The sequence below is a fragment of the Lates calcarifer genome, unplaced genomic scaffold (assembly GCF_001640805.2).
Source record: "Lates calcarifer isolate ASB-BC8 unplaced genomic scaffold, TLL_Latcal_v3 _unitig_5774_quiver_870, whole genome shotgun sequence".
NCBI classification, from domain to species: Eukaryota; Metazoa; Chordata; class Actinopteri; family Centropomidae; genus Lates; species Lates calcarifer.
In genome coordinates this window covers 92-71,990 of record NW_026117716.1, presented here as the reverse complement: position 1 = coordinate 71,990, position 71,899 = coordinate 92, and the positions used below count along the sequence as shown (strand labels likewise).

The window sequence follows — 71,899 nt, the reverse complement described above, 5'->3', positions numbered from 1 at the left end:
CACCACCCTGAGCGCGCCCGATCTCGTCTGATCTCGGAAGCTAAGCAGGGTCGGGCCTGGTTAGTACTTGGATGGGAGACCGCCTGGGAATACCAGGTGCCGTAAGCTTTTTGTCCCCATCTTTTCCTGCCTATCTTACAGCAGCAGAATGCCGCTTTCTCTGTAGTTGAGACAGGGCACGCCCAAACTACTTTTATTTTGCAGCCTGTATTTCACGCTCTGTTTTGCACTTCTGTTTTATGTCACGTCGCTTTCGGCAATCGGGTATTAGGCGCTGGAAAGTCACCTCTGTAAAGTCTGCACTGCTGCCGAATGAATGAGCGCAGTCTGGGTTTTGGGCACAATGACCCAATACGTCGTCCACAAGGACGTGTGGCTCACCGATGTACGTTTTGAGCAATTTCGGACGAAAATGGACTTGGAACAGAGCCAAATGTTTGATCAGGCCATACGGAAAATTCTTGTTGGGTGGAGTAGTTATTTCTTAGTTTTGCTGTTGACTGTTAGAGAAAATCCCCATTATTGTTGATTGCTATGTGAAATAACAGATCTGCCAGTGTTATTTTGGCACGTATAAAGGGTCTGTCTTCAGCAGCCGCTGTGGCTTACGGCCATACCACCCTGAACAGGAGGAGGAGCAGGTTGTGTGTGAGAGAGGCAGGAGAGAATTAAATTGTGAGAGTTATTTGTGTTCAAATAGTGTTTAGAAAGCTTTTTTCGTTGCATATTTTTGTTGGATAATATCCCCGAACAGCTCCGGCTGTTTGGGAATATTTATTTTTTTATGATGGATATAATCGCGACGATCAACAGACTGGCGAATGGAGCTAACCACGTGGAGGACGGACACAAAGAAAAAAGAATTTATGAAAGACGGCTGACACTGCTGGCGGAGATTGATGGAGAGGATAAAATAACTATGATGGAGTTATTGAGGAAAGTGAGGGACGAGTGTGGAGAGATTATGGGATGTAGACTGAAATCAACGAAGGCATATGAACTAACAATGAAAGATGAGAGGGGGAAGGAGAAGCTGCTCGATGGAATCAAGATAAAAAACAGCAGAATAATTGGAAAAGAGCTCGGGAACGACGAGCTGGTAGTTTCATTTATCAATCTGCCCACATACATTGAGGATGAAGAAATACGGGAGAAATTAAGAGACTGGGGGGTGAAGGATATTTCACCGATTAAAAGGAGGATGTGGCCGGGAACGGAGATTGCTGACGGGACGCGGTATCTCAGAGTCAAATTCACGGAAACTGTAAAATCGCTGCCGTATTCAACTAAGTTTGAAACTGCGGGGGGTACTGAATACTTTAGAGTGATCCACGACGGCCAAGTTAAAGTATGTCGGCTGTGTGTTCAGCCGGGACATGTGGTCAGAGATTGCCCGTCATTCAAATGTTTCAAATGCGGGAATCAAGGTCATTATGCCCGTGAGTGTGTGGAGACGGAGAAGTGCGGAGACTGTGGAGAAAAAGAGGCTCTGTGTGTGTGTGGGGTGTCTGATGCTTTTAGAGGAAAAGTGTGTTACTCTGACATTTCATTCAGTAGAGAGGAGCTGACGGGAGTGACGGAAGACCCGGCGGAGGAGGGGGAGTCGGAGGAGGAGGATCTGTTGACTGAGAGAGGAGCAGAGGAGGCTGGTGGAGGGTGCATTTGGTCGTTGAAGACAGCGGAGTCGGACAGCAGTCAGGAAGAGGCTGACCTAGGGATCCCTGGGGTCAGGGATGCAGCAGGAGGAAAGAGAGGATGGGGAGGCGATGAGACGGGAGGAGGAGGAGCGAGGGGAGGAGATACGCAAGACGTTGTCGGGCGCTCTTCCCAGCTGACCACAGGTGAAGCGGAGACGGTGGCGAGCCTGAGCGAAAGCAGCGAGGAGATGGACATTAGTCAGGAGGCGATCAGACGTTTGAAAAGAAAGAAAAGAGGAAAGGAGATGACGTCTGTGAAAAAGTAAAAGAAATGTGAATATGAAAGATGTAATCTGAAGGTTTTTGTTTATTTGTCTGTGATATTTGTGTACATTTTTGATAACAATAAAAAAAAAAAAAAGCGCGCCCGATCTCGTCTGATCTCGGAAGCTAAGCAGGGTCGGGCCTGGTTAGTACTTGGATGGGAGACCGCCTGGGAATACCAGGTGCCGTAAGCTTTTTGTCCCCATCTTTTCCTGCCTATCTTACAGCAGCAGAATGCCGCTTCCTCTGTAGTTGAGACAGGGCACGCCAAAACTACTTTTATTTTGCAGCCTGTATTTCACGCTCTGTTTTGCACTTCTGTTTTATGTCACGTCGCTTTCGGCAATCGGGTATTAGGCGCTGGAAAGTCACCTCTGTAAAGTCTGCACTGCTGCCGAATGAATGAGCGCAGTCTGGGTTTTGGGCACAATGACCCAATACGTCGTCCACAAGGACGTGTGGCTCACCGATGTACGTTTTGAGCAATTTCGGACGAAAATGGACTTGGAACAGAGCCAAATGTTTGATCAGGCCATACGGAAAATTCTTGTTGGGTGGAGTAGTTATTTCTTAGTTTTGCTGTTGACTGTTAGAGAAAATCCCCATTATTGTTGATTGCTATGTGAAATAACAGATCTGCCAGTGTTATTTTGGCACGTATAAAGGGTCTGTCTTCAGCAGCCGCTGTGGCTTACGGCCACACCACCCTGAGCGCGCCTATAGGTGAAGCAGAGTAGTGTGTGAGCTTGTGTGAGAGACACAGAGACTGAGTGCGCCGCTTTTGATTTAGTTATTGGCTAAGGAAGTGTGCTTTTTGTTGCTTCATTTTATATTGTTTTTTTGAATATAATCCCCAGGCAGCCTGCGCTGTTTGGGGATTTTCCCCTTTAATCCTGACGTCAGTATGGAAATGAAAACTGGACCGGCGAGTGGAGCGAGACACGCGTTGGATAGGGACAAAGAAAGTAGAGTGTATGAAAGACGGCTGACACTGCTGGCAGAGATTGATGGTGAAGACAAAATAACGATGCTTGAGCTGTTAAAGAAAGTGAAAGAAGAGTGCGGAGAAGTCTTTGGATGCAGATACAAGTCGGAGAAGGCATATGAGTTAACGATGAAGGACGCGAATGGGAAAGAAAAGCTGCTGGATGGAGTGAGAATTAAGAACAGCCACATAATTGGAAAAGAGCTCGGAAATGATGAGCTTGTGGTTTCATTTATTAATTTACCCTACATATATTGAAGACGGGAAAATATTGGAGAAACTCAGAGACTGGGGAGTTAAGGCTATTTCGCCGATCAAAAGGCGAATGTGGCCGGGTACAGACATCGCTGACGGGACTCGCTTTTTGAGAGTCAAATTCACGGAGACTGTTAAATCGCTGCCATATTCAACGAAGTTTGAAACTGTGGGGGGCACGGAACATTTTAGAGTGATCCACGACGGACAAATAAAAGTATGCCGGCTGTGCGTTCAGCCAGGGCATGTAGTAAGAGACTGCCCGTCATTTAAATGTTTTAAATGCGGGAATCAGGGACATTATGCCCGTGAATGTATGGATATGGGGAAATGTAAGGATTGTGGAGAAAAAGTGGCTTTGTGCTTGTGTGGGACGCCTGCTGCTTTTGGAGGTGAACAACATTATTCTGACGTTTCATCCAGCAGAGAGGAGATGACGGGAGTGGTGGAAGACCTGATGGTGGAGAGGGAGGAGAAGGAAGAGATGGCGGCGGAGGACGAACAAACGGCGGCTGAGAGAGGAGCCGGGGAGGTTGGAGGAGGGCGTATTTGGTCGTTGGAAACTGCCGAATTGGACAGCAGTCAGGAGGATGCTGACCCAGGGATGCTCGAGGGCACGGATGCGGCCAGAGGTGAGAGAGGTCGGGGAGAAGAGGAGGTTGACGGAGGAGGGGCGTGGAAAGGACATGACCGGAACGATGAGGGGCGTGTCTTCCAGCTGAGTGCGGGTGACGAGGAGACGGAGGAGAGCCGGCAAGGGAGCAGCGAGGAGATGGATATTAGCGAGGAGGTAATAAGACAGCTGAAGAGGAAGAAAAAAGGAAAGGAGAAGACCTCCGTGAAGAAGTGAAAGGTATGACAATGGAGCCGCTATTTTTCTTTCTTTCATTGATCCTTTTGTGTATGAGTGCTCAAATAAACGTCTGCTCCTTTAACTGCAATGGATTGAGGGACAAGCGGAAAGCAGAGAGAGTTTTTATTGCACTCAGCACAGACATAATTTGCTTACAAGAGACTCATTGGACTGACGAAATAATGGACAATATGAGAAGTCTCTGGAGGGGATCTCTTTTTGTTAACCATGGGGGTCAGAGGGAATGTGGGGTGGCGATTTTGATTAAGGAGGGGAGTGTAGACAATATCAAGGAAATTTTCAAGGATGACAAGGGAAGGTTTTTGGTCATCGATTTTGAGTTACAGAATGTTTTATTTCGTTTGATCAACGTTTATGCACCAAATGTAGAAGCTGAAAGGAAAATTTTTTTTGGGAGAATGACGGGTTTTGTTAAGGGGAATTGCTTGTTAACTGGTGACTTTAATGTAAGGTGCACTAGACTGGATGTATGTAGTGCTGGGGTTTTTAAAAATGACGGGTCTAGAGCAGTGTTAAACAATGTTATGTTAAAGGAGGATTTAATTGATGCATGGAGGGAGGAAAATCCATATAGAAAGCAATATTCAAGGAAACAATTAGTTTTGGGTCAATTAAAGCAAAGTAGAATCGATTTATGTTTGGTTAAAAGATGTGCTGCTAATTATTTGATGAATATAAGGTATAAGTTTTTGGGGATAAGCGATCATGCTGCGCTGTTTTTTCAGTTGGGTGAAAGAAGGGGAGGGAGGGGAGGGGGGATGTGGTGTTTAAATGCTAGTTTGTTGGAAGAACCGGAGTATAAAAAGAGTGTGGAAGAGTGCATCACAAGGGAGAAAAAAAGTACATTGTTTGAATTAAATATATGTGAGTGGTGGGAGAGGGTGAAAAGTAAAATAAAATGGTTAAGTATAAGATATGCAACACAGAGAAATTATTTGAAAAGAAAAAGGGAAATAGAATTGAGGGATGAGCTGGAGAAGGAGGAGGAGAGGATTGTAGTGGATAATGTAAAGGTGGTAAAATTACAGTGTGAATTGGAAAACTTAGAGAAAGAGAAATTTATGGGCGCTATAATAAGAAGTAGAGCTAAATATGTAGTGGAGGGGGAAAAGAGTACAAAGTTCTTTTTAAATCTGGAAGGGAAGAGGCAGAGGAAAAATTTTATAGGGGAATTGGAGAATGATAAGGGGGAGATGATAAATGATTTTGTGGGTATTTTAGAAGAGGTGTATACTTATTATGATACGTTATTTAGGAGGGAGGAGATTAATCAGGATTTGGTGGAGAGGTTACTGGGAACAGTTGAGGTCAGGCTCTCAGAGGAGAATAGGGAGATGTGTGATGAGGAGATATGCATTGAGGAAATAAGAGAAGCTATTAATCAAGCAAAAACATATAAAAGCCCGGGGTCAGATGGGCTGACAAATGAGTTTTACAAAACATTTGTTGATTTAGTAGCACCAATACTATTAAAGGTTTTTAAATGTATGGAGGAAAAAGGAGTGGTGCCTGATTCAATGGCAACAGGGATTATTACAATCCTCTATAAAAATAGAGGGAGTAAGAAGAAGCTGGAAAACTATAGACCATTAAGCCTTCTAAATAGTGATTACAAAATTTTAACAAAAATATTGGCTAATAGGATTAAGATGGTGGCGGGAAGCATCATTTCAACTACACAGGGGTACAGTATGCCGGGGAGGGACATTACTGATATTATATGTTCAGTCAGGGATGTGGTGGGACAAATGAACAGGGAAAAGGAGGGAGGGATTTTATTGAGTATTGATCTGAATAAAGCTTTTGATAGGGTAGAGCATGACTATTTATGGAGTACAATGGAGAAGTTTGGATTTGGGGATAAACTAATTTCTTGGTTGAAATTGTTGTATGGAAATGCTAAAGGGAGAATAAAAGTAAATGGTACATTGACTGATGTTTTTAATCTAGGGAGGTCCATCAGACAAGGATGTCCCCTGTCTGCAATCCTCTATAGTATTTCTGCGGAGCCACTAGCTATTTTTGTTAAGCAGGATAGGAGGATCTTAGGTATTGACATGCCGTTTGGGAAAAATAGTATGATTTATCAGTTTGCGGATGATACGAGCTTCACTGTTAAAAATTTAAAGAGCATTGAATATGTGATGGAGGACCTGGAGATTTATGGGGAGGCATCGGGTGCTAAAATAAACGTGGGAAAAACTGAAATCATGTTCTTTGGGGAAGCGGGAAATAAGCAAGACGGAATCCCATTTAAGATCAGGGATGATTTTATTAGAATTTTAGGGATAAATATAGGATTGAAGGAAGAGAAAGCAAGGGATGAAACTTGGGAGGGGGTGCTAAATAAAATCAGGAATACGCTTAATTTCTGGAAATTAAGACAATTGAAATTGAGGGGTAAAGTAATTGTGGTGAATGCATTGTTAATGTCTAAAATAAACTATGTTCTGGGAGTGTTGGATATGCCGGGGTGGGTGTTAAAGGAGCTGAAAAATACAGTGAATAATTTCATTTGGGGAGGGAAGAATATAAGGATATCAATGAAGACACTGATAGGATGTAAGGATAGAGGAGGGTTGAATTTAGTAGATTTAGTTTTGAAGAAAAATGCAATGAGGATTAAAACGGTTCAGAAGTTCTTATATGGTGAGCGGGAGTATGGGTGGAAGATGTATTTTAAGCAATTCTTACATAACAGTGGGGGGTGTGGTGATGATGGAATTTTTATGAGCCTAAAGAAAGGTAGCTATAATAAAATACCGTTGTTTTATCAGGAAGTGTTCAGTGCATGGGCGGAGTTCTTAAAAGAAAGAGTATTTTATGAGTGTACAGAAATCAATCAAGTTTTTAAGCAACCAATTTTCTTAAACCCCAGGATAACGAATAATGCAAGGATGATGGACAATGCTCTATTCATCCTGGCTGGTGTGAGGCAAATAAAGGATATAGCCTATGAGTATGTGCCTGGCTTTTTACCTGAGAGGGCAATTTTTGACTCGATCTTAGAATGTGATGAAGATGCAAGGATGACAACGGTGCAAAATGTGTATGGGAAAATTAAAGCGAGTTTGCCAGTGAATTGGGTGAATTTAATAAGGAAACAATCTGTACAACGGGGTGAGTGTGCCATGCCAGTCCTATTTGTGGATTATGCTGGGGTTAGGAAACTGTTCAAAGAGGTCAAAATGAAACAAATATATATGATGCTATTAGAAGGAGAATTCAAAATACCAGAGGGTGAAAGAGTGTGGAAAATGTATTTGCCAGAATTAAATGTGGTGGAAATGTGGAAGAATGTGTGTGTAAAGTTTAAAACTGCAGAATGTGCTGATCTAGATTTTAAAATGAGGCATAATAGAGTTTTTACTAATGTAGTGATTCACCAGTTCAACAAGAATGTCAGAAGGGAGTGTGATTTGTGTGTGCGTGAACCAGAAACCCTATTTCATTTATTTTGGGAATGTGTAGAGGTGGAGGGTTTTCACAAGAAAGTCAAAGAGTGGGTGAGGGTGAATTGGAGGGAGGGAATTTTAGAGGGGAGGGAGTGGAGGAAGATCTTTTTGTTTGGGATAAATGAAAAGGTAAAGAGTGGGAAAGTAAATTTATTGAATGTGATGTTAAGTATAGCAAGGTATGCGATATGGTGTAGAAGAAATTTCATGCATTTTGAAGGGAAGAGGATGGGGGTGTGGGAGGTGTTTGTAGCTCAGGTGAGAAAATATGTTTACATGATGTTTCTTTATTTGGAGAGAGAGGTTTTTGTGGACTGGTTTGTTGATGAAAGTGATGTGGTAAATCTGGATGAGGGTGGGAATGTGAGATTAAAGTTTTAGTTTTAATTATTATTGATGTAAAGTGGTTGAGGGTGATTTTTTTGTGCTGATTTGTTATTTGCTTTAAAGGGCCCTTGTGCTGAATATGTACAGAACATGTATAAAGTGCTTGTATGATTGTTCTTTGTAAATGATTGTATACTTTTGATAAATAAAAAAAAAAAAAAAAAAAAAAAAAAGCGCGCCCGATCTCGTCTGATCTCGGAAGCTAAGCAGGGTCGGGCCTGGTTAGTACTTGGATGGGAGACCGCCTGGGAATACCAGGTGCCGTAAGCTTTTTGTCCCCATCTTTTCCTGCCTATCTTACAGCAGCAGAATGCCGCTTCCTCTGTAGTTGAGACAGGGCACGCCAAAACTACTTTTATTTTGCAGCCTGTATTTCACGCTCTGTTTTGCACTTCTGTTTTATGTCACGTCGCTTTCGGCAATCGGGTATTAGGCGCTGGAAAGTCACCTCTGTAAAGTCTGCACTGCTGCCGAATGAATGAGCGCAGTCTGGGTTTTGGGCACAATGACCCAATACGTCGTCCACAAGGACGTGTGGCTCACCGATGTACGTTTTGAGCAATTTCGGACGAAAATGGACTTGGAACAGAGCCAAATGTTTGATCAGGCCATACGGAAAATTCTTGTTGGGTGGAGTAGTTATTTCTTAGTTTTGCTGTTGACTGTTAGAGAAAATCCCCATTATTGTTGATTGCTATGTGAAATAACAGATCTGCCAGTGTTATTTTGGCACGTATAAAGGGTCTGTCTTCAGCAGCCGCTGTGGCTTACGGCCACACCACCCTGAGCGCGCCCGATCTCGTCTGATCTCGGAAGCTAAGCAGGGTCGGGCCTGGTTAGTACTTGGATGGGAGACCGCCTGGGAATACCAGGTGCCGTAAGCTTTTTGTCCCTATCTTACAGCAGCAGAATGCCGCTTCCTCTGTAGTTGAGACAGGGCACGCCAAAACTACTTTTATTTTGCAGCCTGTATTTCACGCTCTGTTTTGCACTTCTGTTTTATGTCACGTCGCTTTCGGCAATCGGGTATTAGGCGCTGGAAAGTCACCTCTGTAAAGTCTGCACTGCTGCCGAATGAATGAGCGCAGTCTGGGTTTTGGGCACAATGACCCAATACGTCGTCCACAAGGACGTGTGGCTCACCGATGTACGTTTTGAGCAATTTCGGACGAAAATGGACTTGGAACAGAGCCAAATGTTTGATCAGGCCATACGGAAAATTCTTGTTGGGTGGAGTAGTTATTTCTTAGTTTTGCTGTTGACTGTTAGAGAAAATCCCCATTATTGTTGATTGCTATGTGAAATAACAGATCTGCCAGTGTTATTTTGGCACGTATAAAGGGTCTGTCTTCAGCAGCCGCTGTGGCTTACGGCCACACCACCCTGAGCGCGCCCGATCTCGTCTGATCTCGGAAGCTAAGCAGGGTCGGGCCTGGTTAGTACTTGGATGGGAGACCGCCTGGGAATACCAGGTGCCGTAAGCTTTTTGTCCCTATCTTACAGCAGCAGAATGCCGCTTCCTCTGTAGTTGAGACAGGGCACGCCAAAACTACTTTTATTTTGCAGCCTGTATTTCACGCTCTGTTTTGCACTTCTGTTTTATGTCACGTCGCTTTCGGCAATCGGGTATTAGGCGCTGGAAAGTCACCTCTGTAAAGTCTGCACTGCTGCCGAATGAATGAGCGCAGTCTGGGTTTTGGGCACAATGACCCAATACGTCGTCCACAAGGACGTGTGGCTCACCGATGTACGTTTTGAGCAATTTCGGACGAAAATGGACTTGGAACAGAGCCAAATGTTTGATCAGGCCATACGGAAAATTCTTGTTGGGTGGAGTAGTTATTTCTTAGTTTTGCTGTTGACTGTTAGAGAAAATCCCCATTATTGTTGATTGCTATGTGAAATAACAGATCTGCCAGTGTTATTTTGGCACGTATAAAGGGTCTGTCTTCAGCAGCTGCTGTGGCTTACGGCCACACCACCCTGAGCAGGAGGAGGAGCAGGAAGTGAGTGTGTGTTGCAGCAGACACGGAGACTGAAGTGCTCTTGAGTTTTTTTTTTTGCTTTTTTTCATTTGAGGACAAAAAGAGTTAATTTATAGTTCAAATAAGGATTTTGTTTGAGGAAGTTTTCCCCTAGCAGCTGCTGCTGTTTAGGGGAGCTCCTCTATATTTGTTTATATTAAAAGACGAGAATATGGAGCGGAATATTGGACCGGTGAACGGAGCACAGCACGTGGAGGACGGGAACAAAGGAAAAAGAACTTATGAAAAAAGACTGACACTGTTGGCTGAGATAGATGGAGAAGATAAAATTTCAATGATGGAGTTACTGAGAAGAGTGAGGGACGAGTGTGGAGAAATTATTGGCTGTAGAATTAAATCGGAGAAAGAATATGAGCTGACAATGAAGGACGAGAGAGGCAAGGAGAAGCTGTTGGACGGAGTCAACATAAAGAAAAGCAGAATTATTGGAAAAGAACTGGGAAATGATGAACTGGTGGTATCGTTTCTGAATCTGCCCACGTATATTGAAGACGATGAAATCCGAGAGAAGTTAAGGGACTGGGGGGTGAAGGACATCTCACCTATTAAAAGACGAATGTGGCCGGGTACTGATATTGCTGACGGAACGAGGTTTCTGAAGGTGAAATTTACAGAAACGGTCAAATCACTGCCTTACTCTACAAAGTTTGTGACTGCGGGAGGAATGGAACACTTTAGAGTCATACGTGATGGACAAATGAAGGTATGTAGGCTATGTATTCAGCCTGGTCACGTGGTACGGGATTGTCCGACATTCACGTGCTTTAAATGTGGAAAACAAGGACATTATGCACGTGAATGCACAGAAATGGGGAAATGCAGAGAATGTGGGGAAAGACAGACATTATGTGTGTGTGGAGCGTCGGCCGCATTTAGAGGAGAAGCACACTACTCTGATGTCTCCCTCAACGGAGAGGAGTCGACAGAGGAGCTGACGGGAGATGGAGGAGTGGACGGGGGAGTGGTGGCGGAGGAGGAGGGTCTGGTGACGGAGGGAGATGGGATGGAGTCGGCGGAGGAAGGATTTGGTCACTGGAGACGGTGGAGGAGGAGAGTGGACGTGAGGATGCTGCGGCAAAAACGGTGGTGGGCAGTGATGCTATTGGAGGAGAGAGGAGTCAGAAGGAGGAGGATACGATAGAAGGAGGAGCGAGGAAAGGACACGGACAGAGCGCTGAGAGGCGGTCCTTTCAGATGAACATAGGGAGGGAGGAGTCGGAGGGGAGCCAGAGCGGGAGTAGTGAGGACATGGACGTGAGTGAGGAGGTCATACGGCAACTAAAAGAAAAGATGACTGCAAAGAAGTGAGGTATGATAATGGGATTGATTTATTATTTTTTTCCTTTATTATTAATTTTTCCGAGTATGAGTGCGCATTTAAAAGTGACTTCTTTTAATTGCAATGGACTCAGAGAGCAAAGCAAAGCAGAGCAAGTATTTTGCGCACTCAATACGGACATTTTATGTTTACAAGAGACTCATTGGACTCAAGAGATAATGGGAAGAATGGAAAGCCTTTGGAGAGGGTCTTTTTTTGTTAATCATGGGGGATGGAGGAATTGTGGTGTGGCTATTTTAATCAAAGAAGGGTGTGTAGATAATGTAACGGAGGTTTTTTCTGATGATAAAGGGAGAATTTTAGTTATAGAATTTGAGTTTCAAAATGTGATTTTTCGTTTAATTAATGTCTATGCGCCCAATGTTGAGAAAGAAAGAAAATTGTTTTTTGGGAAACTGTCGGGTTTAGTTAAAGAGAATTGTTTTTTCGTTGGGGACTTTAATGTAAGGTGCTCGAGATTGGATGTGTGCAGCGGAGGGTCTTTTAAAAATGACAGCTCTAGAACGGCTTTAAATAATATTATGTTGAAAGACTTAGTGGATGCGTGGAGGGACATAAATCCGTTTAAACGGCAATTTTCGAGGCGCCAAATGGTTTTAGGGCAGTTAAAACAAAGCAGGATTGATTTGTGTTTAGTTAAGAGAGCCGTTTTGCTGCATTTATCAAATATTCGTTATAATTTTACAGGTTTAAGTGATCATGCTGCGATGTCTTTTCAGTTGGGTGACGGGAGGGGGGGAGGGAGAGGGGGAAAGTGGTGCTTAAATGCCAGCTTATTGGAGGAGCAAGCATACAAGAAAATGATCACTGAGCTCATATTGTGGGAAAAAGGGGATAGTTTGTTTAATGAAGATGTGTGTATGTGGTGGGAGAGACTTAAGGGTAAAATAAAAGAGATAAGCATATGGTACGCAAAAAAAAGGAACCATCGGAGGAGAAAGGAGGAGTTGGTGTTAAGGGAGGAATTGGAGAAGGAGGAGGAGAGAATAGAGGAGAAGCCGACTGAGGACAAAACAAGGTTATGGAGGTTACAGAGTGAATTGGACAGAGTGGAGAGAGAGAAATGCATGGGGGCAATAATTCGGAGCAGGGCCAAGTATGTAATAGAAGGGGAAAAGTGCACTAAATTTTTTTTAAATCTGGAGGGGAGAAAACAGAGGGGGAATGTTATTTGGGAGATGGAAAATGGAAAAGGGGAAAAAATAAGGGATTTTGTGGATATTTTAGAGGAGGTTTTAATGTTTTATAAGGGGCTTTTTAAGACAGAGGGAATAAACCGAAATTGTGTGAATAAGATACTGAATACGATTGGGGTTAAGCTCTCAGAGGCTGATAGCAAAATGTGTGATGAGGGGATTAAAATGGATGAAATAAGGCTAGCGATAAATCAAGCCAAAAAATACAAGAGCCCGGGGTCTGATGGCCTCACGAATGAGTTTTATAAAACATTTGAGGATGTACTGGCGCCAGTACTTTTAAAAGTCTTTGGTTTTATGGAAGAGAAGCAGAAAGTGCCAGACTCTTTGGCACTGGGGATAATAACAATAATCTATAAGAATAAGGGAAGTCGTAATAAATTGGAGAACTATAGACCATTGAGTTTGTTAAATAGTGACTATAAGATTTTAACAAAAATACTTGCAAACAGAATAAAGAAAGTTGCCGGGAGCATAATCTCTACCACACAGGGTTACAGTATGCCGGGGAGGGATATTACTGACATCATTTGTTCTGTTAGAGATGTGGTGGGGCTAATGACGAGGGATGAGGAGGGAGGGGCTTTGTTAAGTGTCGATCTGAATAAAGCTTTTGATAGAGTGGAGCATGAGTATCTCTGGCTGACGATGGAAAAATTTGGGTTCGGGGAAAGAATTATTGCTTGGTTAAAACTGTTGTATGGTGCTGCTAAAAGCAGAGTGAAAATAAATGAGGTGTTTACTGAGGTTTTTAATTTAGAGAGATCAATAAGACAAGGGTGTCCTTTGTCAGCGATTTTATATAGCATCGCGGCGGAGCCATTGGCAACGATGGTGAAAATGGATACAAGAATTTTGAGTATTGACATGCCATTTGGGGGGAAGAGTCTGATTCATCAGTTCGCTGACGATACTAACTTCACTGTTAAAAATATAAAAAGTGTGGGTTATGTGATGGAAAATTTGAAGACATATGAGGGGGCTTCGGGAGCTAAAATTAACTTGGATAAATCAGAAATAATGCTCTTTGGAAAAGTGAGAAATGAACAGTGCGGGATGCCTTTAAAGATGAAGAGCGATTATATAAGGGTTTTGGGAATCAATATAGGTTTAAAAGAGAAAGAAGCAAGAGATGCAACTTGGTCGGGGGTAATAAATAAAATTAGAAACATATTACAATTTTGGAAACTAAGAAATTTAAAATTGAAAGGGAAAGTGCTAATTGTTAATGTTTTATTGATGTCAAAGCTCTATTATGTTTTAGGTGTGTTAGATATGCCGGAGTGGGTGTCAAATGAATTGAAGAATGTTGTAAATGGTTTTTTATGGGGAGGGAAGGGGACAAGGATAGCAATGAAAACTTTGATAGGTGAAAAGGATAAAGGTGGATTAAATCTGGTTGATATAGAAATGAGAAAGAAAGCAATACGGATAAAGATGGTGCAGAAATATCTATACGATGAGCAAGATTATGGGTGGAAATTGTTTTTTAGACAGTTTCTATATGATAGTGGGGGGTGTGGAGATGAGGGGATTTTTATGAGTTTTAAGAAGAACGTATTAGATAGGTTACCATTATTTTATCAAGAGGTTTTTGGAATATGGGCGGGGTTTTTAAGAGATAAGTTGTTTTATGATTGTTTAAATGTCAACCAGGTTTTTAATCAACCTTTATTTTTTAATCCTAAGATTACTTATAGGGGAACTGTATTGAAAAGTGAGTTGTTTTATTTAGCGGGGGTGAGGCAGGTGAAAGATGTGGCATATGAGTATGTACCGGGGTTCTTGCCGGACAGAGCAATTTATGATGCTGTGTTAGAATGGGACGAGGATGTAAGTAGAGAGAAGGTGGATAATATGTATAAAAGAGTAAAGGAGAGTATACCTGAAAATTGGGTCAAGCTACTGAACGGGCGTATAATTAAAAAAGCGAAGTGCGATATGCCGACACTTTTCATCGAGTGCGGGGGGGCTAAAAAAATGTTTAGGGAGATAAAACTGAAACAAATATATGGCATTTTTGTAAGAGATAATTTTAAGCCGCCTGAGGGAGAAAAGGTTTGGAGGGGTTTTGTAACTGAAATGGATGTGATGATGATGTGGAAAAATGTGGGTGTGAGATTTTTAACTGTGGAGTGTGAAGATTTAGATTTTAAGATTAGACATAATAGGGTTTTTACAAATGTTATAATACATCAGTTTAAAAGGGAGGTAAACAGAGAGTGCGATGTATGTAAATTAAAACCTGAAACTCTGTTTCATTTATTTTGGGAGTGTGGGGAAGTGGAGGTTTTTTGTAGGAAAGTTCTAAATTGGGTGGGCAAGAATTGGGACAAGGGGATTTTGGGAGGGAGGGAATGGAAGAGCATATTTTTACTAGGGTTGAATAAGGAAAAGAAAGGCAAAAGTATTAACTTATTGAATATGATGCTTAGTTTAGCTAGGCAAGCTGTGTGGAGCAGAAGAAATTTAATGCATTTTAAAAAATGATAAGGGTTACAAAGTGTCAAATGAGATGATTAATTGCCATTGCCCCCCCCCCCACAATGATTTGACATCACTTCCTGTCACACCCCTAGTCACGCCCACTGCAATGATTTGACGTCACTTCCTGCCCCCCCCACACAAAAAAAAAAAAAGAAAAAAACCCCCGCGTGCAGGCGTTCTCGTTTAGTTTGAAAAGAGTGGTGAGTTTACCATGTCGACCTCCTGTACAACTGCGCTTATTAGCGAGACTGCTGTTACCATTTTACAAGAGTCACGGCGTAACACAGACGTTCTTGAAAAATCTACGGTGCATCTGCAGAGGGTTCAAACATCTCCTCCAGCATCTTTACACCAAGAATGGTCTTTGGAACCTTATGGACAACGCGGTAGCTGGGGCTACGTGTTCAAGTACAAGACTGGAGAACTGTGTCTCTATCAACGGGCCGAGGATGAAACACCGGGTGCCTGGACGGATCTGGCCACGTTGTCTTCCAATGACTGGGGGGTGTTAAAGCTGGTCAACCCTAGAAACGTCAGCGAGAATGAAGAAGAAGAAGAAGAAGCTGCTCCTGCGAAAAAACAAAAGTTGAGTCCTTTTCCCAGCGCTAACAAGCTCTGCGAGCGAAAAGAGACATTTGCGAGTATTTGGCTGACAAAAACCTCAGGCACGGGCCGTTGGTTCTATCGCGCCAGTTACAAGATGCAAAAGGAGGTGCCAGAGAAAGGCGATCCCCGTAAGCAGGAACCCAGACATTACTTTGTTCTGGATCTTTTCAACTCAGACTGCGGGGTTTTTTGCAATGTGTTGACGTTGCCTGTTGCAGCTTGGTCCGAAAAGATGGAAGAAATCAGCGATAAAATTACCATGCTTTTCCACAGTTGCCGCGACTGGAACGACACTCTGGTGACAAAAAAAGAATCTTCTTTCATTTAAGGCCACACCCCCCAACCCCTCCTTTCTTTAAAAAAGGAGGGCCGTACTTTTACATGCTATAAAAGACATCCGTTCAGAACGTCTGATATCCACTGCTGGAAAAACACCGGAAGAACCATGCCGTCTATCAAGAGAAACACCAGGAGCGGACGTGTGACGCCTAAAGACCTTTCAAAGTTTTGGGGTCCTTACTCTAAAACTGCGGCCGTCAACACCACCCAGAGGTCCGAGGGCGCTGCGTGTATGGACGACCCTCCGTCTTCCGCAGAAGCCGACAGCCAGACCGAGAGAGACGCGTGCATGGACGCCTCTCCACCTTCCCCGGCATCGCGGACCACGGAGGATCTCTTCTCCGACATGGTTCTGACCCCGCCGCCCCTCAGACGTACAGCGTCATGCCCCGAGCTCTCACAATCATCCAATCTGACTCTACCCCTCAGACGTTCAGCGTCATGTCCGGAGCTCTCTCTGACTCTGCCCCTCAGACGTTCAGAGCCGCGCCCCGAGATGTCTCCACCCCTTCTGTCTTTACCGCCCACACCGGAAGATGAGAGCATGTCTCCACCCCTTCAGCCTTTGCCGCCCACGCCGGAAGATGAGAACATGGCTCCGCCTCTCTCACGTTCCTCCTCCTCTGATTCAAGTTCCTCCTCCTCCTCCTCCTCCTCCTCCTCTGATTCGAGTTCAACCTCCTCGTCGAAAAACGACAGCGGCGTGGACGTGTCTTCACCCCTTTCACGTTCATCATCACTCGCTTACTTGACACCGCCCATGCCAGATGACGACGCTGCGGATCAGACTCCACCCAGACCAGGAGGCGGCGTGGTGGACCAGCTCGACGGATGGTCCACCGGCTTCTTCAAAGTTGTAAAAGCAGCCGTGCTTCACCTGCTCAACGTCATTCTGTGCAAGTACAAGGAGGAAAATTGTCACGGATGTGTGATTAACCACCCTAGCCAGCGACAGCACCAGTGCTTGGACGTGATCGGAGATGATTTCTACCAGGACAACTTTTACGGGCTGATGAAAAAACTCTACACCCCAAAGTTTATTCCGGCTATCCAACACCTCTTGACCCTGCACAACATCCAGGCAGCGGAGCACCAAATTAGGATCACCGCGGAGACTCTTTTGCTCGAGCTGAAATCGGCAAGCACCATCTACGACCCCATCTTTCACATGTATGAAAGCGTGACCGGGAACGATGAGATCAAAGCCGAACATCTGGATGAGATGACCGAATTTTGGGCGAAACCTTGAGTTTGTAACTTTATATTTACCAGATTTATCTTTGAAAATGGGGAGCTACTGGGGAAAAGTCACCGCTGACATCGAGAGACAAATTATCATTTCTCGGTTAATTAAGCTCTTGTGTCAGGCTATTGAGAACAAAGTTTCAACACACAGAAACGCCAACGTTTTTGGCAGAGATGTGGACATTGAGAGACTGGAAAACTTGCTGGAAAAAACCAGGACCTGCTCCGCTCCTACGCTTTGGGAAGCGATGGTACACTACACAGCGTTTATGAGCAAATCTGGTTTGTCGGAAAGCTTTAAAAAATTTTTAAAGAACTAACTAGAGATGTAGTGAGACCCTCTCATCTGCTTGCTTTTTATGCTTTGCTCGTCGATGTTACCAGCACACTTGTGCAAAACAACCATTCTGTAAATATCTTGGCTGAACTCAAAAAATTACACAATGTTATCTACCGTACTCTAGATCATTCTGTCTTAGCTCAGACTTTAATAATGATAAAACGCTAACCTTAGACTTTTGCATGCTGATGTTTAGTTGTAGACTTTTGATAAATAAATTGTTTGCTGATGTTTAGTTGTAGGCTTTTGATAAATAAATTGTTTGCTGATGTTTAGTTGTAGGCTTTTGATAAATAAATTGTTTGCTGATGTTTAGTTGTAGGCTTTTGATAAATAAATTGTTTTGCTGATGTTTAGTTGTAGGCTTTTGATAAATAAATTGTCTGCTGATGTTTAGTTAATCAAAAATCATTGTCGTTGTTGCTTTGCTAATGTCTAATAAAAAATGAATAAATAACCCTCGCCCAGTCTTCTCTTCTCATTCCGGTTTTAACATGTCTGAGATACGCTTCATGAAAAAAGTGTATTACAACCCCGCCCACCCGGGGAGCTTCGGAGGTGTAGAGCGGCTCCGCAGGGGCGTGCAAGATGAAATGGGAAAGACGGTTGCGGTTGAAAATGTCAAAACATTTCTATCGGGGCAGGACGCCTACACTCTACACAAACCTGTCAGAATACATTTTTCTAGAAACAGAGTTTTCGCACCACGGCCTTTAAACCAATTTCAAGCGGACCTGTGCGATATGCAAGCCCTGTCTGAGTATAATGATGGGTATAATTATTTATTAACGGTCATTGATATATTTTCCAAGAAAGCTTACGTAAGAGCTCTGAAAAGAAAAACTGCAGCCGAGGTCGTGAAGGCCTTTGAATCCGTTTTTGAAGAAAGTCAGACGCCTGAAAAAATACAAACTGATGCGGGGAAAGAATTTTTTAACAAGAGTTTCGAGGGCTTGATGAAAAAACACGGTATCATTCATTTTTCCACAAACAGCGACCTCAAACCCTCTGTGGTTGAAAGATTTAATCGTACTTTAAAAGGTAGAATGTGGAGATATTTTACAGCAAACAACACTCTGCGCTACCTCGATGTCCTACAAGACCTGGTGAAAAGCTATAATCACAGCTATCACAGCAGTATTAAAATGAAACCTATGCAGGTGACCTCAGAGAACACTTTTCAAGTGTTTCAAAACTTGTACGGTACATCTCAACCCCGTCGGAAGGACGAATCAAAGATGAATTTTAAGAAGGGAGACCTAGTCAGGATTTCAAAGTTGAGGGGGGTGTTTGATAAAAAATATGAACAGAGTTTTACAGACGAAGTGTTTACAGTATCCGATTGCATCCCTCGCGACCCTCCTGTGTACAAACTGACAGATTACGACGGAGAGCCCATCCAAGGCTCATTTTACGAGGCAGAGTTGCAAAAAGTAACGATGGAGAAAGACAGAGTCTACCACGTTGAGAAGATTCTGAAGCGGCGCACCGTTAAAGGTGTAAAACAGGTCTTTGTACGTTGGAAAAACTGGCCTGAGAAATTTAACAGCTGGGTCAACGCGTCAGATTTAAAAAATGTATAAAAATCTACGCACGTTCGCAACAACCATCATTTCATCATGTACGGGCCGAAGGACGAGGGGTTTTTCATTACCCTGCCCTCCAACGCCAGCCTCGACGTTTTCAAAGACAACAAGAGTTCCAGTTACCGCGTGGACTTAGCGCAACACATCGATTTAGAGGGTCGGTGGGAGGTCGCCTTGACGCAAATTTCATACCCGCACACCTTTTATACCGTATCGCAGGATGACGCCTACTTTTATTGGAGGGAAAAGCCCAAAGAACCAGAAGCGCAGAGCACGGTACATCGTCAAAGGTTTAGAGGAGGTTATTACAACAACTTACAATCCTTCAAGACCGAGATTGAAAGTTTTTTCAGAAAAATTGATTCTGATATTTATCTCGCCTATAGCAATATTCAGAAAAGATTTGATTTCCAAGCCGGAGGTCAAACTCACATACTCTTTAACGGACCCGCGGCTTACCTGATGGGTCTGAAAGCGGGAGAATGGTTCAAGTTTGACCAAAAATTGGCACCCTATCCCGCAGATCTGCGTGCAGGGTTTTATCACATGTACTGTTACTGTGACGTAGTAAGTCAGCAGCTGGTCGGCGACGTTTACGCGCCGCTTTTGAGAACGGTAGATATTCGAGGAACGTTCGGCGATATTATCACGCAGTGTTTCAACCCCGCTTATTATTTACCCGTGGCCAAGCAGCACATTGAAAACATTAAAATCGAGATAAAATCGGATCAAAACAAACCGGTAGAATTTACCTACGGCAAGACTATCTTGACGCTTCACTTTAGACCTAAAACTTGAACCCTCCGGGTTATATAACTCATTTGTCGGCACCGACATCATTCAGTATCGAGCTGTTGAGCGACGGTAACTACCCATCTGCCGGGACGGTGAGGGGGCCCCCCTTTGGCGAGTGCTGTACGATAAGTCAAAGAGAAAGAAAATGGCTCGTGTAGGCTTGAGAGAGGATCCTCACCGTTTTGTACACTATTATGAGAGTCAGGTAGGAGGGAATTTGCCAGGATTTTACGGAGCGCCTGTTATGTACGGTCGTGGCATAGGGTCTCTGTTTTCCAAATTATTTCGTTTGGTAAGTCCTCTGGTGAAGAAAGGTTTCGCCATCGCTAAACCTCATCTTAAAGCGGCGGCCAGCAACATCGCCTCGGACGTGTTCAGCCACGCGATGGGACGCATCAGCAACGATCCGAAGCAGGAGGGATCCGGAGGTATTATGGTCTTGTCGCGTAGGACGAGAAAGCGACCTCCGGGGGAACGTGCCCCCTCAAGCTCTAATAAACGCTCGCGCGGTAAAAAGAGGAAACCAGTTGCGAAAAGCAGGCGGGTGAAGAAGAAGTCTACCCGGAGCTCTGATATTTTTTAATTATAATCCAATATTTGATTTTTTTTTTTACAACCCTTTTAAAAATGTCCCTATTACATCAGAAATCTGCAGAATGTACTCTGGCGGAGCTGGATTTATTTTCTGCACCTATGACGCAGCTTTCCATCGATGATAAAATCTACACTGAAATTTCCCCCTTGTCAGCCATCGCCGATGGGGGTCCTATAGAATTTTTCATCCCCGGAGACGGGGACAAGTATCTGGACCTGAACGATACTTTGTTGCACCTCCGCGTGTAAATCACCAACGCCAACGGTACGGACCTGGCCAACGACGCTGCTGTGGGCCTCATCAATTATCCTCTAAATACAATTTTCAGCCAGTGCGACGTTACTTTGGGGGATAGACTGATTTCGCAGTCGAGCGCCACGCATCCTTACCGCGCCATGATCGAGACTCTTCTCAACTTTTCAGAGGACACGCTCAAGAGTCAGTTCAGCGGCGGTCTTTTTTACAAAGATACTTCCGGAGCCGTAAACTCTATAGTGACCGTTAACGGTCCTAATAGAGGGCTAAATAAGAGAGCCGGCTTTACAGCCAACTCCAGAGAAGTGCACCTACTCGGGCCACTTCACGGGGACATATTTTTCTGCGAGAGACTTTTGCTGAACTCGGTCGATTTGAGAATTAAACTGTCTCGCGCCGACGATGCCTTTTGCCTCACGGGGGCCCGCGACTCTGCTTTCCGTCTGAGAATATTGGGAGCCTCTCTATTTGTTAAAAAAGTGTCTGTGTCCCCAGCCGTCAGGTTAGGTCACGCCGCGGCCTTAATGAAAGGTAACGCTCTCTACCCCCTCTCGCGGGTCAACGTGAAAACATACTCCATCCCGGAGAACTCTAGGATATGCAACCAGGAGAATCTCTTTCTGGGCGCCATGCCTAAATACGTGGTTCTGGCTATGGTGCACCACGAGGCTTTCACGGGAAGAAGAGACCTGTCGCCCTTTAATTTCATTCACAACGACGTCGAATATCTGGCTCTCTGTCAGGACGGCAGACAGGTTCCCTCTAAGGCTTTCCAGCCCCAATTTAACATCGGACTGTCCGTCAGAGAATTTTACAACATGTTCCTGGCTACAGGGAGACACCTTAAAGATTTACCTCTGAGCATCAACCGTGAGGAATTTAACGACGGCTACTCGCTGTTTGTGTTTAATCTCAACCCGGGTGATGACAACGACGCCCTGTCCCCCGTCTCAAACGGCAATCTCAGACTGGAGATGAGATTTAGAGTTCCCCTCCCGCACACCACTACGCTTATCGTCTACGCCTGTTACGATTCTATTCTGGAGATCAACTCTAAGAGACAGGTTCTGGTGGATTATTATTAAAAGATGGATAACATTCAACTAGAGAATCTTTTGCATAGCCTACTGGGGGATGTGTTCTGCGGCGTGTGGGCGTCCGATCAACTTCCCTTGCTGAATCCATCCTTTAAACCCCCCGCCTACTTTATAGTCAACACACATCCGGCCCACATGCCCGGGGAGCACTGGCTAGCTTTGACCTTGGAAAAAGACAACGAGGCCACCTTTTTTGACTCTTATGGATTTCCACCGGACTTTGTTCACTACCCCTCGAGCATCTTACAGTTTTTGGAAGACCGCTCTCAAAACATCAAGTACCACGACAACCAGTTGCAACATCACCTGTCGACGGTCTGCGGTCAACACTGCGTCTATTATCTCTGCCATCGGGTGTGCGGATTATCTTTTGAACAAGTACTGTCTTTGTACGACGATGACGTAATAAAGAATGACCTTACGGTGTACGACTATGTGAAAAAATATCAGCGTTGTGTTAAAAATAAAATCAGCGGCGTCCCGAAGCAAGGGAGCTGTTTTTTGCAGTTGTTTAAAGATTGCTACAAATAGATGTTAGTTTTTATTTTACTCCTTTTTTAGGATAACTAGTTGACTTCTTGTTGTACCTTTATCTTTTTATATGTACTTTTCTCACTATTATTTACCCACGTGTTTTTGATTAAAAACTGTACACTCAAAAATATGCTTAATAAACACTTTATTGATGAAAGACAAAAAAAAGTTGTTTGTGTATTACAATTATTTAAGATGTTAAATGTTAATCCAATGCGGGGACAGAGTTATTTGTTTTCTGGCTACCCGCCGGGTAGCTATTTCTTTCTCTGGAGTAATCCAGTGGGGGGATAGCTTCGTTTTCTTCCTCCTTTTTGCACGAGGCGTGTCTCGAGGCGTTTCAAAATCCGTATCTTGGGAACCGTCTGCGTCCCTCTTGAGGAGACGGTATTGGTCGCGAGCTTGGGGATTATTTATAGAGGATAAAGGGACGTTTAGTTCAGACAGAGTATTTAAAAATTTTGACCAACCCGCTGGCGGTGGGCCTCTGGATTTTTTCTTAAAAGGGAGAGAGAGGTGTTTGAATAAATCGATCATATGAGACCCTTTTACAGCATCGCCCTGATAAACAAATTCCCCCTTTGAATTCCAACCTCCGTGGCTCTCTGATAATTTCTTTAAGACGTACTCGGCATTCTTGCGATCTTGCGGAGGGAGGCTTTTCAAAACATCCTCGACCGTACGGTCTAAATCTGCACCGTCAGACACCTGCACGCCGTGAGAAGATGTCTGAACGTTATCGGCATCCTGAGGATCGGTCTGTTCCGGTTGCAGAGTCAGAGTCACTCGGTGCTTGTCCCTCTGACCCTGCTTCATAAAGTTCAGATATCTTTGCAGTAATGCGTTGTACTTTTTAATTTTTTCATGAGAGCTCACCCCCTGCTCGTTTAATATGGCTCTCATCCTAGCGTCCAAATCATCCTCCGCGGTTTCTCTGATGGATGACGCCGGCTGTGTCAGACGATTTAACTGATGGGGGGAGACGAGAAACATTTTTTGCGCCTTCTTTAAAGTCATTTTGGAATCAACCCTCCGATGAGATTTCCGATCAGAGGCACGACGGCTGAGAGCAGAGGTAAAAGAAAACCGCCCGTCTGCTTCTTTAGAGCCTGATGTTTCCGTTTTATGCTGGTTTTTTTATCAGCCAGCAGTCTGATAATGTTTTTCTGCCTCTTCAGTTTTTTAAATTGAGAAGGAGACAAGGGGATGTTTCCCTTCAGAAGATTTAAAGCGATCTCACACAGCGTCCGGATAAAATCAGGGGAGCTGTGAATAAGAATGTCTTTACGTTTCTTGGGCGTGGCGTGGTACAGAGCCGTCAGCAAGGGGGCGTTCCTTTTTATACGCGCCGACATGATGAACTACGTCAGCGTTTTGGGAATGTAAACGGTCAGCCACTGGTGAGGGAGTACACCGGTCCTCAGTCTGTATCGCTCTGGACAGACGGATGTGAGGTCTACTATTAAATAGCCGTGAGGGTCTTTGGTGGCGTCTTCAAAGCTCTCTAAGAAAAATGCCTTTTGTGAAGGAAAAAATCTGATGAGCCAATATGTTAATCTGCAGTTTATCCCGGGGATTTTTAAACATTACCAAATAATTGCTGTTCAGACTTATAGCGCGACTGTGTTTACCCTGGTGAAACACATTTTTGAGTCAACATCATGACACTCATGTTTCTGTGATGGCGATACTGTGTAAAAATTTTTACCACTTCAGGATGGTTAGAGGCCTGAAAAAAAAAAACATCATCCAGAATAATCAAATGCTTTTGATCAGGAGGGAACAGGTTTTCATCTTCAAAAGAATCAGGTAGCCCTTTGACAAATTTTAAATTTTTATTCATCTTTTGCAGTTCACTGTACATAGGTTGAAAAGAAGTATAAATCCACACAATATTTTCAGGTACAATGTTCATAACCTGATCACAGTTTTCCAGTACATTTTTTACAAAATAGGTTTTCCCACACCCGCTTGGACCCACAATTAAACATGAGAAAGGAAAGATAAACCGGGGTTCAAATTCTATTTCCTCCATAAAGGCCGTGTGTGTGTGTGTGTGTGTGTGTGTGTGTGTGTGTGTGTGTGCGTGCGCGTGTGACATTTTATTTTTACAACTGTCTAGCCTAATAGCCAAAAGGCAGAGTTGTTCCGTCGGCAAAGAGCCGCCTTTTATCATACACCACCCTAAACTTTTTGTGAAATGATAGGTTTTTCAGCACAAAGTCCTTTTTATAGCGCCTGATGCTGTGTTGAGGGATCTCGATCACCCCCTCGCGAGAATTGCGCAGGTAACCCTCCACCAGCTCTCTGACGCTGTCAAAGTTGACCCGCTCGCAGCATTCTTTGGTCTGAGTGATGCCTTTAACTCGCATGACTACTTTTTTTTTATTTCTGGTTTGGTACGCGTAACTCTTGGGACCCGCCGCCACAAACTCCTGAATGCTGTCACCCCCCAGCTCGTCTGTCAAGTCCCCCAAATAGTTACCCAACTCTAGGGGTGTCTCACCTTCTTTTACCACATAGATTAAGCTATCTGTGTCGATGTAAAAAACCCTCTCCTGCAACTTTTCCAGATAACTGTACAGCTTCAGACGCGCGTGTGCCGTGGTGAATGCAGCGATAAATATATTACTCTGTCTGCCCGGGGGTTGGACGCACCTGTCGGCATATTTCCACCTGATTAAAGCTCTGTCGCTGTCGAGAATGTCAAAGTACTCTATTTGGTATTTACCTGAAAACAAGTAGCTAAAGAATTCTTCAGGATCTGAGACGATGTTGGTTTTAAGCAAATTATCCCTCTGCGCAAACTTCCCCCACAGACTGTTGAGACACAGTTTAGCAACCTGTCTCTTTACCGGGTTGGTCTCGATTTTGTCCGCGTCTAAGAGAATGCCCTGATGATCCTGATAGTCCCTGATGTACTTTTCCCTGCTCTCTCGATCCGACGCCTCAGGAGGGTAGCCCGACGCTTCCTGCTTGCCTTTCAAAAAGGTGTGTATGTAGTCAGTAAACACTGTGTCGCTGCTCTTGTCAAAATGCCACACTTCTGTAATTTTACTCACTCTGTACCCCAGCTCCAGGGCTTTGTTAAATTCAACGGTGACCCAGACCCCCGTCAGAGCTCTAGCCTCCTCGTCGTGTTCGCAGGGACCCTCTTGATTATTGGTTTCTGCGCAGGTGCGGCAAAGCGGAAAGAGTAATTTGCCTCCTAAACTTTTGTAAGGTAACACAGGGAAGTAAAGACCGCGAGGTGGGTGTACAGTAGCCCTGATTAAACCGTAGTAGCTGCTCGGATCCCCAAAATCTTTGTAAATGATGGTGGGGTGACCTAACGGGTAAGAGCAAGTGCTGTTAACGTAGGGGTACAGAGAAGTGACGTCTACGTAGTGGACAGTTTCATCGGACCCTGCGGTGTGTCTCAGCTTTAAAGCGCTCGTTCTACCTCCATAAAGAGCTTTGCGTGGGCAGAGAGGTTCGGGAGCGTTATAATGCCGGAGAAACTCTTTAACCTCCGCGCATGATTTTTTCATCTCATCCCACTCGTGTTCTCTCACGACCGCGACGCGGACCCCGTGTTCGGTCTGTAACGCCTCCACTCTCTCCTCGCTGTCTGCATGCAGTTTACCGAAGGTAACGCCCCTCAGTGGGCAAGTCTCTGTGGGGTTAAAACAACGCGGACAGCCGTGGTAAAAGGAATCCGTGAAATTCCCAGGCATTTTTTACACCGTTACTCTCAGCATAACCGTCTACAAAAAAAGGCCCGATCTGTTTTTCCCCCATGTTGAGAGCGTGCTGGATAAAGATTTTTTGTTTGTGCATCACCCATTCTAGCCACTGAATTGAAGCGTTTGAGAATCTTTTATGCCGCTGTTTGTAGTTGTCGGGGCACGGAATGGCCAGGGTTTTAGGAGGCAGATAATTGGTGCGAAACACCTTCATGCAGGCGCCGGCGATGGTGATGGAACTGAATGGGTCTACGCCCGTCTCGCCTAAAAACTGTTCCCTGAATTTAAGGCAACCCTTGGAGAGAATGTCGACGTCATTTTTACAGTAACGCACGGCTTCCTCCCTAAAGTTAAAGGTCCCTCGACTGACCTCCCCGTACCAGGCGTCAAATTCTCTGCGCTCGCACGCCACCATGCGTTCTACACCGTAGTTGGAGGGCGGAGGGTAGGGTCCTACGTAGTCGAGGTGATTTTTTGAGCTGAATTTGTGAGGGAAATACCCCTTGATCTGGTCTGTGAATCCTAAGGCTTTGGGCATAGTGCTAAGACGCATGGGCAGGAATGAAAGGGAGTCTATGAATTTGAGGTGGTAATCTGGTTCCTCAAAGCTGAGGATTTTACTGCCGTTCATCAGAATCTGCCGCGGCGACGCACCCTCTTTCAGTATACCTTTTAAAACCAGGTAGCTGTCAAATCCTCTAGCGTTGTGGGCTATAAAGACATTCTGTCTGTATTGATTGCTCCTAAAATGTAAAAGAAAGTTTTTAACGCAGTTGGGGCCGTAAAACACCTTCTCTACACCTTTCAGTGTTTTTGCATGCACTAAAAAGGGGATGTGCTCGCCGTTTTCACCCGCAAATGTTTCAAAATCATAAAAGATCAAATCGGGACACGAGATGTCTCGAGGAAGAGGTGGAATGTAACACAGGTGATCGTCGGTTTTAGAGCCGCGCGGTAGTTTCTCTCCGCAGATGGTGCATTTTGGTGCTGTACAACGATGCGTCGCTCTACCCGATGTCATTTCGATGTGGTAGCAAAATTTACATTGTTTGCATTTTTTTATTCGGTCGCAGATGCTGAACGCCCGTCCGTACGCCTCAGCGGGATCGACCTCTTTGTGTCTGGCAAAGCATGAGGGTGAACGGCACTTTCTGTTACAGTCTGAGCAATCTACGGGCCTGAGTTCCTGCGTAGGGCAGACGGGGTCGTTGCACACCGCGCAGTAACCTTTACAGCAGTGGGTGTAGGGGCAGTTAAAAGTCTTGTAACAATAATCACAGACGAATGACGCGCCCAGAAAGGCTTTGAGATTTTTTATCCCATAGTAGTGGTTTTGTAGTAAAAATAGAAACAGAGTCCTGGAACGATCTGAGAATTTTGTCTCAAAATGAGAGAGGGGTTTACTGTGAGATGTTCTGTAAAACACAACAATTTTGCGTCCTAGAATATTCTCAAATTTTTCAACGTCGCTGAAAGTGACGGGGGTCTGATCATTTAAACCGGCCCGACGCTGCAAATCCCTCCCCAGACTGTCGCACTCTCCATCTGTGCGGGTGGGATGGATAACGTGAGCTAGACTGACGGCGAAGCAAAGCTGATCATTTCTGTTGTTTACTATAAACAAGTGTCGTCTTTTTTTGGTGAGGATTTCACAGTCTAAGGTTTTCTCCAACCTGCGTTTGGCACCCCCTCTGGGGTTCTGCGCCACCTGAACAATTAATTCTATGTTCTCATCCACCGCGATGTTACTGTTTGACTGCACTATCCGATCGAGCAATTCTTCAAAAGCCGGTAGAATATTTTCACCTTGATCGGCGACGGTGACTGCAACGTGATTGCGTACATTTTCACCCACCACCTCCAACTGTATTACATCGTTGCGTCTAGCCTGCGATCTCGCCTCATCTGCCAACTCCTGAATAATCCCTATCACGTCTCGATAAAATGTTGCGATATTGGGCACATCTCCGGGGGTAGGAACGGCAAAGGTGCGTCTCATTCTTAGCGTGTTAAAGCGGTTGCGGTTGTTGTAGTTTCTCTGCTCCTGCTAAATCTCTCATCCTGCTCTGGAGCGGGGCGAGGAGGCTGTCCCCCTCCTAAGCCCCCACCCTGCTGTTGCGCGGGTGAGCTCTGCGTCTGTGCGTCTGTGTGTGAAGAAGAAGAAGAGGGGGGAGAGAGAGGCGCGTCTTGATCGCTTTGCGGGGGGAGAGCGGGCGGAGGGGTTTGATTCAGGTTCTGGAGGACATTTTCTATGGTCTGCAAAAAGTCAGGACTGTAACTGTTTTGTTCAATTTCAACTAAGGAGGTCTCGACGGTTTCATTGAGTAAAGATTCGTTTTGTGGGGAAAGGGGCGGCAGAGAGATTTCTTCGAGGCTCCGGAGAACGTTCTCTATGACATGCAAAGGGATGTCACTGTTTTCATCTTGCGCGGGTAGAGGGGGTGAATTGAGGTTTTGGAGAGCGTTTTCTATGTCATGTAAGGGGTCACGGATGGAACTGTCTTGTGCGACTTCTGCAAAAGAGGCTTCAGCGCTTTCATCTAAGTAAAAATTATTTTGTAAATCTAGCGGAATGGGTACCGGGATAACACTTAATTGGTCTACAGCTATTTCTATATCAGCGGGGACTTGATCTAAAGGCTCAAAATCTAATTCATGATCCATATCTAAAAAAACTAAGAAAATAAAAAATAAAAATAAAAAAAATCTCACTCTTCCTACCGGTTTCACAGACTATTGCATTTTTTCACACACGGCCGAAAAGGAAGAAATAAAAGTGTGTACTACATTACAGAGTAACTGCAGACTCGTCAGGTAATGCTGATGAGCGCCGTTGCGGGGCCTTCCGCCTCTCTGCCGTTGGTGACCGGCTGATGGTTGTGGAGCACTCCGTATGGTTCCGTTTAATCTTTCCCCGCTTTCTGTAATCAGAGATGAGATGAGAAAAACATTAATTCATAATCCTAAATGTATAAAGTATACAATTTATTAAAATAATAATAATAATAATAATAATAATAAAACACACATACCGTTAAACAATCTCCTGACGATGGCTGTCCTGGTTCTCTGGATCCTGCGACGTCGCGAGGGTCTCGCAGGGACCCTCGGGAGAAGGGCGGGGGAGGCTGCGGTAAGGCCGGAGGTGGAAGGACCCGGGGAAGGGGAGGGGGGAATCGTTGCAGGGGGTGGGGAGGGAGCTCTCACGGGAGAAACCCAAGGAGCTAACGCGGGGCGGGGCGCTGGAATTTCCACCGGGGGTCTCACGGGAGTGGATGTCAGAGGTCCTGTAAATGTCAATGTTAAATTTTAAAAAAAAGTCACAATCATTCATAACAGAATTGCAGAAACATTCATATTAGAACGAGGCCCATGAGTATAGCTACAATCCAATGACAATACGCTACGTCATCATAGGATATGACGACATCACCCCGTGACCGGGGGTACAAGGAAGTTGTAATTTCATTTGAATGTTGCAGCGCGAAGAGTTAACATCGTCTCGAGTTTTTAAGAATTACTTTTCATGTGTAGAAGATAAAAAAAAAAAAAAACATGCGGGGCGAGCTTACCCGATACATTTGGTCTCGGTCCTCCAGGTTGATTTGCACGTCTTCTGGAGAGCCTGTTTACCCGGGGCCGGGCGGTCCCCTGCGACCGCGTCGGTGAATCTTCTGCCTCGCCAGACGCCCTGCTTCCCCGCGGACGAGCCACCCTGGGTCGGACGGTCCCCTCCGGGCGCTCCGCAGGCCTGCTTTCCCGCGGACGGGGCACCCGTCGTCGAGGAGCCTCCGTATGACGCACCGGCGTCGGGTTTTCTACCTCTTGGATGCCTTCGATTTCGCCGTAAAACACCGCAGGATTTTGAACGGTGTCAGAGCGGCCTTCAACCCGCGATTGGACGTCGTACTCGCGGGGAGCTTCGGCGGAACGCGTCGCCGATTCCTCAGCTTCTCGGATGTCGGCCAACACCCCGCTGAAACTATCGTTGTGGTCTTGCAACCTCTCCGCACGGACTGTTAAATCTGCAAGTTGTTTTTTTTTTATTTTAAATTATATTTCTGTGTTTTATGAAAACAGTTTAAATAGTTAAAATAAAAAAATCAAACGGTACCTATATCTGACTGCGTGAGGTTGATTCCGAGTAACTCTGCAGCACTAACTTTAAAAGACAGAGAAAATCACGATTTAAAAAAAAAAGATCAAATAAATAATAAAAACAAAACTTTTTTTACTAAATGCTTACCGGGATACCTCGGTGCGTGGTGAACCTCTCCAGTAACTTCTAAAACACACAGCGAATATAATATAATAATTTTACTTTTTACAGAGAAGAAACGAATATTTTAGGAAAGTTTGGTTTTACCGGTGGTCATCTTTGCTAGTCTTGCGTGGTCTCTGCAAATGAAGCTTCTGCCGCACTCAGCAGCGAGATACTTCTATATATATATATATATATATAATTCCCGTTCGCGCTAAAAAACAATTGTCTAAAGAGCTTTTGCTAAACAAAAAAACTAAAAACTGATAGGTCGAGTTTGATCTTTACATCCATTATGATTGGTTTGCTCCTAGAGGTTCTCACGACTCCTAGAGCGTTAAAAACAATTGTCTAAAGAGTTTTGCTAAACTAAAAACTGATAGGTCAAGATTGATCTTTATATCCATTATGATAGGTTTGCTCCTAAAGGTTCTCACGGCTCCTAGAGCGTTAAAAACAATTATCAAAAGAGTTTTTGATAGAGTGGTAGCACAATATCATAACAGGATGTCTATCAACAGCGTCAGTCATCTCGCCAACTCCCCCCTTGTTGTCTCTTTAAAGTTTTTTATTCCCACATTTTAATTTGACCTTTAATTTGACCTGCCGAATGAACCATTCCTACAAAAGAGCATTTTCCACCTTTGACCTTTTAAGAGAATCAGGAGGGTGGGTGTGTGTGTGTGTGTGTGTGTGTGTGTGTGTGTGAGGGGGGGGGGGGGGGGGGGGTTGACGTCATTTTAATTTATGCAGAGACAACAATAGGAGATGGCAATTAATCATCTCATTTGACACTTTGTAACCCTTATCAATTTTTTCATTTTGAAGGGAAAAAACTGGATATATGGGATTTGTTTGTTGCACGGGTGAGGGTTCATGTGTATATGTTATGGAAGTATATGAAGAAGGATGAATTTATGGTATGGTTTGTGGAAGAAAGCAATATGATAAAGTTGGATGATGAGGGGGGATTGGTGTTAAATTTTGATGTATAGTTTTTGTTATGTTAGTATTGGTTTGGTTCTTGTTTTTTTGTGTGTCTGGATTGTTTTTTTTTCTATGTTGTTTGAGTAGGGTCTGTCCTTAAGTGTGATGTTTGTTTGATTTAAATGTGAACCTGTGACTATGTTTTGAATATATTTTTGATAATAAAAAAAAAAAAAAAAGCGCGCCCGATCTCGTCTGATCTCGGAAGCTAAGCAGGGTCGGGCCTGGTTAGTACTTGGATGGGAGACCGCCTGGGAATACCAGGTGCCGTAAGCTTTTTGTCCCCATCTTTTCCTGCCTATCTTACAGCAGCAGAATGCCGCTTCCTCTGTAGTTGAGACAGGGCACGCCAAAACTACTTTTATTTTGCAGCCTGTATTTCACGCTCTGTTTTGCACTTCTGTTTTATGTCACGTCGCTTTCGGCAATCGGGTATTAGGCGCTGGAAAGTCACCTCTGTAAAGTCTGCACTGCTGCCGAATGAATGAGCGCAGTCTGGGTTTTGGGCACAATGACCCAATACGTCGTCCACAAGGACGTGTGGCTCACCGATGTACGTTTTGAGCAATTTCGGACGAAAATGGACTTGGAACAGAGCCAAATGTTTGATCAGGCCATACGGAAAATTCTTGTTGGGTGGAGTAGTTATTTCTTAGTTTTGCTGTTGACTGTTAGAGAAAATCCCCATTATTGTTGATTGCTATGTGAAATAACAGATCTGCCAGTGTTATTTTGGCACGTATAAAGGGTCTGTCTTCAGCAGCCGCTGTGGCTTACGGCCACACCACCCTGAGCAGGAGAAGGAGCAGGTTGTGTGTGAGACAAGCTGAGAGAAGTGTAAACTTTGACTTTCCTTTTTTGCTTTCAAATTTCCTGAGAGAGATAGGTGGAGAAAGTATTTTTTTTTTTTTTCTAAGAGGTGAACATATTCCCCAGACAGCGGCCGCTGTTTGGGGAAAAATCAAAGAAAAATATACGGACGGAAATCATGGCTAAGGAAAACGGAACGGCAAATGGAGGACGGCATGCGGTTGAAGGAGACAAAGAAAAAATAACTTATGAGAGGAGATTGACGGTGACGGCGGAGATAGACGGAGAAGACGAGGTGACGATGATGGAGCTGTTAAAGGCGGTGAAAGAGCAGTGCGGTGATGTGATCGGCTGTAGATTTAAGACAATGAAACTTTATGAATTAACAATGAGAAATGAAAGTGGAAAAAACAAATTGATGGACAGCTTCAAAATCAAGAACAGTCTGGTAATTGGGAAGGAAATAGAAAATGATGTGATGGTGGTTTCATTCATCAATTTACCTACATATGTGGAGGATGAAGCTATATTGGGAAAATTAAATGACTGGGGGGTGAGAGCAATCTCGCCAATTAAAAGAAGGATGTGGCCGGGGACGTCAATAGCTGATGGCACGAGATTTATGAAGGTGAAATTCACCGAAGATGTTAAGTCCCTGCCTTATTCAGCCAAATTTGAGACAGCGGGAGGAACAGAACATTTCCGTGTTATTCACGACAGGCAAGTAAAAGTTTGCCGGTTGTGTATACAGCCCGGACACGTGGTGCGAGATTGTCCGACATTTAAATGTTTTAAATGTGGAAATCAGGGGCATTATGCTCGTGAATGTGCGGGGACGGAGAGATGCAGTGACTGTGGGGAGAAGAGGGCTTTGTGTGTGTGTGGAGCATCGGCGGCGTTCAGGGGAGAGGCGCCGTATTCAGACATTTCATCCAGTCGAGAGGAGATGGCGGAGGTGGAGGGAGAACTGATGGTGGAGGGGGAGGAGGAGGAGGAGGAGTTGGCGGAGGCGGAGGAGGACCAGAGGTCGGAGGAGGCAGGGGTCGGCGGAGGGCGGATCTGGTCGCTGGAAACGGAGGAGCTGGACAACAGTCGGGAGGATGCGGGCACGGAGATCGCCGCGGTCAGCGTGGCTGCTGAGAGTGAGAGAGGTCAAGGAGGAGAGGTGACTGGAGAAGGAGGGGTGAGCGCAGGAGATGAGAGGACAGGAGGAGTGCGCTCCGCTGTGTTGGCTGAGGGCGGAACGGAGACGGAGGTGAGCCGGGGAAGCAGCGGAGAGGAGATGGACATAAGTGAAGAAATAATAAAACAGTTGAAGAGGAAGAAGAAAGGAACAGAAAGGATGAATGTGAAGAAATGAGAGGTATGAGGAAAGCTCTGCTGTTTTTTTTTCTTTTAGTTTTTCAAGGTATTATGAGTGCACAAATTAAAATTTCCTCATTAAACTGTAATGGTCTCAGAGACAAAAGGAAAGCAGAGCAGGGTTTCGTTGCACTCAATACAGACATTATTTGTCTACAAGAAACTCATTGGACTGAGGAAATCATGGACAGTATAAAGAGATTTTGGAAGGGAGTTTTTTTTTGTAAATCATGGGGGACAGAGGGAATGTGGGGTGGCTATCTTGGTTAAAGAGGGGTGTATAGAAAATGTGAAGGAAATTTATAAGGATAACAAAGGGAGAATTTTGGTTATTGATTTTGAATTACAAAATGTTTTATTTCGTTTAGTAAATATCTATGCACCAAATGTGGAAACACAAAGGAAAGGTTTTTTTGCAAAGATGTCCGGTTTTGTTAAGGGGAACTGTTTGATAGTCGGGGATTTCAATGTATGGTGCACGAGATTAGACGCGTGCAGTGTTGGGTCTTTTAAAAATGACACATCGAGAACAGCGCTACATAATATTATGTTAAAAGAGGATTTAATTGATGTATGGAGGGAGAAGAATCCCTATAAAAGGAGTTTCTCTAGAAGACAAATGGTCTTAGGAAAACTAAAGCAAAGCAGAATTGATTTATGTTTGGTTAGAAGATGTGTGGGGATTTATGTGACGAATTTAAAATATAATTTTCTGGGGTTGAGTGATCATGCAGCGCTAATTTTTCAGTTGGGAGAAAGGGGAGGGAGGGGGGGAGGGGTATGGTGTTTGAATGCGTGTTTGTTAGAGGAATTAGAATATAAAAAAAAGGTTGTAGATTGTATAGTGCGGGAAAAAGAAAATCCATTGTTTGAATTAAATACATGTGCATGGTGGGAGAAAGTAAAAAGTAAAATAAGGCAACTAAGCATGAGATATGCGAAACAGAGGAATTTTCTGAGGAAAAAAAAGAAATTAGAATTGAGGGAGGAGTTGGAGGAGGAGGAAGGAAGAGCTGACATGGACACGGAGAGGGTGTTAAAGCTGCAAGGTAAATTGGAAAACTTGGAAAAAGAGAAAATCATGGGTGCAATAATAAGGAGCAGGGCTAAATATGTGGTGGAGGGAGAAAAGTGTACGAAATTTTTTTTGAACCTGGAAGGAAAGAGACAAAGGAAAAATTTTATTTGGGAGTTAGAAAAGGACACAGGAGAAAAAATAAGCGATTACGTAAGCATTTTAGAGGAGGTGCAAACCTATTATGAGAGTTTGTTTAAAAAGGAAGGAATAAATAATGAGTTAGTGGATAAGGTTCTGGGCACGGTGGGGGTGGAGCTGACGGAGGAGGACAGGAAAATGTGTGATGAGGGGATAACTATTGAAGAAATTAGAGAGGCAATAAATCAAGCAAAAAAGTACAAAAGTCCAGGTTCAGATGGGCTAACAAATTAATTTTATAAGACTTTTATTGATTTATTGGCTCCAATACTTATGAAACTCTTCGTTTGCATGGAAGAGAGACAAGAGGTGCCTGATTCTATGGCGACGGGGATTATCACATTACTATATAAGAATAGAGGAAATAAAAATAAATTGGAAAATTATAGACCATTAAGTTTGTTAAACTGTGATTATAAAATTCTGACAAAAATCTTTGCAAATAGAATAAAGATGGTTGCAGGTAGTATCATTTCGGACACTCGGGTACAGTATACCAGGGAGGGATATAGCGGACACTATTTGCTCTATTAGGGATGTGGTAGGGCAAATGAACAGAGAGAAGGAGGGAGGGGTGCTATTAAGTGTGGATTTAAATAAGGCTTTCGACAGAGTTGAACATGATTATTTGTGGAGGACATTGGGAAAATTTGGGTTTGGGGATAGGATAATTGCTTGGCTAAAATTGTTATATAGTCAAGCTAAAGGAAGGGTGAAGATTAATGGTACATTAACTGAAGGTTTTAAATTGGGAAGATCTATCAGACAGGGATGTCCTTTATCTGCCATATTATATAGCATTTCTGCAGAGCCATTGGCAACACTGGTGAAGCAAGATGGGAGGATTTTAGCAGTGGATATTCCATTTGGTAAGAAAAGTTTAATTTATCAGTTTGCAGATGACACTAATTTTACTGTAAAAAATGCAGAGAGTGTCGATTTTATTATGGAGGATTTGAAAATTTATGGGGGGGCATCGGGTGCAAAAATAAATATTGACAAAACTGAAATAATGTTTTTTGGGGAGGAGAGGAACAAAAAATGGAATATCCCGTTTAGGATAAAGGATGATTTTATTAAGATTCTGGGGGTTAATTTAGGACCAAAAGAAAAAGAGGCAAGGGATGAAACGTGGACGGGGGTGTTAAACAAAATCAGAAATACGTTAAATTTTTGGAAGCTAAGACAGCTGAAACTGAAGGGGAAAGTGTTAGTGGTTAATGTGTTGCTGTTATCAAAAATAAATTATGTTTTAGGAGTCTTAGATATGCCGATTTGGGTTTTAAATGAATTGAAAAATTTAGTTAACAGTTTCATTTGGAGTGGGAGGGGTGTAAGGATTGCAACAAAAACTTTGATTGGTAATAGAGAGAGGGGTGGTTTAAAGTTAATGGATATCGAGGTAAGAAAGAACGCGATGAGAGTCAAAATGGTACAAAAATTTTTATATGGGAATTTGGAATATGGATGGAAAATGTTTTTTAAACAGTTTCTATACAACTGTGGAGGGATTGGGGATGAAGGAATTTTCATGTGTTTAAAAAAAGGATGTTTGGAAAAAATACCTGTATTTTATCAAGAGGTTTTTGGAGTGTGGGAGGTGTTTTTAAGGAAAAAAGTGTTTTATAACTGTATTGATGTTAATCAGGTTTTTAAGCAACCGATTTTTTTTAACCCCAAAATAATTGAGAAAGGGAAAATGTTGCAAAATGAAATGTTTTTTTTGGCTGGAGTTAGACAAATTAAAGATATTGTTTATGAATATGTACCTGGTTTTATGCCGGGGAGAGCAATTTTTGACTGTTTATTGGAATGGGATGACGATGTGAGTAGAGTAATGGTAGAAAATGTTTTTGAAAAAATTAAGAAGAGTATTCCAGTGGGTTGGGTAACTATGATTGACAAGCACACGGTGACAGCAAAGCCATGTGACATGCCGGTCCTTTATATTGACTGCAATGGGGTTAAGAAACTGCTTTGCGTATTGAAAATGAAACAAATTTATGAGTCTATGGCGGTGGAGAAATTTAAAGTTCCTGAAAGCGAGAAAGTATGGAGAATGTATGTACTGGATGACGATGTAAAATCAATGTGGGAAAATATAACTGTAAAATTTAACAGTGTCGAGTGCGAGAATTTGGATTTCAAAATAAGACACAATAGGGTTTACACAAATGTGGTTATACATCAGTTTAATAGGGATGTAAATAGGGAGTGTGATGTGTGCAAGCTCGGACCGGAAACTTTATTTCATTTATTCTGGGAATGTGGGGAGGTGGTGGGGTTTTGTAGGAAATTAAAGCAGTGGGTGATGAGGAATTGGGGGAAGGGGATTTTAGAAGGGAGAGAGTGGAGGAGTATTTTTTTACTTGGGGTAACTAAAAAGAAGAAGGGTCACAGAGTGAATTTGTTAAATATTATTCTGAGTTTGGCTAGACATTCAGTATGGTGTAGAAGGAACTTGATGCACTTTGAGGGTAAGAGGGTGGAGGTCTGGGATGTGTTTGTGTCAAAGGTAAAGAGATATGTATATATGATGTGGTTCTATTTGGAGAAGGATGTATTTGAGGAATGGTTTGTGGAAGAGAGTGGAGTGATAAAGTTGGAGGGAAAAAAGAATTTGTTGTTTAATTTTTGATAGAATTTAGTTTTTGTTAACTCGTATTTTCTGTGAATGTGTACAATGTTGTTTTTTTTGACTGGTTTGTTTTGGGCCTTGGGGGTTTTTATTTTTAAAGGAAATGTTTATGTTGAATGATGTAACTTAAGGATTTTTCTGATCTAAGTGAAATTGAATTGTTGTATATTTTTTATAATAAAAAAAAAAAAAAAAAAAAAAAAAGCGCGCCCGATCTCGTCTGATCTCGGAAGCTAAGCAGGGTCGGGCCTGGTTAGTACTTGGATGGGAGACCGCCTGGGAATACCAGGTGCCGTAAGCTTTTTGTCCCCATCTTTTCCTGCCTATCTTACAGCAGCAGAATGCCGCTTCCTCTGTAGTTGAGACAGGGCATGCCCAAACTACTTTTATTTTGCAGCCTGTATTTCACGCTCTGTTTTGCACTTCTGTTTTATGTCACGTCGCTTTCGGCAATCGGGTATTAGGCGCTGGAAAGTCACCTCTGTAAAGTCTGCACTGCTGCCGAATGAATGAGCGCAGTCTGGGTTTTGGGCACAATGACCCAATACGTCGTCCACAAGGACGTGTGGCTCACCGATGTACGTTTTGAGCAATTTCGGACGAAAATGGACTTGGAACAGAGCCAAATGTTTGATCAGGCCATACGGAAAATTCTTGTTGGGTGGAGTAGTTATTTCTTAGTTTTGCTGTTGACTGTTAGAGAAAATCCCCATTATTGTTGATTGCTATGTGAAATAACAGATCTGCCAGTGTTATTTTGGCACGTATAAAGGGTCTGTCTTCAGCAGCCGCTGTGGCTTACGGCCACACCACCCTGAGCGCGCCCGATCTCGTCTGATCTCGGAAGCTAAGCAGGGTCGGGCCTGGTTAGTACTTGGATGGGAGACCGCCTGGGAATACCAGGTGCCGTAAGCTTTTTGTCCCCATCTTTTCCTGCCTATCTTACAGCAGCAGAATGCCGCTTCCTCTGTAGTTGAGACAGGGCACGCCAAAACTACTTTTATTTTGCAGCCTGTATTTCACGCTCTGTTTTGCACTTCTGTTTTATGTCACGTCGCTTTCGGCAATCGGGTATTAGGCGCTGGAAAGTCACCTCTGTAAAGTCTGCACTGCTGCCGAATGAATGAGCGCAGTCTGGGTTTTGGGCACAATGACCCAATACGTCGTCCACAAGGACGTGTGGCTCACCGATGTACGTTTTGAGCAATTTCGGACGAAAATGGACTTGGAACAGAGCCAAATGTTTGATCAGGCCATACGGAAAATTCTTGTTGGGTGGAGTAGTTATTTCTTAGTTTTGCTGTTGACTGTTAGAGAAAATCCCCATTATTGTTGATTGCTATGTGAAATAACAGATCTGCCAGTGTTATTTTGGCACGTATAAAGGGTCTGTCTTCAGGAGCCGCTGTGGCTTACGGCCACACCACCCTGAGCGCGCCCGATCTCGTCTGATCTCGGAAGCTAAGCAGGGTCGGGCCTGGTTAGTACTTGGATGGGAGACCGCCTGGGAATACCAGGTGCCGTAAGCTTTTTGTCCCCATCTTTTCCTGCCTATCTTACAGCAGCAGAATGCCGCTTCCTCTGTAGTTGAGACAGGGCACGCCAAAACTACTTTTATTTTGCAGCCTGTATTTCACGCTCTGTTTTGCACTTCTGTTTTATGTCACGTCGCTTTCGGCAATCGGGTATTAGGCGCTGGAAAGTCACCTCTGTAAAGTCTGCACTGCTGCCGAATGAATGAGCGCAGTCTGGGTTTTGGGCACAATGACCCAATACGTCGTCGACGAAAATGGACTTGGAACAGAGCCAAATGTTTGATCAGGCCATACGGAAAATTCTTGTTGGGTGGAGTAGTTATTTCTTAGTTTTGCTGTTGATTGTTAGAGAAAATCCCCATTATTGTTGATTGCTATGTGAAATAACAGATCTGCCAGTGTTATTTTGGCACGTATAAAGGGTCTGTCTTCAGCAGCCGCTGTGGCTTACGGCCACACCACCCTGAGCGCGCCTATCGGTGAAGCAGAGTAGTGTGTGAGCTTGTGTGAGAGATATAGAGACTGAGTGTGTTGCTTTTGGTTTAGTTATTGGCTAAGGAAGTGTGCTTTTTGTTGCTTCGTTTTATATTGTTTTTGGATATAATCCCCAGGCAGCCTGTGCTGTTTGGGGATTATCCCCTTTAATCCCGACGTCCATGAAAACTGGACCGGCGAGTGGAGCGAGACACGTGTTGGATGGGGACAAAGAAAGCAGAGTGTATGAAAGACGGCTGACACTGCTGGCAGAGATTGACGGTGAAGACAAAATAACGATGCTTGAGCTGTTAAAGAAAGTGAAAGAAGAGTGCGGAGAAGTTTTTGGGTGCAGATATAAGTCGGAGAAGGCATATGAGTTAACGATGAAGGACGCGAATGGGAAAGAAAAGCTGCTGGACGGAGTGAGAATTAAGAACAGCCGCATAATCGGAAAAGAGCTCGGAAATTATGAGCTTGTGGTTTCATTTATTAATCTACCCACATATATTGAAGACGGGAAAATACTGGAGAAACTCAGAGACTGGGGAGTTAAGGCTATTTCGCCGATCAAAAGGCGAATGTGGCCGGATACAGACATCGCTGACGGGACTCGTTTTTTGAGAGTCAAATTCACGGAGACTGTTAAATTGCTGCCATATTCAACGAAGTTTGAAACTGCGGGGGGCACGGAACATTTTAGAGTGATCCACGACGGCCAAATAAAAGTATGCCGGCTGTGTGTTCAGCCAGGGCATGTAGTAAGAGACTGCCCGTCATTTAAATGTTTTAAATGCGGGAATCAGGGACATTATGCCCGTGAATGTATGGAGATGGGGAAGTGTAAGGACTGTGGAGAAAAAGTGGCTTTGTGTTTGTGTGGGACGCCTGCTGCTTTTGGAAGTGAACAACATTATTCTGACGTTTCATCAAGCAGAGAGGAGATGACGGGAGTGGTGGAAGACCTGACGGCGGAGAGGGAGGAGAAGGAGGAGATGGCGGCGGAGGACGAAGAAACGGCGGCGGAGAGAGGAGCGGGGGAGGTTGGAGGAGGGCGTATTTGGTCGTTGGAAACTGCCGAATTGGACAGCAGTCAGGAGGATGCTGACCCAGGGATGCTCGAGGGCACGGATGCGGCTAGAGGTGAGAGAGGTCGAGGAGAAGAGGAGGTTGAAGGAGGAGGGGCGTGGAAAGGACACGACCGGAACGATGAGGGGCGTGTCTTCCAGCTGAGTGCAGGTGACGAGGAGACGGAGGAGAGTCGGCAGGGGAGCAGCGAGGAGATGGATATTAGCGAGGAGGTAATAAGACAGCTGAAGAGGAAGAAAAAAGGAAAGGAGAAGACTTCCGTGAAAAAGTAAAAGGTATGACTGTCAGGGGGTAGCAGAGTGGACACAGGCGCAGACATGAGGCAGAAGCAGAGTATACACAAAACAAGGTCCTTTATTCAAGCGGGGTCGGTACACGGGTAGGCAGAAAGAGAAAGCAACGGTACAAGAGGGCTAAGCTGAGGCAAGGTCAAAAATACAGGCAAGGGTCAAAAAACTATGGCTGCGAGAGAAAAAGTCTTCGTAGTAAAGGCTGGTAGGTCTGGCAGAGGCACAAGACGAACTGGCAGGGAGTGCAGGGAGACACAGACACTAAATACACAGGGGCAGGGCAGACAATGAGACACAGGTGAACCACATTAGGGCAGGGTAGGTAATCACCAGGAGGAGGGAGCACAGAAGGAAGGGGAAGACAAGACACCTGAAACAAGAGGGAGGTCAGTGATAACAAAATAAAACAGGAAATAAAACAAACACAACAGAACTACAAAACAAAAGCCCTGGCTCAGAACTGACACCCTGACAATGACAATGGAGCCGCTATTTTTCTTTCTTTCATTGATCCTTTTGTGCATGAGTGCTCAAATAAAAGTCTGCTCCTTTAACTGCAATGGATTGAGGGACAAGCGGAAAGCAGAGAGAGTTTTTATTGCACTCAGCACAGACATAATTTGCTTACAAGAGACTCATTGGACTGACGAAATAATGGACAATATGAGAAGTCTTTGGAGGGGATCTCTTTTTGTTAACCATGGGGGTCAGAGGGAATGTGGGGTGGCTATTTTGATTAAGGAGGGGAGTGTAGACAATATCAAGGAAATTTTCAAGGATGACAAAGATTTTTGGTCATTGATTTTGAGTTACAGAATGTTTTATTTCGTTTGATCAATGTTTATGCACCTAATGTAGAAGCTGAAAGGAAAATTTTTTTTGGGAGAATGACGGGTTTTGTTAAAGGGAATTGCTTGCTAACTGGTGACTTCAATGTAAGGTGCACTAGATTGGACGTATGTAGTGCTGGGGTTTTTAAAAATGATGGGTCTAGAGCAGTGTTAAACAATGTTATGTTAAAGGAGGATTTAATTGATGCATGGAGGGAGGAAAATCCATATAGAAAGCAATTTTCAAGGAAACAATTAGTTTTGGGCCAATTAAAACAAAGTAGAATCGATTTATGTTTGGTTAAAAGATGTGCTGCCGGTTATTTGATGAACATAAGGTATAATTTTTTGGGGTTAAGCGATCATGCTGCGCTGTTTTTTCAGTTGGGTGAAAGAAGGGGAGGGAGGGGAGGAGGGACGTGGTGTTTAAATGCTAGTTTGTTGGAAGAACCTGAGTATAAAAAGAGTGTGGAAGAGTGCATTATAATGGAGAAAAAAAGCACATTGTTTGTTTTAAATATATGTGAGTGGTGGGAGAGGGTGAAAAGTAAAATAAAGTGGCTAAGTATAAGATATGCAAAACAGAGAAACTATTTGAAAAGAAAAAGAGAAATAGAACTGAGGGATGAACTGGAGAAGGAGGAGGGGAGGATTGTAGAGGATAATGCAAAGGTAATTAAATTACAGTGTGAGTTGGAAAATTTAGAGAAAGAGAAATTTATGGGTGCTATAATTAGAAGTAGAGCTAAATATGTAGTGGAGGGGGAAAAGAGTACAAAGTTCTTTTTAAATCTGGAAGGGAAGAGGCAGAGGAAAAATTTTATAGGGGAATTGGAGAATGATAAGGGGGAGAAGATAAATGATTTTGTGGGTATTTTAGAAGAGGTGCATACTTATTATGATAAGTTATTTAGGAGGGAAGAGATTAATCAGGATCTGGTGGAGAGGTTATTGGGTACAGTTGGGGTTAGGCTCTCAGAGGAGGATAGGGAGATGTGTGATGAGGAGATACGCATTGAGGAAATAAGAGAAGCTATTAATCAAGCAAAAACATATAAAAGCCCAGGGTCAGATGGGCTGACAAATGAGTTTTACAAAACATTTGTTGATCTAGTAGCGCCAATACTATTAAAGGTTTTTAAATGTATGGAGGAAAAAGGAGAGGTGCCTGATTCAATGGCAACAGGGATTATTACAATCCTCTATAAAAATAGAGGGAGTAAGAAGAAGCTGGAAAACTATAGACCATTAAGTCTTCTAAATAGTGATTATAAAATTTTAACAAAAATATTGGCTAATAAGATTAAGATGGTGGCGGGCAGCATCATTTCAAATACACAGGGGTGTAGTATGCCGGGGAGGGACATCACTGATATTATATGTTCAATCAGGGATGTGGTGGGACAAATGAATAGGGACAAGGAGGGAGGGATTTTATTGAGTATTGATTTGAATAAAGCATTTGACAGGGTAGAGCATGATTATTTATGGAGAACAATGGAGAAGTTTGGGTTTGGCGATAAACTAATTTCTTGGCTGAAATTGCTGTACGGAAATGCTAAAGGGAGAATAAAAGTAAAAGGTACGTTGACTGATGTTTTCAACCTAGGGAGGTCCATCAGACAGGGATGTCCCCTGTCTGCAATTCTCTATAGTATTTCTGCGGAGCCATTAGCTGTTTTTGTTAAGCAGGATAGGAGGATTTTAGGTATTGATATGCCGTTTGGAAGAAATAGTATGATTTATCAGTTTGCAGATGATACGAGCTTCACTGTTAAAAACTTAAAGAGCATTGAATATGTGATGGAGGATCTGGAGATTTATGGGGAGGCATCGGGTGCTAAAATAAACGTGGAAAAAACTGAAATCATGTTTTTTGGGGAAGCGGGAAATAAGCAAGATGGAATCCCATTTAAGATCAGGGATGATTTTATTAGGATTTTAGGGATAAACATAGGATTGAAGGAAGAGAAAGCAAGAGATGAAACTTGGGAGGGGGTGCTAAATAAAATCAGGAATACGCTTAATTTCTGGAAATTAAGACAATTGAAATTGAGGGGTAAAGTAACTGTGGTGAATGCATTATTAATTTCTAAAATAAACTATGTTCTGGGTGTGTTGGATATGCCGGGGTGGGTGTTAAAGGAGCTGAAAAATATAGTGAGTAATTTCATTTGGGGAGGGAAGAATATAAGGATATCAATGAAGACACTGATAGGATGTAGGGATAGAGGAGGGTTGAATTTAGTAGATCTAGTTTTGAAGAAAAATGCAATGAGGATTAAAATGGTTCAGAAGTTCTTATATGGTGAGTTGGAGTATGGGTGGAAGATGTATTTTAAGCAGTTTTTACATAACAGTGGGGGGTGTGGTGATGATGGAATTTTTATGAGCCTAAAGAAAGGTTGCTATAATAAAATACCGTTATTTTATCAGGAGGTGTTCAGTGCATGGGCGGGGTTCTTAAAAGAAAGAGTATTTTATGAATGCACAGACATCAATCAAGTTTTTAAGCAACCAATCTTTTTAAACCCCAGGATAATGCATAATGGAAGGATGATGGAGAATGCTTTGTTCATTCTGGCTGGTGTGAGGCAAATAAAGGATATAGCCTATGAGTATGTGCCTGGCTTTTTACCTGAGAGGGCAATTTTTGATTCTATCTTAGAATGTGATGAAGATGCAAGGATGACAACGGTGCAAAATGTGTATGAAAAAATTAAAGTGAGTTTGCCGGTGAATTGGGTGATTTTGATCAGGAAACAATCTGTACAACGGGGTGAGTGTGCCATGCCAGTCCTATTTGTGGATTATGCTGGGGTTAGGAAGCTGTTTAAAGAGGTCAAGATGAAACAAATATATATGATGTTATTAGAAGGAGAATTCAAAATACCAGAGGGTGAAAGAGTGTGGAAAATGTATTTGCCAGAATTAAATGTGGTGGAAATGTGGAAGAATGTGTATGTAAAGTTCAAAACTGCAGAGTGTGCTGATCTAGATTTTAAAATGAGGCATAACAGAGTTTTTACTAATGCAGTGATCCACCAGTTCAACAAGAATGTAAGAAGGGAATGTGATTTGTGTGAGCGGGAACCAGAAACCCTATTTCACTTATTTTGGGAATGTGTAGAGGTGGAGGGTTTTCACAAGAAAGTCAAGGAGTGGGTGAGGGTGAATTGGAGGGAGGGAATTTTAGAGGGGAGGGAGTGGAGGAAGATCTTTTTGTTAGGGGTAAATGAAAAGGTGAAGAGTGGGAAAGTTAATTTATTGAATGTGATGTTAAGTATAGCAAGGTATGCGATATGGTGTAGAAGAAATCTCATGCATTTTGAAGGGAAGAGGATGGGGATGTGGGAGGTGTTTGTAGCACAGGTGAGAAAATATGTTTATATGATGTTTCTTTATTTGGAGAGAGAGGTTTTTGTGGATTGGTTTGTTGATGAAAGTGATGTGGTAAATTTGGATGAGGGTGGGAATGTGATGCTAAAGTTTTAATTATTATTGATGTAAAGTGGTCGAGGGTGATTTTTTTGTGCCGTTTTGTTTTTGCTTAAAGGTCTTTTGAGCTGAACATGTTCAGTACATGTATAAAGTGCTTGTATGTTTGTTCTTTGTAAATTATTGTATATTTTTGGTAATAAAAAAAAAAAAAAAAGCGCGCCCGATCTCGTCTGATCTCGGAAGCTAAGCAGGGTCGGGCCTGGTTAGTACTTGCATGGGAGACCGCCTGGGAATACCAGGTGCCGTAAGCTTTTTGTCCCCATCTTTTCCTGCCTATCTTACAGCAGCAGAATGCCGCTTCCTCTGTAGTTGAGACAGGGCATGCCCAAACTACTTTTATTTTGCAGCCTGTATTTCACGCTCTGTTTTGCACTGTTTTATGTCACGTCGCTTTCGGCAATCGGGTATTAGGCGCTGGAAAGTCACCTCTGTAAAGTCTGCACTGCTGCCGAATGAATGAGCGCAGTCTGGGTTTTGGGCACAGTGACCCAATACGTCGTCCACAAGGACGTGTGGCTCACCGATGTACGTTTTGAGCAATTTCGGACGAAAATGGACTTGGAACAGAGCCAAATGTTTGATCAGGCCATACGGAAAATTCTTGTTGGGTGGAGTAGTTATTTCTTAGTTTTGCTGTTGACTGTTAGAGAAAATCCCCGTTATTGTTGATTGCTATGTGAAATAACAGATCTGCCAGTGTTATTTTGGCACGTATAAAGGGTCTGTCTTCAGCAGCCGCTGTGGCTTACGGCCACACCACCCTGAGCAGGAGGAGGAGCAGGTTGTGTGAGAGTTTGAGAGAGAAAAAGTGAGAGAGAGGTTTTCCCTAGTTTTGGTTCAATTTGGAGAGCTAGATCCGGCCGGGTCTATATTTTTCTTTTTCCAGCGTATCCCCAGACAGCGCCTGCTGTTTGGGGAATTTCCCTTTAATTCTAAGACACGGCACGGCGAAGGGAAAAGGAGCGGCGAGTGAGATGAGACATGTGGACGGCGGAGACAATGGAAGAAATGTATATGAGAGGAGGTTGACGTTGTTGGCGGAGATCGATGGGGACGATAAGATAACGATGATGGAACTGTTGAGAAAGGTGAATGAAGAATGTGGAGAAGTAATCGGATGCAGAGTTAAGTCACTGAAATCATATGAACTTACAATGAAAGATGCACGAGGGAAAGAGAAACTGATCGACGGTTTAAAATTCAAAAACAGCCGGATAATGGGAAAAGAACTTGGGAACGATGAGTTGGTGGTGTCATTTATCAATTTGCCGACATACATTGAGGACGAGGAAATTTTGGAGAAGCTGAGGGAGTGGGGAGTAAAGGCGATCTCCCCGATTAAAAGAAGGATGTGGCCGGGAACAGTAATTGCGGACGGGACAAGATACATGAAAGTGAAGTTCACTGAGACTGTGAAATCGCTACCATACTCGACAAAGTTTGAGACCGTGGGGGGCTCGGAGCACTTCAGGGTTATTCATGACCAGCAAATTAAAGTGTGTCGGCTATGTATACGACCGGGGCATGTGGTGAGAGACTGCCCGACTTTTAAATGCTTCAAATGTGGGAACCAGGGACATTATGCCTGTGAGTGTGAGGGGACAGAAAAATGTAATGATTGTGGGGAGAGACACATTGTGTGTGTGTGGAGCGTCAGCGGCGTTCAGAGGAGAAACGCGCTACTCCGACATATCTTCCAGCCGGGAGGAGATGGCGGAGGTGGAGGAGGACTTGACGGTGGAGAGGGAGGAGGAGCTGGTGGAGGTGGACCTGTCGAGGCAGGGGGAGGTGGAGAAAGACCCGGTGGAGGAGGGGGAGAACCTGACGGGGGAGAGAGAGGAGGCGGAGATCGGTGGAGGCAGGATTTGGTCGTTGGAGGTAGAAGACTTGGACAGCAGTATGGACGATGCTGGCTCAGGGATGCCTGAGGGCAGCACGGCTGCGGAGAGTGAGAGACGTCGGGGGAGGGAGGAGGCGGGAGGAGGAGGGGCGTGCGGTGGAGAGGAGAGGGACGCTGATGCACGCTCCTCCCAGCAGAGCGCAGGTGGTGAGGAGACGGGAGCGAATTCGAGAAGCAGTGGTGAGGACATGGACATAACTGAGGAAATGATACGACGGCTGAAAAGGAAGAAGAAAGGAAAGGAGAAGATTAATGTGAAGAAATGAAAGGTATGAGAGATGCTCTGCTGATTTTGCTTTTTTTGGTTTTCTTTTATATTATGAGTGCCCGCATTAAAATTTCTTCCTTTAATTGTAATGGACTGAGAGATAAAGGGAAAGCAGAGCGAGTTTTTGTTGGGCTTAATTCAGACATTCTATGTTTACAAGAGACGCACTGGACGGAGGAACTTATGGACAGAGTGAGAATGATGTGGAGGGGGGGTGTTTTTGTGAATCATGGGGGGCAAAGGGAATGTGGGGTGGCTGTCTTGATTAAAGAGGGGTGTGTAAATAATGTAAAACAAGTATTTAAGGATAATAAGGGGAGGTTATTGATAATTGAGTTTGACCTGCAGAATGTGGTTTATCGTTTAATTAACGTTTATGCTCCGAATGTGGAAACGGAGACGAGGGACTACTTTGAGAAGATGAGGGGCGTAATTAAAGGAAACAGTATAATAGTGGGGGACTTCAATGTTTGGTGCACTAGACTAGATGCCTGTAGTGTTGAAGCTTTTAAAACTGACAGTTCAAGAAAGGTGCTAAATAATATTATTTCGAGTGAAGATTTGATTGACATTTGGAGAGAAGAGAATCCTTACAAACGGCAGGCTTCAAGAAGGCAAATAGTTTTGGGAAACATGAAGCAAAGCAGAATTGATTTTTGTTTAGTTAGAAGGAATATTTCTGGTTTGATGGGGAAGATGAAATATGTGTTTATGGGTATGAGTGACCATGCAGTACTTTCATTTCAGTTGGGGGAAAATAGGGGTGGGAAGGGAGGGGGGGTATGGTGTTTAAACGCTAGTCTGTTGGAGGAGAAGGAGTACAGAAAAAACATTATTAATTGTTTAATGAATGAAAAAGGAAATCCTTTGTTCGGGGAAAATATTTGTGCATGGTGGGGAATGGTAAAGAAGAAAATAAAGATGATAAGCATAAGGTATGGTAAGAAAAGAAGCTTCTTGAGGAAGCAAAAGGAAAGGGAGTTAACAGAGAGTTTGGAAAGGGAGGAAGAAAGAATAGCTGGGGATAAGAATCAGGATAGAACAAAATTGCTGCAGTTGCAAGGTGAAATAGAGAACCTGATGAAAGAAAAATGTATGGGTGCTGTAATAAGAAGTAAAGCAAAATATGTGGTGGAGGGGGAAAAGTGCACCCAATTTTTTCTTAACTTAGAGGGGAGAAGACAGAAGAATAACTTTATTGCTGAGTTGGAAAATGAAAAAGGGGAGAGAGTGAATGATCTTGTTGGTATTTTAGAGGAAGTTGAGAGCTTTTATAAGAAATTATTCACAAAAGAAGGCATTGATCAGGAAATGTTAGACAGAATTCTGAGCAAAATTGAGGTTAAGTTGGAAGAGGTGGACAAACAAATGTGTGATGGGGAGATAACAATTGAGGAAATTAAAGCGGCGATAGAACAAGCTAAAGCTAACAAAAGTCCTGGATCTGATGGTTTAACAAATGAATTTTACAGGGCTTTTTCTGATATATTGGCACCTATACTTTTGCGAGTGTTTCAATGTATGGAAGAAAGGAAGGAGGTACCTGAGTGTATGACAATGGGGATAATAACCATCCTTTATAAGAAAAGAGGGAGTGCGTGTAGGTTGGAAAATTACAGGCCCATAAGTTTGCTAAACAGTGATTATAAAATATTAGCTAAAGTTCTAGCAAATAGAATAAAAGCGGTGGTGGGGAGCATTATTTCATGCACACAAAGTTATAGTATACCGGGGAGGGATATTACAGACACAATTTGTTCTGTAAGGGATGTAGTTAGACATATGAATAGTGTGGGTGAAGGTGGGATATTGTTGAGTGTAGACTTAAACAAGGCATTCGACAGAGTTGAGCATGAATATTTAATGCAGACATTAAGCAAATTTGGGTTTGGGGAAAGGATCGTATCTTGGTTAAGATTATTATATATGAATGCAAAAAGTTGTGTAAAAGTTAATGGGGTGCTAACAGAGGCTTTTGCATTGGGGAGGTCAATAAGACAGGGGTGTCCCCTATCGGCAATACTGTACAGTATTGCGGCAGAACCATTAGCATTGCTAGTAAAGCAGGACAAGAGGATTAAAAGTATTGATATCCCTTTCGGGAAAAAGAGTTTGATCTATCAGTATGCGGATGATACTAATTTTACAGTAAGAGATTTAGAGAGTGTAAGGTATGTGTTAAGGGATTTAGAAATGTACGGGAAGGCATCTGGAGCTCAAATAAATATTGAAAAATCTGAAATTATGTTTTTTGGAAATGTGGATAAAAATGAGTGTACGGTGCCCTTTAAAATTAAGGAGGATTACATAAAAATTTTGGGGATTAATATAGGATTAAAAGAGAAAGAAGCTAGAGCTGTAACATGGACGGGTGTACTAAACAAGATAGAAAATACTCTGAATTTCTGGAAGCTGAGACAGTTAAAACTTAAAGGAAGAGTAATTGTGGTAAACGCGCTGTTGCTGTCAAAAATAAATTATGTCCTAGGTGCTCTAGAGATGCCAGTCTGGGTTCTAAATGATTTAAAAGATGTGGTAAACAAGTTTTTATGGGGTGGGAAGAATGTTAGGATCTCTATGAAAACATTGATTGGTAGTGTGAGTAATGGTGGTTTGAAGCTAATGGATATAGAAACTAAATGGAGGGCATTAAGAACTAAAATGGTGCAGAAGTATTTATATGGAGAGATAGACTATGGATGGAAGGTGTTTTTTAGGCAGTATTTGTTTGATAGTGGGGGATGTGGGGAGGATGGGATTTTTATGAGTTTGAAAAAGGGGTGTATGGACAAAATACCTTGCTTTTATCAGGAAGTGTTTGGTGTATGGGCTGAGTTTTTAAAAAAAGTTTCATATGAATATCAAAACATAAACCAGGTAATTAAACAGCCTATTTTTTTGAATCCTAAAGTGGTGAAAAATGAGAAAATGCTACACAATGAATTGTTCTTTTTAGCGGGTGTTAGGCAGGTGAAAGACATTGTATATGAATATGTACCGGGTTTTCTGCCTGTGGGAGCAATTCATGATTGTATAATGGAGTGGGATGAGGAGGTTAGGAAGTCTGCGGTAGAGAAAAGATTTGAGGATATCAAAGCATGTATTCCTTCAAATTGGATTAAGTTAATTGAAAAGCAGACAGTTAAATTAGGGAAGTGTGATATACCAGAACTTTTTGTGGACTGTTTAGGTGGAAGGAAAAATTTTAATGCCATAAAAATGAAACAGATCTATACAGTATTTTTGACTGATGAATTTAAAGCTCCTGCGGCTGAACAAATGTGGAAAGTGCAAATGCCGAAGCTCGAGGTAAAGAAAATATGGGGGAATTTGAGTGTTAAATTTAATGGTATTGAATGTGAAGATCTGGACTTCAAGCTTAGGCATAACAGAATCTACACAAACGTTATTTTACATCAAGTAAATAAAAATGTAAGTAGGGAATGTGATGTATGTAAAATGCAGACAGAAAATTTGTTTCATTTGTTTGTTGAGTGTGCTGAGGTGGTAGATTTCCACAGAAAAGTAGGGATCTGGTTAAAGAAAAATTGGAAGAGGGGAATCTTGGATGGGAAGGAATGGGGGAGTGTTTTTTTGTTTGGGGTGGATAAAAAGAAGAAAGGTTTTAAAACAAATTTGGCAAATATGATGCTTAGCCTAGCGAGGTATTTCTCCTATGTATGGTGTAGGAGAAATGCTGCACATTTTGAAAATAGGATACTGGATGTATGGATGTTATTTAAATCTTATGTGAGGAGACATGTGTATATGATGTACAAATACCTGGATAAAGAGGTGTTTGAGACATGGTTTGTGGAAGAAAGTACGATAATTAGGGTAGATGAAGATGGGAATTTGTTGTTTAATTTTTGATGCACACTTTTGAGTGTTGTTTTGTTTTTATTAGGTTTTTTTTCTACATGGGTTTTTGCTTTAGTTAAGTACTATTCATAGGTGATGTAAAATGTATGGGTGTGGTTTTATTTTGTCTGATGCTTGTTGAATGGAAATATGAGAATGTGTATATGTACTTTTGATAATAATAAAAAAAAAAAAAAAAAAAAGCGCGCCCGATCTCGTCTGATCTCGGAAGCTACGCAGGGTCGGGCCTGGTTAGTACTTAGATGGGAGACCGCCTGGGAATACCAGGTGCCGTAAGCTTTTTGTCCCCATCTTTTCCTGCCTATCTTACAGCAGCAGAATGCCGCTTCCTCTGCAGTTGAGACAGGGCACGCCAAAACTACTTTTATTTTGCAGCCTGTATTTCACGCTCTGTTTTGCACTTCTGTTTTATGTCACGTCGCTTTCGGCAATCGGGTATTAGGCGCTGGAAAGTCACCTCTGTAAAGTCTGCACTGCTGCCGAATGAATGAGCGCAGTCTGGGTTTTGGGCACAATGACCCAATACGTCGTCCACAAGGACGTGTGGCTCACCGATGTACGTTTTGAGCAATTTCGGACGAAAATGGACTTGGAACAGAGCCAAATGTTTGATCAGGCCATACGGAAAATTCTTGTTGGGTGGAGTAGTCATTTCTTAGTTTTGCTGTTGACTGTTAGAGAAAATCCCCATTATTGTTGATTGCTATGTGAAATAACAGATCTGCCAGTGTTATTTTGGCACGTATAAAGGGTCTGTCTTCAGCAGCCACTGTGGCTTACGGCCACACCACCCTGAGCGCGCCCGATCTCGTCTGATATCGGAAGCTAAGCAGGGTCGGACCTGGTTAGTACTTGGATGGGAGACCGCCTGGGAATACCAGGTGCCGTAAGCTTTTTGTCCCCATCTTTTCCTGCCTATCTTACAGCAGCAGAATGCCGCTTCCTCTGTAGTTGAGACAGGGCATGCCAAAACTACTTTTATTTTGCAGCCTGTATTTCACGCTCTGTTTTGCACTTCTGTTTTATGTCACGTCGCTTTCGGCAATCGGGTATTAGGCGCTGGAAAGTCACCTCTGTAAAGTCTGCACTGCTGCCGAATGAATGAGCGCAGTCTGGGTTTTGGGCACAATGACCCAATACGTCGTCCACAAGGACGTGTGGCTCACCAATGTACGTTTTGAGCAATTTCGGACGAAAATGGACTTGGAACAGAGCCAAATGTTTGATCAGGCCATACGGAAAATTCTTGTTGGGTGGAGTAGTTATTTCTTAGTTTTGCTGTTGACTGTTAGAGAAAATCCCCATTATTGTTGATTGCTATGTGAAATAACAGATCTGCCAGTGTTATTTTGGCACGTATAAAGGGTCTGTCTTCAGCAGCCGCTGTGGCTTACGGCCACACCACCCTGAACACGCCTACAGGTGAAGCAGTGCAGTGTGGGAGCTTGTGAAAATAGCTTGTGAGGTTTTTTGGTTTTTTTGGTTTAATAGAACTATATCTGGCTTTTTGCTTTTTTCTTTTTTCACTGAGAGTGTCATCCCCAGACAGCGGCTGCTGTTTGGGGAATTTCCCCTTTAAGTTTCGTTTTTACGGCATGACGATGGAGAAGAGACCGGAGAGAGAGACGAGACATGTGGACGGTGGAGACAAAGGAGGAAGAATCTATGAGAGACAGCTGACTTTATTAGCAGAGATCGATGGGGAGGACAATATAACAATGATGGAGCTGCTGAGAAAAGTAAAAGAAGAGTGTGGTGAAGTAATCGGCTGTAGATTCAAGTCACTGAAGTCCTATGAATTAACAATGAAGGACGCACGAGGAAAAGAGAAGTTGATGGATGGACTTAAGATTAAAGATAGCCGGATAATGGGAAAGGAGCTAGGAAACGACGAGTTGGTCGTTTCTTTTATTAATTTGCCGACGTATATTGAAGACGAGGAGATTTTGGAGAAACTGAAAGAGTGGGGAGTGAAGGCGATCTCCCCGATTAAGCGGCGGATGTGGCCGGGAACATCAATTGCCGATGGGACAAGATTTATGAAAGTGAAATTCACTGAGACTGTTAAATCACTGCCGTACTCAACAAAGTTTGAGACAGTTGGGGGTTCTGAGCATTTCAGGGTCATTCATGATCGGCAAATAAAAGTGTGCCGACTCTGCATCCGACCGGGGCATGTAGTGAGAGACTGCCCGACGTTTAAATGTTTCAAATGTGGGAACCAAGGACACTATGCCCGAGAATGTGTGGTGATGGAGAGATGCCAGGATTGCAGAGAGAAAGTGACTCTGTGTATATGTGGGGCATCGGCTGCTTTCAGAGGAGAGATTCCCTACTCTGACATCTCGTCTAGCAGAGGGGACCTGGTGGAGGAGGTGGAAGATCCAACGGGGGAGAGGGAGGAGGAGTTGGTGGAGGCGGCGGATGAGCTGACGGAAGAGAGGGAGGAGGTGGAGATCGGTGGCGGGCGAATCTGGTCGCTGGAAGCGGAGGAGTTGGACAGCAGTCTCGAAGATGCTGGCTCGAGGATAACTGCGGTCAGCGAGGACGCAGGAGATGAGAGAGATCGATTAGGTGAGAAAACTGGAGGAGGAGGGGCGTGTGTTGTAGACGAGAGAGACGGACATGTGCGCTCTTCTCAGCTGAGCGCAGGCAGTACGGAGACGGACGTGAATCTGAGAAGTAGCGGAGAAGAGATGGATATCAGTGAGGACATGATAAGGCAATTGAAAAGGAAGAAGAAAGGGAAAGAGAAGATGAACGTGAAAAAATGAAAGGTATGAATGAAGCTCTGCAGTTATTTCTTTTTTTGTTGTTTCTTTGCATTATGAGCGCTCCAATTAAAATCTCTTCATTTAACTGTAACGGACTTAGAGACATTCGGAAAGCAGAGCAGGTTTTTGCTGGGCTAGACTCAGACATTTTATGTTTACAAGAAACTCATTGGAGCGATGAGCTTATGGACAGAATGAAGGTGATGTGGAGGGGGGATCTCTTTGTGAATCATGGGGGGCAGAGGGAATGTGGAGTGGCAATTTTGGCCAAAGAAGGAATTGTGGACAATGTTAAACAAATATTTAAGGATACTAAGGGCAGATTATTAGTTATTGAATTTGAACTGCAAAGTCTTCTGTTTCGTTTGGTAAATGTCTATGCACCTAATATTGAAACAGAGAGAAAAACGTTTTTTGGGAAAATGAAGGGTTTAGTTAAAGGGAACTGTATTTTAGTTGGTGATTTTAATGTATGGTGTACAAGGCTTGATGCATGTAATGTTGCAATATTCAAGAACGATGCATCGAGAACAGTACTTAATAACATCCTGCTGACTGATGATTTGGTTGACGTGTGGAGAGAGGATAATCCATATAAAAGAAAATTTTCCAGAAGGCAAATGGTGTTGGGCAGCTTGAAACAAAGTAGGATTGATTTATGTTTAGTTAAAAGAAATGTTGTAAGTTTGGTAGGAAGGATAAGTTATAAGTTTATAGGTTTAAGTGATCATGCCGCCGTGTCCTTTCTCTTGGGTGAAAAAAGGGGTGGGAAGGGAGGAGGATTGTGGTGTTTAAATGCTTCTCTGTTGGAGGAGCCGAAATATAAAAAATGTATTACCGATTGTATAAAGTTTGAAAAAGGAAGTCCGCTGTACGAGGGGAACATCTGTGACTGGTGGGAAATGGTTAAACCTAAATTAAAGAAAATAAGTATCAGATATGCTAAGAGGAGGAGTTTTAGGAAGAAACAAAAGGAGAAAGAGATGACTGATAACTTAGAGAGAGAGGAAGAGAGATTAGAGAGAGATCCAAATTTAGATAGGTCTAAACTGTTGCAACTGCAAAGCGAATTGGAAAATTTGGAAAAAGAAAAATGCATGGGAGCAATTATAAGGAGTAAGGCTAAGTATGTGGTGGAGGGGGAGAAATCTACAAAGTTTTTTCTAAACCTGGAGAAAAAGAAACAAAGGGGAAATTTTATTGCTGAATTGGAAAATGAAAAAGGTGAGAAAATAAGTGACCTGGTGGGTATTCTTGAGGAGGTTCAAAAGTTTTATATGAAGTTATTTGATAAAGAAAGTATTAATGAAGAATGTGTAGATAGATTGTTGAGTGCTGTGGATGTTCAACTGTCTGAAGATGATAAACAGATCTGTGATGCTGACATTACAGTAGAAGAAATAAAAGTGGCGATTGATCAAACAAAAAAATACAAAAGCCCAGGATCAGACGGGTTAACAAATGAATTCTATAAAACCTTTGCGGATATTTTGGTGCCAATATTGGCGAAACTATATGGGCATATGGAGGAAAGGAAGGTGGTGCCAGAGTCCATAACGAAAGGCATAATCACAATTTTATATAAGAACAAGGGAAATGCACACAAACTGGAGAACTATAGACCACTAAGTTTATTAAATGGTGATTATAAAATATTGGCTAAAGTCTTTGCCAACAGAATTAAGAGGGTGGTAGGAAGTATTATCTCAAATACACAAGGATACAGCATACCGGAGAGAGACATAACAGATACTATTTGTTCTGTTAGGGATGTGGTGGGGCATATGAATAAAGAAGATGAGGGGGGAGTTCTTTTAAGTGTGGATTTAAATAAAGCCTTTGACAGAGTGGAACATGACTACTTATGGCAAACAATGTATAAATTTGGGTTCGGTGAAAGACTGGTGTCATGGTTAAAACTGCTCTATGATAATGCAAAAAGTTGCGTCAAAGTGAATGGGGTGCTTACAGAAGTATTTGCTTTGAGGAGATCTATAAGACAGGGGTGCCCTCTGTCTGCTATACTGTATAGTATTTCCGCGGAGCCGTTTGCGGCCTTTGTTAAGAAAGATACAAGAATAAGCAGTGTCGATATTCCTTTTGGTAAAAACAGTTTAATATATCAGTTTGCGGATGATACAAGTATTACTGTAAAAGATTTGGAGAGTGTGAATTATGTGTTGGAAGATTTAAGACTGTATGAGAAGGCATCGGGAGCTAAGATTAATGTAGAAAAGTCGGAAATAATGTTCTTTGGTAAAGTAAATAAAGAGAAGGTTGGGGTGCCGTTTAAAGTTAGGGAGGATTTTATAAAGATTTTAGGAATAAATATAGGAACCAAAGAAAAGGAAGCCAGGGATGAGACCTGGACAGGTGTTTTGAATAAGATCAAAAATACATTAAATTACTGGAAGCTAAGACAGCTAAAATTGAAGGGTAAGGTGATAGTGGTAAATACTTTGTTACTGTCAAAAATAAATTATGTTTTAGGTGTTTTAGATTTGCCGGATTGGGTTTTTAAAGATTTGAATAACATGATAAGCAACTTTATATGGGGAGGGAAAAATGTAAGAATTGCTATGAAAACACTGATTGGTAAGGTGAAGAGCGGTGGGCTAAATCTGCTAGATATAAAAGCAAAAAAAAGTGCAATAAGAATCAAAATGGTACAGAAATTCTTGTATGGGGAAATAGAGTATGGTTGGAAAGTGTTTTTTAAGCAGTTTTTATTTGATAGTGGAGGATGCGGGCAGGCGGGGATCTTTATGTGTTTAACAAAGGGATGTGTGGATAAATTGCCATTGTTTTATAAGGAGGTGTTTGGAGATTGGGCGGGGTTCTTACAGAAAAAAGTGGTGTATGATTGTAAGGATATGAATCAAGTTATGCAGCAGCCTATATTTCTCAACCCCAAAGTAATTGACAAGGGGACCATGTTGCAAAATGAAAAGTTTGTTCTGGCTGGGATAAGACAGTTTAAAGACATTGCATATGAGTATGTACCGGGCTTATTACCAGCGAGAGCCATATATGATTGTGTAATGGAGTGGGATGAGGATGTTAAAAGGGCTGCTGTGGACAATATGTATGATAAAATCAAAAGAAGCATGCCTGTTAACTGGATGAAAATCATTGACAAGCAAACAGTTAGGCTAGAAAGGTGCAACATGCCTGAGTTCTTTGTCAATTGTGGTGGGATGAGGAAGAATTTTAATGGTATAAAGCTGAAGGTGATTTATGAGGCAATGTTGGAGAAGGAATTTAAAACACCTGCGGCGGAGGAAATGTGGAGGATATATATGTCGGACATGGATGTTAAAAAAATATGGGTAAATTTAAATGTGAGATATAATAGTCCAGAATGTGAAGATCTGGATTTTAAAATCAGACACAATAGAATATATACTAATGTGGTCCTGCATCAAGTGAATAAGGAGGTAAAGAGGGAGTGTGATGTTTGTGGTTTGGAACCTGAAAATTTGTTGCACTTGTTTTTAAAATGTATAGAGGTGAGAGAATTTCACAAGAAATTAGAGGCATGGGTGAGAAAGAATTGGAAGATGGGGATTTTGGATGGGAGGGATTGGAGGTGCATCTTTTTGTTTGGGCTGGAAAAAAAGAAGAGTGGTTTTAAAACAAATTTAGTTAACATAATGTTAAGTATAGCGAGATATGCAATTTGGTGTCGAAGGAATTATGCACATTTTGAAAAAAAGAAACTGGATGTATGGAAGCTGTTTGTAGTACATGTTAGGAGATATGTGCTTATGATGGCTAATTATTTGGATGAGGACATATTTAAAGAGTGGTTTATAGATGAAAGTATGGTGATTGGGAAGGATGATACTGGAAAGTTGGTGATGTCTTTTTAGGATTCTTTTTGGTTGTATATGTTGCTTTTTATTGTTTTTTATGTTCTGACTTTGTGCTTTTTGTCTTTGTTATTATTTGTGGATTTAGTTGTTGTAAATACACCTGCGTAGCTGTCTTGTGTACTTATTTTTTGGGGTTTTTGGGAAGTGTATGTTGATTTGAGCAAAGTGTGTGTATATGTGTATATGTGATAAACTTTTGATAATAATAAAAAAAAAAAAAAAAAAAAAAAAAAAAAAAAAAAGCGCGCCCGATCTCGTCTGATCTCGGAAGCTAAGCAGGGTCGGGCCTGGTTAGTACTTGGATGGGAGACCGCCTGGGAATACCAGGTGCCGTAAGCTTTTTGTCCCCATCTTTTCCTGCCTATCTTACAACAGCAGAATGTCGCTTCCTCTGTAGTTGAGACAGGGCACGCCAAAACTACTTTTATTTTGCAGCCTGTATTTCACGCTCTAGCACTAGGCGACAGTGGCAAGGAAAAACTTCCTTTTAAGAGGCAGAAACCTCGAGCAGAACCGGACTCAGGGTGGGCGGCCATCTGCCTCGACTGGTTGGGTTAAGAAGGAGAGAGAGGGGGAGAGGGGGGAGAGGGGGTAGAGAATAGTGAAAGAAGAACATAGCATAACACAGGTTCCATATCAGATGTAAGATGAGGCCAGTAATACAGCAGTAGTAATGATAGTAGTGATAAAGTATTAACTGCTAACACAGCAATACAACTAATAGCAGTATAAGTAATTTCTAATTCTAGCAGCAGGTGTTGAGTGGAGTTGTAGGAGCAGCAGGAGACTTGTCATCACAGATCAGACTCTACAGTTCCAGAGGCAGAAATACCTGCAGAAAGAGACAGAAGACGAGAGAGAGACGGGAGAGCACAATACTACAGGAAAGAGGACATATTGAGTTAGTAACAAGTAACATGGGATATGAATCCATATTGAGTGGAGAGAGGGAGGGAGAGAGAAAGAAAGAGAGAGAGAGAGAGAGAAAGGAGCTCATTGCATCATGGGAGAGCTCCCGGCAGTCTAGGCCTATAGCAGCATAACTAAGGGATGGTTCAAGCCTGAGCCAACCCTAACTATAAGCTTTATCAAAGAGGAAAGTTTTAAGCCTACTCTTAAAGGTACAGAGGGTGTCTGCCTCCCGGACCCAAACTGGGAGAAGGTTCCACAGTAGAGGAACCTGATAACTGAAGGCTCTGCCTCCCATTCTACTCTTGGAAACTCTGGGAACCACCAGTAAACCAGCATTTTGGGAGCGCAGAGTCCTGGTGGGATTGTAATGTTACTGTAACTTAATCCCTTTTGTCTGTCATTTATTTCTGCAGAGGGGAGGAAAGGGTTTTTTTAAAGAGAAGAGGAGAAGACAGGCTGAGGAGATGAGAAAAGAGAAGAGAAAAATCAGAGTGGAGGAGAGGAGAGGAGGTGGAGGGCAACATGACATGTAAACCCTCTCATCTAAAAGGTAAACATCCATTTATCTACTGTTATTACCAGATTCTAAGTTCATTCAATTCATTATTTGAAGTTTTTAACTCTTAATCCCTCTTGTCTGTCATTCATTTCTGCAGAGAGGAGAAAAATGAGGGAAGAGACATGAAGAGATGAGGAAAAAAGACGAGAGGGGAGGAGAGGAGAGGAGGTGGGAGGGCAACATGTCGTGTAAAATTATTATACTTCTGTTTACCTGATTTCTACATTTTTGTTTTTTGTCTTTTTTCTTCTAGAGAGAGGAGAGGAGGTGGAGGACAATATGAAAAGTGAACTGTCACCATCAAAAAGAAAAACATCTGTTTATGTCATACTGTCTACATGATACACAGGAAGAATCCTTCTGTTCACATTTATTCACTGAAAATGTAACTATTATCCCCCCATCTGCATTTTTTAGAAAGAGGAGAGGAGACACGATTGAGGAAGAGAGTGAGGAGACGAGAAAAGGAAAGAAAAGAGGAAAATCAGAGTGGAGGAGAGGAGGTGGAGGGCATTATAAAGTGGAAACCCTCTCATGTAAAAGGTAAACATCCATTTATCTAATGTTATTATCAGTTTTTATGAAGTTCATTATTTGAAGTTTTTAACTACAACCTGTTTGTCTTCTGTTGTTTGTTTAGTGAGATAATGACAGAGGAGGTGGAGAGGAGAGGAGAGGAAGTGGATGTGGAGAAGAGAGGAGGTGGAGGACATTACGAAGAATGAACACTCACATATAAAAGGTAGGAAGCTAATGTCTCTGAAAGCAGCTTTACTTCCCTGTAATAACTTGAGACTGGTCTGAAAAGTTGTTCTCTTCTTGTGTTTTCCTTTTCAGCCAAGAAAACTCTGACCTGCCACTTCACAAACTACAAGTGAAACATGTTTCTACAAAGATTTTTCTCATGTTCAAACTGTTCAAAACCAAGTGTTTGAAATACAAAGTGACAACAAAAAGTGTGTTTTGTGATTACATTTCTAAAGACTTGTGACTTGATTTAGATTATTGTATACTGATTATAGTGATTACTGATACTGATTTAGATTACTGTCAACAGTTTTTATTGGAACTACTTTCTTCTGCAGAAATAGTAATATTACCTGAGGTCATTTTACAGTCAGTTGTGTACAACAACACAGTGTTATGGAGGTTTACATAAGTAAATGATTTGAGTATTTTATCCACATACTCACAATTTATTTACATTAATTACATGACCACAAAGAAGTGATTTGAGTGTATTAAAAAGGTTAAATGAAGGTAGTTTTATTTGTTGAAGACACTGCATATAAACAATTATTTATAAAACAATTATTATAAAAAGCATCAGTCATTCTTTATTGAAATTGATATTTATAGCAATTATAGCAATTTGATAAATGTTACAGAATCCATTTTCTAATTTTTCTAGCATTTGATATTCTTTATCACAAATCACACAACTAAAATACAATACTAGTAAACTGTTTAGGACAGGAGGTCTGGACCAGCTCTCCATTTAAAGGGTCTGAGCTCACAGCTGTAGTGTTTTCACCCAATTTACAGTTTCTGCGGCTTATTATAAGCTGGTGGCGAGGAGATTCGCCTAGCTAACTGCCTACTTCCAGATGCCTACCCTGCTACCACTTGTGTCACACCCAACCAAGTAGCCCTACGGGTTGGATATGATCACCAGTCACACCTGTTAATGACAGCTCTCCTCTTAAAGATCTTTGCACTTGGTATGGTGCTAGGAAATTATTTAGTGACTTTGTAAGCCCCAAGGGTCTGTTAATTTGAGAGGCTGAAATAACCTTTAAGAACCTTATGATGTTTTACACACTCTGACCTAGTATTCTACCTTTACTGAGAAACACAGAACAACTGTCCACAAATCATCCTGAGATACAGGTTATGAATTTTATTGAATATAATTTTAGCAAGGGCAAAGCATACAGCATAATCATATATAAAAAATAAAATATTAAAATCAATCTCACAATAAAAATTAGAATAGTTCTAGAATGAGTAACTGGTCACTAGGATGGGTGAATAATTTGGAAAGCGAGATGGAGGGGTTGGCAGCTTGGCCTTAGCTGACCGATCCTCTTTTCAGGCCGGACCCGTGAGGGGTGAGCCTCCTGACTCCGTACAAAGTTCCGGAGGACCCTGCCCAATTCACAGTTCCTCTCTTTAGGCCTGGCGAACTAAGAAATCTTCGGAGAACAAATCCTTTACTGCAGTGGCTGAAAATGATAATAATCCTTTTTGAAACTCCTTTTGCCTTGAATCTTCTTAGTAGCAAATAGTGTCCAAGATTCCTTCGTTCTAAGTGAAGAAAAGTTTGCAGATTCCAGCTCTCTTGATGATGGCTGAGGAGGGGTCTTCTTTAGGTGATGATCCACCGATGGTCAATCAAGAGTCCCAATAAGTTGTCTGGTACATCACCTTTTATCTAGTTTTGGCCAGCTCTCCAACCCTCCCTCTCTGACTTCCTTTACCAAACTATTTTCAACAATGCTAGCTCCGGCAATGCTGTCACAATCCCTCCGGTCCGGCACTGTCCATTATGTTGCAATCCTTCTTGGCTTCAAATCTTTACCAATAGTGACCGCACCCATACTACATACCGCTTCTTTCAATCATCCTTGCTCTTAGTTACTATTAATACAATTAATCATCACTTTTAGTGTTTCAGTCCACAGACTGTAGCCCCCAAATGAATGTTGCTTGAATGTTGCTCTCAGCCATAAATTGTGTGCCTTTGCAACTTTATAGTGCTAGGAAACCCTATGGCTTTGTAATCCCAGATTTTTGTGAGTATACATAATTTGAATCTAGTTTGTTCTTGGAAGTGATATAAGAATTTGTTTGCTTTGTGCCATTTGGGCCAAAGCTGAGCAGAATATCTTCATCTCTTCCTTTACCTCCTCTCTTACCTTAGGGTTAACTTTAACTGTGATGATAACATGATAACATTAAAATTTTAAAAGGCGTCATTAAAAATGCTTTTAAATAAAATCATGCTTTACCAGCAAATCTTCAAAAAGTTCCTCAACTTGCTTGCCAAGGTACAGGATCAGGCTGCGGATAACAGCATCAAGTCTCATCTCAATGATTTGGTTCTGTGAACAGATTAATATTGTGTCAACACCAAAATATTATTTAGACACAATGATGTGTAAAGTGAGAACACAAGAACATACGAGGAGCAAGGAGCTGTGATCTGAGTGTATGGAGAAAGCGAAATCGTTTGCCCTCAGTGGAACACTGAATTGTCTTTGTCCAAGCACATTCACGTCTAAAGACAGGGTCAAAATTAATACATGTACCTTCGGTGTCACACACTGTGTGGGAACTTTGAGTGCAGAATTTTACATGCACTTTTCTGCCTTATATTTGTACACTGAGGTCACCAAAGCATAATTTTGGACAAACACACCTGACTCAGTTTGTCCAGAAACGGCCTCAGCTTGGTCCCCACAACACCTCCCTTGGCCTTCATCAGGGCAATAAGTTTTGGTGTGTAGTGGTCAAAAGTCTGTACATGAAGCTCTGCTCCAGGGAAACTGTAGTTATTCTTCTGAATTCCTCGTTGATCTGAATTGACAAAAGATTCACAAATGAACATGAACAATCTGAGTACAAGCAAGGTAGTGACCGGTCTTGACCAGTGTGTAGATGTTTTAATCTATGTTTTAAGAGAGCTAAACATTTTGATGCCCTGAAGTTACAATTTTTGCATGACCATCTCATAACAAAGGAGGCCTACTCAATGTTCCCCCTAATTTTTCATATGTCTGAGCATACACACAGACTCCCTGAGAATTCCTTGGACCACTGTGAGTAACATCAGACGTGCACACTGTCACACACTGTAATTTTATGCGCCACATAGTTTTGCTGTGCACGGAGAAAGCGGGAGCAATGTGCGATTGCGCAGGCGTGCAGCTTAGAGGGAACATTGGGCCTACTGCTTCTTCTTGATGACGTCAGTACTGAAACCCACCAATCTGTCCTCCTCCTTAGACCTCAGCTGCCCGCTGGCTCTAAGAGCAAGGTTATCCTGTAAACAAACAGATACAATTTATGACATTAAAACGATGATGTATACATTTTTGCCACACCTCTATATTACATTACACAGCGAGGAATAAAGGAAAATAACAACAATATTATATGATGTACACATGGATTTCTAATTGCCTAAATGAGACCACTGTTGCAGCTTTAAACCAAGCACTCCTCCCTACCTACCCCTCAGTTTGGACTGCTGTACTGTTCTTCCTGTGTTCAGTAACATTTGTTTATAAGACATTGTTTAAAAAAATTAATAGAAACTTAAACCTGTTTCAGTAACTTAAATGATTTAACCGTCAAGACTGGATTTCCACTTGGTTAAATGTTCAATTCAGTTAAATATACTGATTAAAAAAGCAGCAAACATGTCTAAGAATGCTTAATTTAAGTAAATGTACATTGACAGGACTGGTCGGACATTACCTTCCTAGCATAAGGACAGGATGGCTAACATTAGCATTGCCATCTGGTAGAAAGTGATTCCAAACGTTACCCTTGCACGCAGACTAGCTTCTATTTCGTACATCCTGTTTAACGGACTTTGCTATTAGCTTAGGGTTAACCTGATACACCACCAGAAGGGTTTGTTATTAAGCTACACAACTACTCAGACACTTGGAATTGTTTACAACTAGTCATTGCCGTTTCGATAAAATACTTGCTGCGTGCTATTCAGTAGATACAATAAATGCCTCACTGTTTTTCTACAGTCACCACACACACAGGCCTATCAGTATGTTTACATTTATTTTGGTTTGTTTAATAACTTACATACTAACGTTAACATTATGTTACAGGAGAAAAATCACCCTTGATTTATGTTTCTCTTCTGAACAGTAACGTATACTGCATCATACAAACAAGACTCTATCTATCTATCAAAATGCACACTAACCCATATATTATCACAAATCTAAAACAGAAAGGCAATACATTACCTTGGACCTGTGATCACCCAGCCACGCAGCAACCGTCTCTGATCCAAAGCAGCTAAAATTGCGCGTATTTTGTGTTTTTCAAAAGCGCATGCGCAGATTCAAACAGACTGCAAAGAGATATTAAAATTTACTTAGTATATGTAGGTTGATGTATAGTGACTGTAAAACATTTAAACTGTATGAACAAATCTATAATAAAACTTACTCCTTTCACACAATTGATTTATTACATGAAAAAATATGTATAAATGTATATATTTACTCAAAAAATTGTAGTTCTCACTGAATCTTAATATCATCTTGTAGAAATTATGACAGTTAATTTAATACATTTTACTATCCCAAAAAGTTCATTCTTTCAGTGCAGAAGGGAAAATATTTCCCCTCGGCCACAGACTGTTTCCATACATCCCAACTGTTAATGAACAATAGAATTTGACAAACAATTTTTATTAAAGTGCCTGAAATGTCATTTTCTCCTCTCCTTTCAGTGGAGAAAGTATTTGTTAATTCTGAGCTTAATGAGCCGAGACAGGAGGACTTTCAGACGCGGGACTCACTGTGAGTGCACAGAGGGGAAAAAGATCCCCCTCGGCCGCAAACCATTTCCATACATCCCGACTGTAAATGAACATTATAAAAATTATAAAAATTCATATTAAAGTGACTGAAATGTCATTTTCTCCTCTCCTTTCACTAGACAGCACTTTTTCATTCTGAGCTTTCTCAGCGCCAAGAAGAAGTGCAGAAGAGGTGCAGATTTTGACTGACTGGCCTTAGTTCAAGTGCCCATAGAAAGCACCAAGTTCCTCCTCGGCCGCTGACTGTTTCCATCCTGACTGTTAATGAACTTTAGACTTTGATAAACATTTTTAATTAAGTGGGTGAGATTTTACTTTCTCCTCTCCTTTCACTTGACAGCATTTGTTAATTCTGAGCTTAATGAGCGAGCAGAAGCCAAGACAGGACGACTTTCAGACACGGGACTCACTGTGACTCCACAGAAGGGAAAATGTTTCCCCTTGGCCACAGCCACGAATTTGACAAACATTTCTATTAACCCTCGTGTTGTCCTTTGTGTCAAGGTGACCCGGTGTCCAACAATGTCATTTGTGTGTGTGTGTGTCTGTGTGTGTGTAGTAGGATTTGTTGTTGTGCATGACATTTGTGATTCTGAAGCGGTTATCTTTTGTTTTTTGAATAATAGTAAGAAGAAAAAAAAAAGAATAAAGGAAAATGACACAAACACTTCATATATGACAGAGTCACTTTATTTTAGACATTGATAGCCTGTATACCAACATAAACACAGAGATGGGCCTCGGTCAAAACCATCTTCCAGAGGTATCCAGACTCGAAAAGGCCCGACATTGAGGTTCTACAACTCCTGGAGGTATGCCTGAAATATAATGACTTTGAGTTTGATCAGAAGCAGTAACCCGCAAGTGAAGGGACGACAATGGGACACCGCTACGCAGCCTCCTACGCCAACCTGTACATGAGCAAGTGGGAGCGGGAAGCACTGGAGAAGTGTCTCTGCTTCTATTTCAGATTCCTGGATGACATCATTGGGGCAAGATGAGGAAAGATTTCAAGAATTCATCCACATGTTAAACAATCACCACTCCTCCATTAAAGTTTAATATAACCTAGACCCCTCTGAGGTCAATTTTCTAGACACTACAGTCTTTTCGGAAAATTTAAACAATAACACCAAGAAACTCCTTACTCGGACCTTCTTCAAACCCACCGACACTCACGCCCTTCTCCATAAGGCCAGCTACCACCCCAAACACACATTTAGAGGCATAGTTAAATCTCAAATTATTCGGTTCTATAGAATCTCGTCCTGTGAAGCAGACAGGCAGAAATCAATTTCGGTTCTCTTTAAAAGTCTAAGGAAGAGGGGCTACTCTAGAAGGTTCCTACGAACCATAAAAAAGACCACTCTGGCCGCCCTCGCTCCCACTCGCTCACAGGATGATCCCTTGGCTAGGGCTGCTGGGCAGGGACATCACCGGGAGAATTGCACCAGAGACCCGGATAAAATAGTCCCCCTAGTCACCACCTATTCTAAACTTTACTTACCCCTACAAAATCAACTTAAAGAAATCAAGAAATTCATGATGCAGCATGACCGACTTAAGCATTACCAACCCATCTCAGCATTAAGAAAAAATAAAAATCTCAAAGACACTTTGGTAAGAGCTAAGTTCCAAAGACAGGGACCAGGTCAAAAAAAGAGGACAACATTGGGCCTTTCACCCCAGAAAATTCCTTAATAACCCACACAGGGGAGCCAACGCCCCAATAATGGACAACCTCTCTTTCCAAACCAGGAACCTGATCTACGCTATAACCTGTCGTGCCTGCAATTGAATCTACATAGGGGAAACAGGCCAACCACTATTAGCACGCCTGAAATAGCATCTGTACACCATTGGGGAGGACAGACTGACCACCCCACTGGTTCAACACTTCCAAATTCACCCAATCCAATATCTTTCCATCACTGACCTTCAATCCAACCCGGCGTAGATGGAGGATCAATGGAGGAGACACGAGGCCCTCTGGATAGAAAAGTTAAAACAAGAGTCCCTTATGGACTGAATGCAGCCTGAACCTTCTCCCTTTCAAAATCAGACACCAGTGCCTGACACTTAAAAAAATGTAATTGATCGTCCTAAGCAGGGTATTGCCATTGGACAAAGTGTGTTGGAATGGCTTTCGAATTGGTAGGTTGGAAGGCCTTCCAACAGGGACAAACATATTCAAATTTCAGCCTCCTAGCTTGAAGTGTTGTGGAGATATGACATATTTTTCTCTGATTGGCCTTCAACTTGGTAGGTTGGAAGGGTACCCAACAAGGACTATCATGTCAAAATTCCAGCCTCCTAGCATCGAGCCTTATGGAGATATGACCCTGTTCCAGTGGATGACCAGGGTTGTTTACCACTGCTAGAGATTTGAGACCAAAAAATGAACAGGTGATGACTCTAGACTCGTCTCTTTCAGCAGGCAAAACTGGATAATGGTGGACTGAAGACTTTCCTCGTGAAAGATGTGTTCAAATGACACAAGTTGACAAAGAATTCTCAGAAGCAAGAACATTTATTAAACACACAAAATGTACAAAAAGCAACAAGAACAACAACGAGGAACACTCAAGAGCACTGCACACAAAAATCTATTTCAAAACTTACTTAAGAATATAAACTATGTACAATTGCCCTGAATGGTCTCAAAATATTTCTGAAACTTCAGCCTTCTACGGGCTATGACCCGCCTCAATCTCTCTCAACTAGCCTTCTTCAGTGAGTGGTGGCAAAGTGAACGCAAGGGCATTTTGCTGAGTCTGTAATTGAAAATGATAATGACCAAACAGATAAAAATGTCATTTATAGAACTGACAATAAATCATTAGCAATAGCAATTACTAGCAATGAAGTGGTAAAAAATCAATGCTAACATTCAAATGCATTGAGAAAATAGCCAAAAGTCAAATGCAGAATCAAAAGTTGGAAATCAAAATGTAAAAGAGGTAGAAACAGTTTAAACGTAAAGCTGCTGAGGTTTTGACTCAAACAGTTAAAATGGAGAGAAAGAGGTATCAAGTCTTAACACTGCTTAAAGATACTACTGTTGAAATGCAAAAAATTTGAAAGGCAAAAGTAATTGTTAAAGTTTAAAATGGCTGAAAGTAGCAGGGAGAAAGGGTAGATGCAAAAGCTGAAAGTTAAAACCAAACAGCTGAAGCATTTGTTTGAATAGCAAAATTGTAGATGAAGTTGAACATTTTAAAATGCATAAAGAATTGAGGAAAGTTGAATAAGCAAAAATGTGGAAAAGGTAAATAAACCTTTTGATAGTTGAATGGTTTCTGTAGCAGAAAGTATTGTAGGAGTAGTTACAACCCAAACAGGGGTGGAAGCAGAAAGGTAAACAGCTAAATGCAGAATCAAAAGTTGGAAATCAAAATGTAAAAGAGGTTAGAAACAGTTGAAAGGTAAAATCAGCTGCTGAGGGTTTGACTCAAACCGGGTGTGTTTTCTATCACCAACTGAAATTAACTGCCAAGTTACTCCTGATATTAAACTGCTCTAAAACCTTTTTGAACCTTGTTAGATCGCCAGTTTTACCCCGGTTACAGGAGGTCTGGACCAGCTCTCCGTTTAAAGGGTCCGAGCTCACAGCTGTAGTGTTTTCACCCAACTTACAGTTTCTGGCGGCTTTATAAGCTGTGACGAGGAGATTCCGCCTAGCTACTAACTGTCTACTTCCAGATGTGCCCTACCCTAACTGCCACTTAATGCCACACCCGAACCGAAGTAGACCTATGGGTCGGATATGATCACCAGTCACACCTGTTTTACGACAGCTCTCCTCTTAAAGATCTTTGCACTTGGTATGGTGCTAGGAAATTATTTAGTGGCCTCTGTAAGCCCCAGGGGTTCTGTTAATTTTGAGAGGCTGAAAATAACCTTTAAGAGCCTTATGATGTATTACGCACTCTGACCTAGTTATTTTACCTTTCTGAGAAGAACAGAACTGTCCACGACTTATCCTTAGATACAGTTTATGAATTTCATTGAATATGGTTTGGGCAAGGGCAAAGCATAACAGCATAATCATATAAAAAGTAAGAATAATATAATTAATCTCCCAATTAGTATAGATCTGGAATGAGTAACTCACTGATTCCTGTAATGAATGCTGAAGCTGGGTCCAATAAGATGGGTGCGTAATTTTGGTGAGAGAGCTGGAGGGGTTGGGCAGCTTGGCCTTAGCTGACCTTTCCTCCTTTTCAGGCCGGTCCTGAGAGGGGTGAGTCTCCTGACTCCGTACAAAGTCCCGGAGGACCTCGCCCGATTCACAGTCCCTTTTTCTGGGGCCTGGCGAACTTGTTAAATCTTCCAGAGTACAATTCCTCACTGCAGTGGGGAAATTAATTAATCCTTTCGTGAAACTCCTCTTGCCTTAAATCTTCTTGGCAGCGAATAATCTCCCCAGATTCCTTCGTTCTAATTGAAGAAAAGTTCGCTGATTCCAGCCCTCTTGATGATGGCCGAGGAGGGGTCTCCCTTAGGTGATGATCCACCGATGGTCCTACGAAGAGTCCGAATAACTTGTCTGGTACCTCACCTTTTATCTGGTCTTGGACTGTGGCCAGCTCTCCAACCCTCCCCTCTTGACTTCCTTTAACCAAACCATTTTTGACAATGCAGCTCCGGCAACCCCTGTCGCAATCTCTCAGGTCCGGTGCTGTCTGTTATCTTTGCAATCCTTTCTGGCTTCAAATCTTTACCAATAGTAACCGCACCCATCCTACATACCACTTCTTTCAATTATTCTTATTCTTAGCTACCATTTAACACAATTAATCATTAACATTCAATAATACCATTAGTACAGTCATTCTTCATCTTTTTACTCTTTTGAATTATAATCACTGTTTAATCACAATCATGATTTTCATACTCTCATACCATTCTTACAGCGCTTTACCAACTTCTCTTTTTGCTAAGACCAAACAGGCCATCTGGTACTTTCCAGTCATGTCACAATCCTGCCATTGCTTAATCACAGTTTCGTATGATTTTCCATTCATTTCATTCATACACACACAATACATTGATTATAATGCTTCACATTATATTGATTAACATTTTTAAAAGATTAATCAAAACTGTGCATTTTACTACCATGGGGAGAATCTAGCATTATTTCCTTTCTTTTGGCGTTGGGAGTGGGTAGATCTCAACCTTTCTTGACAACCTATGTGGTGTGGAGACAGTTTGTAGCAGGATTTTGACAGAAAAGTAAGTCAAGAGTTTGATAAACAGCACAGACATCAGAGATCAGCTGATCACAATCACCTGTTTGTGTCCAACTGCACTCACAGGTTGCCATAGCAATATCAAGGTTCTTAGCCTCTACAGAGTCAGATTTTGCTCTGCGCACCTCTTGAACTCCTCCTAATAATTCAAAAACCATAACTCCTATCAATAATATCTGGTGACTACCAGCGCCGGGAGACTTTACTGAACACAGACGTGTTATTTGTGTAGATAAAGTGAAAAATGACCACAGTATGGCAGTTTAAAAACTGACCTGGTTTGGATAATGTCTGAGGAGACCCAATATGGAGATGAATGGAGCAGTTGAGGGCTCCTCTTGGTGATCAGAGGCTGCTACATCAAAAACCATAAATCCTATGGCTTAGGGAGTCACACTGTGTGACAGAGCACAAAATGATCTACAATTTTAGGAATGAATTGTGTGTGAGAAGTGAAAGGTGTGGGCAGGAGAAGAGGTGAAGCACAAAAATTTCAGAAAAAGTTGAAGGCCTGAAAGCTAGAGTGGATGACCTCACTGCTGACATCACCCACTCTAGCCAGCGCAATACACACCCTGCCAGAAACCCCCCACCCACCCCAAAGTGGCAAGTGGTTGCTGGGCAAAAGTTAGTGAGGCCCACTGTGATTGGCTAATCACAGTGGCCAACCCTGAGCCAGTTTTTCTGTCAGCCATGTTGTCCTCTTCTAGCAGGACAAAAAATAGCATCTTTAAGGTACATCATCACAGTGTTACTAATGAAATGTAGTGGAGTAGAAAGCAGCATAAAGTAGTACCTCACCATTGTACTTAAGGACAGTACTTTGTTACTTTCCACCCCTGTTGAAATTCAGTTATAGAAGTTATGTAGACTTGCTTTGTGTGTCCAAAGGTACACCAAATCCCCACAGTGTGACTGTTTGAACAGATTTATTTCCCCAAGTAATACAACAACAAGAACACACACACAGGTTTGCACAGGTATACTTGTCAGGACATTGCACTGACTTCCATTCATTGTGAACAAAATTTGCTACTAAATTTCTGTGCTCAAATAACCCAGCACCTGGGATGTCTCACACTGTCATATTCTATTATTATAGGCATCCCAGGTACCTTTAATCATGTTTTATAATGGTCTTTCATTACCTTTCATTCATTGTCTGGAGAGCCAACTGAAGCTGTCATAATTCTGCTAGGATTAAAAAACACTGTAGTAGAAAAAACTGTATCTAATTCTAACCAATATGCTTACACATTGAATAACTGTTTAAATAGATAAATATTCCATTAGCAAATAAATAAATGATAGGCTGTATCAACCAGTCAATCAGAAGCCTAAATAAAAATCACCCACTCACCTGTATGACCTTTTTCTGTGTATTTATCATTTCAGAATGGCCTTAAAGAAACTGTGGTATATTTAATGGTGATGATGTGAAGATGATGAAGAGAAGATCTCCGCTGACACTGTCTTGCTTGCATATAAAAGTTTATTGCAAAGACGTCCAGCATCAAAACAAGCTCTGCAGTAGCTGTGAGAGGATCCGAGCCAATATGGATCTCTCTCCTAACAGCTCTCAACATCAGTATATATATATGTTAGGTCCTGTCTTGGACCTTCCATGAAAACACTGCAAAAGCTGCAGTGACCAAAAAAAATGCTGTGGTGGCCATCACAGATGGGGGCCTCCACAACCAAGTTCACAGTGTTTGAGGAGTTGGCCCCCAAGGTTTCTGAGGGAAACTCCTATATAATCAGGGGATATACACTTAGAGGCACCTCTCCTCCTTACATAATAA

The 71,899-nt window shown here is 42.4% G+C and overlaps 1 long non-coding RNA gene and 6 other non-coding genes across 9 annotated transcripts in view; all 7 read left to right on the top strand.

Moving 5' to 3' along the window:
• LOC127141892 (5S ribosomal RNA) overlaps positions 1-108 on the top strand; it is a 119-nt gene extending 11 nt beyond the window's left edge. Inside the window, exon 1 of the ribosomal RNA XR_007812400.1 lies at positions 1-108. This exon is cut by the window's left edge and continues 11 nt beyond it. This is a non-coding gene — a ribosomal RNA (5S ribosomal RNA).
• Positions 109-8,682: 8,574 nt separating this feature from the next.
• LOC127141891 (5S ribosomal RNA) lies at positions 8,683-8,801 on the top strand. The gene has a single exon (XR_007812399.1). It is a non-coding gene; the product is annotated as a 5S ribosomal RNA (ribosomal RNA).
• A 481-nt stretch (positions 8,802-9,282) lies between these two features.
• On the top strand, positions 9,283-9,401 carry LOC127141890 (5S ribosomal RNA). The gene has a single exon (XR_007812398.1). It is a non-coding gene; the product is annotated as a 5S ribosomal RNA (ribosomal RNA).
• A 24,017-nt stretch (positions 9,402-33,418) lies between these two features.
• Positions 33,419-60,539, top strand: LOC127141876 (uncharacterized). Of its 3 annotated transcripts, none has more exons than XR_007812383.1 (6): positions 33,419-33,522; positions 59,119-59,255; positions 59,362-59,432; positions 59,518-59,807; positions 59,905-60,006; positions 60,102-60,539. It is a non-coding gene; the product is annotated as an uncharacterized LOC127141876 (long non-coding RNA). The 3 variants fall into 3 exon arrangements; XR_007812384.1 differs by lacking the exon at positions 33,419-33,522 and adding an exon at positions 40,325-40,685; XR_007812382.1 differs by lacking the exon at positions 33,419-33,522 and adding an exon at positions 40,325-40,748.
• Positions 38,172-38,290, top strand: LOC127141888 (5S ribosomal RNA). Its single transcript, XR_007812396.1, has one exon. It is a non-coding gene; the product is annotated as a 5S ribosomal RNA (ribosomal RNA).
• Positions 38,786-38,904, top strand: LOC127141877 (5S ribosomal RNA). The gene has a single exon (XR_007812385.1). It is a non-coding gene; the product is annotated as a 5S ribosomal RNA (ribosomal RNA).
• Positions 51,919-52,037, top strand: LOC127141885 (5S ribosomal RNA). The gene has a single exon (XR_007812393.1). It is a non-coding gene; the product is annotated as a 5S ribosomal RNA (ribosomal RNA).
• Positions 60,540-71,899: the final 11,360 nt, after the last annotated feature.